Below are 72,089 nucleotides of genomic sequence, written 5' to 3' on the forward strand. Positions count from 1 at the left end.
AACGTTCATCTTGGGTATATGTCCTTTATTTAGAGTGGTAAGCCCAACAATTTGTGGTACCATAGCTTTTAAAGATCATCAAGGTCAACATTCTTGGAGCATCAAGATGCTCAAGAAATCAATACTCGATACTCGATCAGATCAAAAATGGTTGTTGCAAGGTATGAGATTGAGAAGTTTTATGGGAAGAGTGATTTTGGCCTATGGAAGGCCAATATCAAAGCCATTCTTGGAAAACAGAGACCACACAAGGCCCTTTTGGACCCATGAACTCTACCAACCACTATATCAGCACAAGAAAGAGAAGACTGGAGCTTACAGCATATGGGACTCTGGTTTTGAATCTTAGTGACAGTATTTTGAGACAAGTAATTGATCAAGACACGACCTACAAGATGTGAGTCAAGTTGGAAGGTCTTTTTGCAACCAAAGATCTCCCCAATAAGATGTATCTATGAGAGAAGTTATTCCCATTCAAGTTTGATTCTGCCAAGCCTCTTTCAGATAATTTGGATGAGTTCAAGAGCCTTGGCGAGAAAATTGGCAACGGGAATGAGGCTTTTATGTTATTAAACTCTCTACTCGAAGACTAGAAGTAGGTGAAGAATGCCTTGAAATAAAGCAAAGAATCGATTACCACTAATACCATCATTTCAACATTAAAAACTAGAGAGTTAGAGCTTCAGCCAGTTAAGAAGGAGCAGCCTAATGAAGAGGAGTTGTTTGCCAAGGGGAAGAACAAGCAGAATCAGTCTAAGGGAAATAAAAACCATTCAGGTGAAGAGCACAAACCTAAGGCCAAGCTGAGATGCAACTACTGCAAGAAGAAGGTCACTTGATGAGAGATTGCTATAGCCTGAAAAGGAAAAACCAAGAAAAAGAGAAGGATCAAATCAGAAGCTTCAATGGTTGAAGGTTTCTACTTTTATTCTGATGTCTTAGCCTCCACTAGAAACCAAACCAACCAGATCAGTCCTCTTGGAAAGCATGATTGAGTACTTGACTCCAGATGTACCTAACATATGACACCTTTCAGACTTTGGTTTAATACTTACAAGGAAGTAGATGGAGAATCTGTGTACATGGAAACAATAAAGCGTGCAAGATCAAAGGGGTTGGTTCGGTATCTTTGAAGCTAAAAGATGGATCAATCAAGCTTCTAAGAAATGTGAGACATGTACCTTTGCTCAAGAGAAACTTTATATCTTTGGGCATGTTGGACTCCATTGGGTGCGAATATAGAGAAAAAGGTGGAGTTCTTGAGGTGATCAAGCATTCCAAGATTGTGTTAGTTGGTGAGAAGGTTAATGACCTTTATATTGTGAGAGGAGTAGAGATGATGACAAGTGCCTACACGGTTTCAACAGTAAGCTTAATAGAGGCTGACTTGTGGCACAAAAAATTGTCCCATATTAGTGAAAAATGGATGCAAGCACTGTCCAAGCAAGGAATTTTGCCCAAAGGTATCGGTGAGCACCTTTCCTTTTATGAACACTACATTCTAGGTAAAGCAACAAGACAAAGTTTCACAAAATCTCAGCGCACCACCAAAGGAATATTGGATTATGTCCATTCTGACCTATGGGGACCATCTCCTACACCAAGCCTTAGTGGCTCAAGGTATTTTCTAACCTTTATAGATGACATTTCTAGGAAGAGCTGGATATTCTTTCTTAAAACTAAGGACCAAGTTTTTTTTCTTGGAAGTTTAAGGAATGGAAAGCCATGATAGAAAATCAATCATCTAAAAGGTTAAAATACATTAGGACCAATAATGGGCTCGAGGTTTGTAATGAACACTTTGATAAATTTTGTAAAGAGAATGATATAACTAGCCATAGAACAGTGAGGTATACACCTAAAAAAAATGGGGTTGCTAAGATGATAAAATAGAACAATAATGGAAAGGGTTAGGTGTTTGCTCTCTGATGCTATCTTAGGGAAAGATTATTGGGCAGAAGCTACAACCTATACAGTTTATACCTTCAATATGTGCCCTCATACATCTTTAGAGTTGCTTTCCCCTAACTAATCATCCTCTTAACCTAGATAACCTCAACGTCTTTGGATGTGTAGGGTTTGTAAACCAAAATAAGGGAAAGTTAAAGGCCAGAGTAGTCAAGTGCATGTTTGTAGGCTTTACAGAAGGAGTTAAGGTGTTTAAAATGTGGCATCCGATTGAGAAGAAGTTCATACTGAGCAAAGACATCACCTTTAGGGAAGAGGATATATTTATACAAAAGGAGAAAAAGATTGAGGATGAAGTAGAGTCATCCAACACAAGAATTGAGGTAGAGTTACCAACTGAGCTATCAATAGAGTCTAGCCAACCTAGTACATAGGGGAAATTGAGGAAGATGTAGTGGAACATGAGGAGATAGCATGTGAGCAACCTGATTTAAACCAATATGTCTTATCTAGGGATAGACAAAGGAGAACTATCACACCTCCAGTTAGATATACTGAAATGAACTATATGAGTGTGGTTTTAAATGATGTTGTAGGTCCTACTAACCAAGAATTAACAACCTTTGAGGAAGCAATAAGTTGTGCTAATGCAAGGGATTAGGTTGAAGCAATGAATGAGGAGATGCATTCACTAAAAGTGAATGACACTTGGTCCTTAGTTCCTCTACCAAAGGGTTACAAACCTATTGCCTCTAAATGGATTTTCAAACTTAAAGAAGGAGTATCCTATGATCAAAAGCCTAGGTATAAAGCTAGATTGGTTGTAAAGGGGTTCACTCAAAGGGAAGGAATAGACTATCTGAGATTTTCTCTCATGTTGCCAAACAGACTTCCATAAGACTTCTTCTATCCTTAGTTGCTCAAATAATCTAGAATTGTATCAACTAGATGTCAAAATTGCTTTTTTGCATGGATATCTAGAGGAGACAATCTATATGACATAACCTAAAGGATTTGAAGTTAAAGAAAAATAAAATATTTTTGCTTACTCCACAAGTCTATATATGGGTTAAAACAATCACCTAGGTGCTAATATAAGAGATTCAATGACTATATTTCTAGCATTGGGTTCAAAAGAAGTTCATTTGACATATGTGTTTAAGTAAATACAGGTTCTTACAAGAACAAGGTTTACCTACTCATGTATGTAGATGACATGTTGCTGGCAGGTAGGTCCAAATAAGTTCTAACCCATGTTAAAACCTCTTAAAAAGAGAGTTTGATATGAAGGACATAAGAGAAGCAAGCAAGGTCCTAGGAATAGAGGTGTATAGGAACAAGTAGGTGTCTATTCTAAGCATTAATTAGTCCAATTATTGTGAGAACACCTTTAAAAGGCTCAACATGAATGATGCTAAACCTGTGAGCTCAACATGAATGATGCTAAACCTGTGAGTTTACCTATTGCTCAGCACTTTAAGCTTTCTTTAGCTAACTCTCCTAAAGATTCTAACCAAGAACATCAGAAACAAATGACTGTCATATCCTATAGTCAAGTAATCGGAAGCCTAATGTATTTAATGATTTCTACCAGACCTTATCCCTTATATTCAACTAGCTTAGTTAGTAGATAAATGTCTAATCCTGGTAAGAGATAATGAGAGGCTACTGATGCGTTATTTTATTGAATGGAAATATGGATGGTATGCATTGATGGATGGCATTGTGCACTCAAGTTTCCCCAACAGAATTCAAGTGTAAATTCCCCTGAGTTTCCTGGTAAGTCCAAGGTCGAACACAGGGACTTGTGAAAATAGTTGCGTTGGTGATTTTTATGAGAACTTGCAGTAACAAGTTAAATAAATCGTTGGGTTTGTTGTTTGCGTTGATGAAAATAAATAACGAATGCGGAAGAGTTTGAAAAGAGTTGGTAAACAGGAAATACGATGAATATGCGGTGAACGGGTTGAGAAAAGTTTCGGCTAACAGTCCCTATAATGTGTCCATGCTTTGCGATCATGCAACATCCATATAATAGTAAACCACCTCTCGACGTAAATGTTGTGGCTTCTAAGGTTAGAACGCATGCGATAAATATACGATAAGTCTACAAGGTTTACACATAAACCTCCATCTCTATTTATGCGATGACAACATGACATTCACACAAATATGAGACCACATAATATCATTCCCACTCATAGGATGCATGCGATGCAAATTGACAAACATAGCTTATCTCTAAGTCCCTATCTCTTGTTTATGCAAGCTTAATCTTGTTCTTTCGAGTTTAGATTCTAACCTAGCTCTCTCGAGACATTAGGTTGTTTCTTTAGATTCTCGCTCGATTAATTCTAAAGGGTATTTTGCACAGCATAAAACAAGACAATCGCAAGCAATGAACTTCCTAGGTCATGTTAGCTTAGTTCTTCTCAACCCATTCAACTAGTTTAGTTACTCGTGCATATTAAGAGAGTGAGCAGATGTAGAAATAGAATTTCCATTGAATAGATATGAGATGAAGTACAAAATAACAATGCTAGTATAGTAAGGGGCCTGGAGCAATTTCTTACTACCAGGTGTTTACTCTGTTTCTACTCGTGCTCTAAAGATATTCTCGCTCTCGCGAGAGTCGGCCCACTCTCTACTCTTATGCCCTAAGGTTCTCGCTCGAGTTACCCTGGCCGATCTCTGGCGTCACCACTCTTCTCATGCTCCGTCGTAAATGGTAAAGAAAATTATAAATAGAGGTGTGAACTTGTAATAGTGATGAAGTAAACGACTGCTTAACCCCTTCTCTGAAGAATGCACTTGGTATTTATAGGACATCAAAGGTGAAAGGTGGCTTCTCTCTCCTGATTATTCAGATGAGACAACTTTAATTACTGACTGATGCGCCAGACAATTGTCACCGATAAAGCTGGACGTACTTTGTGCCCGTTATCGGCTGTCAACTTAATTTGGATCCGACTACCGTCAGCTTTCTGTCCCATCGATATTAATTGTCCTTTCATCCGGATACGCCCACCATGTTGCGCTGACCAAGTTGCGGTGATTCTTCTTGGGTGAATGTTTGCAAGCACGATCAACACAAAATATTGCGATGAAGTTGCGCTCGACCAATGTATTCCTATGATTGCAATCTTTGCATTGCGTTAACGTATATTATGCAAAAAAATACAAAGATCAACTGCTCTAATGCGTTGGACACATGCGACCGCAATATTATAGAATTTATGCTTAATGGAAGCAATTTAACATATTCTATCAACGCAATCCAACATTGTTTAAGAACTTAGTACTATGATAACGTGCATTCCTGCCCGTTATCACATCTCCAAATTTAAACAATGCTTGTCCTCAAGCATAAGCTAAAGATTCCTTTAGCAAGTTAACCGCAAAGCTCTTTCCTTATATTTCTCAAGGATACTTCGTTCAAATCCTATATGCCAGATTTTTCTTAAGTCTTATTCAAGTCTCTTCCTAAAATATTTCTAATACTTAGGGATTGTATGCTTAACTTTCAAAAGAACTTTACTAAATTTTGGAACACCGCATGATTTATTTCAAAAAGAAAATTTTCCACAGGGTGTCAAATGATTTATCCTTGCACAAAAAATTTCTTCATTACTATTTTTTTTTTCTAACCTTGCACTGATCTGAGTGCCTTGCCTTCATTTTGGCTTGCCCCCACATGTGTCATGCGGACATCCAACTACGAGCAATGCACTCTTTCTCAGACTAAACTCATACCGATTTGGTACTGGAGTTGTGGTCATTGATTTATACGTTTATCCTGGTGACTTACTTTCGTTTTGGCTTGCCCCCATATGTGTCATGCGGACATCCAACTACGGGTAAGTGCCTTTCACAACTTAACTCTTATCAACATGGGTTTCCCATTGCGTTGACAATGGAGTTGTTATTCTCAAATATTTATATTTTTCATTTTTTTCATAGCAAGGTCGAAAATAAATACCTCACCTCCAAATTTAAACTACGGCAATGTCCTCATTGCCAAAAGAAATTAAAATAAGTCATGCGATTGTCATAGAATGCATTGTAAAGAAAGTTTAAAAGAAAGCTAGGAAACCCCCAACTTCTAAAAATATTTCATGAGGTGACTATCTTAAGATTTAAGTTGACTCTAGTTTATACAAAAGAGATAGAAGCAGATTTTTTATCATTGAAATCATACTTGGCAAAGAACAACATGCCATAACTCACTAAATTTATCTATGTCAAATGATTGTGGTGATTAAAGAGGATGCGGTGATAAAACTTTGAAAACTGAAATGTAATGTGATAGTGCAAAATTGGAAAGAAAGATAAGGAAGAGTACATCCCAAACTTTTGCACTGTCGACCACATTGTATTGACGCATCCAACTTTGTGGCAATCATTCATCGTTGGGTTGCGGTGATGGAATAAGATAAGTGTTACTTCGCGTAACATTTTCACAATCCAGCGCCTTGATCGTTGTAAGAAAAACAAAGAGAGGGTCAAATTATTTTAAACGAAATAAAAATCATTATGGCAATTTTTTTTTTAAATAGTGAAAATTGAAAATATAGTAACATAGGATAATTCAAAATTGAAAAGGTAGTGAGAATTCCGAGTAGTGGAGAAATGAGTTGAAGACTTGAGGTTTTCCAAAACTTGCATCCCTGATAAGTTGCGATCATCTAATAACGCAGGGACTACCTACTTCCTTCTTCATTCAAGGTTTCTTAATTCCATGGAGTCGACTTGGCGATGCCAGTCTCTGTCTCTTATACACATCTAGATGTGTATAAGAGACAGCCTATAGGTGTTTTAAATGCGGTCCGGTATGCCCATAACGCATCATCAAGCTTCATTGCCCAATCCTTCTGCGAAGGTTTTACTACCTCTGTCTCTTATACACATCTAGATGTGTATAAGCGACAAGGTGTTTTAAATGCGGTCCGGTATGCCCATAACACATCATCAAGCTTCATTGCCCAATCCTTCTGCGAAGGTTTTACTACCTTCTCAAGTATCAATTTAACTTCACGATTGGATACTTCAGCTTGGCCATTCATTTGTGGATGATATGCGGTGCCACTTTTTGGAGGATATTGTACTTGCGCAGCAGCTCCTTGATATTGTGATTGACAAAGTATGATCCTTCATCACTTATGATGACACGAGGAGTGCCGAAACGAGTGAAAATATTTTTCTTCAGGAACTGGGAGACTACTGCCGCATTACTTGTGGCGCATGCAATTGCCTCTACCCACTTGGAGACATAGTCGACGACTAATAAAATATAGTGCTTACCGTTTGAGGGAGGGAATGATCCCATGAAATCAATCCCCCGTACGTCAAATAGTTCCACCTCCAAGATAGTATTCATCGGCATTACGTTCTTCCATGAAATGTTGTCGTGGCATTGACACCGATCACATTTCATTGCGTAGTCAGCAACATTCTTAAATAATGAAGGCGAAAAGAATCCACTTTGTAAAACTTTGGTTGCAGTATGTTGTCCTCCAAAGTACCCTCCATATGGCGAATCATGGCACTGTGACAATATGCGTTGTTAAGCAACATCTGGTATGCATAATCGAATGATTTGGGCTGTACCTCTTTTATACAGATTCGACTCATCCCAATAATAGTGTCTGCATTCATTCTTGAGCTTCTTCCGTTGATGGTAGGTGTAATCTTCAGGAAATTGTTCACAAACCAAATAATTAACGATGTCCGCTGACAAGCATGGAATGCGATGATTCTAAATAAGCATATGGATAGTGATGAATGATGGACCATACAAGCTCATGTTGCCATAAACTTGATGTCTTGGGATGGAAATGGATGTGGGTGATGCGTTATGCTTATTCAGACTATGCGATACTACTTATAGATGTATGCATTATTAATGAAATGCTTGTAGTATGCTATGCTCTATCATAAGTTCCTTGCGTTGAAACCAAGTATAATTCCACTGCAAGTTTCTCGGAGAGATCCGAGGTCGAACATTGGGATTTCTTAGTTAATGCGATACATTCGTAATATATACGACCGGGGGTTTTTCAATTAATAAAAGTTGTTTGTGTATAGGTATTTAAATTGCAATAAAGTAAAATTGTGCGATTAAAGTAAAGTTACGATAATAAAATAAAATGCAATAAAAGTAAACCTAAGCTATTATGATACAAGATACGGGATACTGAGACATGATACTGAGTTTGAGACTGACTGTGAAGATTATACAAAGGGTCGTGTTCTGTGGTGGCAAGTCTTTATGTATGAATCAGAAAGAGAAAGGATAATTAGTACAAACATCGCAAGTTTTTAATTGCGTTAAAGACATAACTACGGTTCCGCTTTCCCGTGGCATACACCTCTCAGTGAATGTCTGTTCCCACATCTCTGTGGTGAAACAGGGATGAACGTAATGAACACAAGGTTGCTTCCATCTCTGGAAGTACTTCTCGCTTTAGTTAACGCATTCTTCTAACATTCTCTCAAAAGGCAGAATGGCATATTTACTTCTGCTCTCACAGGCGAAGATGTCGTCTAGAATGCTTTAGCTAAACATATTTATTTCTTTAGCACAGATTAATTTACTTGTTTAATTCATTTTAATTACCAGGGGATTAAGAAAACATCGTGGAGAAAGCGATTCATGGATGAACAAAAATAGATAGAAAGATGGAGATGAAAATGATCATGACATTCAATACTAATATTTAGCATTTGATACATGGTGTGAATGATAGAGATTAAGAAGATGAATATAATTGATGATAAAAATATAGAAACAAATACAGAAGAGTGCCAACATCTTGACATAGATCTAGAGGGAGGATTTGCTTGCCGGCGAAATGGAGTGAATGAAGAGAAGAGCTTCCCTCTCAAGCTTGCTCGTCTGGTAGAAGTGACCTTGGTACAGAGCTTCAATGGCGGGGATTGAAAGGATTTTCCCTGAAACTCACCTCTTGGCCTTGTCTCTTAAATCATCCCAGATCTTCTCCAATCAGGCTCTTCAGACTGGTCTCTCTCTCAATATACAAATTACAAAATAGTCTATATCAAGTATATTTTGCCATGGAATTTCAGAGGCTATTTATAGGCTTAGCTTTGACTCTCTGACTTGTGGACCCCACTTTATTGTTAAGGTAGCTCCAAAAATGGTGGAATGAATACTCCTTCTGTTACGTGATCAATCCCGTCTAAAATGCACAACAGTCAGCTGTACACGTGTCTGAATCCTCCGCAATTGCGCTGCTCTTTTGCATCTTCGATCGTTTGTTCGCATGTGGTGTTATTTTTTATTATCGCATGCGGTTGAAGTTGCATTGATCGCTTAGCTCTTGATCGATTGTCGCATGCACTGTCATTACGTTGATCGTCTATTCATTCCTGAATGATGGGCGCAATGCGACGTAGATGATTGTTCTTTTGATCTTGAGCCATGAACGCATACAGTGACTTGATTTCCTGCAAAACAGACTTGAAATATTCTTTTCTACCATCGCAATGGTGTCAGTGGGTGTATTGACGAAAATTTATAATTCTTGCATTTCTTATCTCATTTCCATACAATCGACGCAACTTTTCTCTCTTTTAACCGCAATATTTAAATAAAGCAGCATAAATAACTTGTATTTCTACAAGTTATCATCCGCATACCAGGGTAGTTCTTCTATGTGAAACAGCTGTTCATCCGGAAACACAACACTCACTTCAGATTCATTGCAATATCAGGATTTTTCAGTCTGGATAAGTGATCCGCAACTTGATTCTCTGTCCCCTTCCGATCAATTATCTCGATATCAAATTCTTGAAGGAGAAGAACCAATCTGATGAATCTTGGCTTTGCGTCCTTCTTTGTCATCAAATATTTGATTGCTGAGTGATCAGTGTAAATGAGTACCTTAGTTCCCAATAGATATGCCCAGAATTTTTCCAACGTAAGAATCACGGCCAGGAGCTCTTTTTCAGTGGTGGTATAATTAATTTGAGTAGGGTTCAGAGTTTTACTTGCATATGCATGGGGTGCAAAACAATTTTCTTCTTTTACGCTAATGCGGCTCCCATCGCATACCCGCTTGCATCGCACATGATTTTGAATGACAGTGTCCAATCAGACGCAATCAAGACGGGCGCGGTAATCAGCGCATCTTTTAAAATTCGGAATGCGTTGAGGCAATTGTTATCAAATTCTAACTTTCTGTCCCCCTCTAACAACGCACTCAGTGGTCTTGCTATTTTAGAAAAGTCCTTGACGAATTGTCTATAGAATCCAGCATGCCCCAAGAAGCTTCACAAAGCCTTCACATTGGTTGGTGGAGAAGCTTTTCAATTACGTTAATATTTGCTTTGTCCACTTCTAACCCTTCCTAAGAGGCTTTGTGTCCCAACACTATACCCTCTTTCACCATGAAGTGACATTTTTTCTAGTTGAGCACTAAATTCGTCTCTTCACATCTCTTCAGAATTTTCTCCAGATTGGCTAGTCAAACTTCATACGTGTTCCCATAAGCGGAGAAGTCATCCATAAATATTTCTACTAAGTCCTCGATATAATCTGAAAAGATCGCCATCATGCACCTTTGGAACGTACTTGGCACATTGCAGAGGCCAAACGACATGCAGCAAAAAGTAAATGTCCCATATGGGCAGGTGAATGTGGTCTTGTCTTGGTCTTTAGGAGCTCTCATGATTTGATTATAATCGGCATATCCATCCAAGAAGTAATAAAAATCGTTCCCTACTAATCTATCCAGCATTTCATCGATGAATGGCAAAGGGAAGTGATCTTTCTTTGTGGCCGCATTCAGTTTGCGGTAATCCATGCAGATGTGCCATCCAATGATGGTTCTTTACGGTATTAATTAATTGTTCTCATTGGGGACTACCGTCATTCCGCCCTTCTTCGACACATATTGCACAGGGTAGACCCACGTGCTACCTGCAATGGGATAGATAATGCCTACATCTAGCCATTTGATAATCTCATTTTTTGACTACCTTCTTCATCACAGGGTTAAGTCTGCATTGATTTTCAATAGTTGCTTTGTGGTCGTCCTCAAGACAAATGTTGTGCATGAAGTACGCAGGGCTATTTCCTCTGATGTCAGCGAGCATCCAGCCAATTGCTCGCACATGTTTCTTGAGAATGTTCATCAACGCATTCTCTTCATCTTCGTTGAGCGCAGAGGAAATTATCACTAGCAGCTTCTCATTCTGCCCCATAAATGCGTACTTCAAATGTGTTGGTAAGGTTTTCAGTTCAAGTGTTGGTGGTTCCACGAGAGAAGGTTGCATTATTTTTCTTTTTTCCTTCGGCTCTTCTTCTTGCGTTGCAATCGATCCTTCTTCTTTATTTGTTTTTTCTACGATCACATTGCAGGAAGCTACGGATGTGTTGGTATCCTCTTCTTCACACTTTTCATCAGACTTTTCTTCTTCAATCAAATTCAGGTCATCTTCAGAATCTTGTAGGTCTTCCTCATTAGGAAATTTTATGGCACGAATTATATTAAACTTGAGCTTCTGTCCGTTTATGCTTAAAGTGATTTCTCCCTTGTGCACATCCATTGATAGAAAAGGTCGCCCTAAAATTATGGGTACATCCTTGTCGGCCTCATAATCAAGGATGATGAAGTCAGCTGGCAAAATGAATTTATCAATCGTGATCAGCACGTCCTTCACCTTACCTTCTAGGTGAACCAGAGATCTGTCAGCCAATTGGAGAGTCACGGATGTGGGCACAAGTTGCACTACATTTAATTGTCGAAATATTGACAGCGGCATCAAATTTATGTTGGCCCCCAAGTCATACAGGGCTTGCACAATATAGAGTCCTCCTATTGAGCAAGGAATAGTGAAGCTCCCACGATCGCTCATCTTTGGTGGGATAATAGATTTGGAACTTTGCGTTAGTGCCACCGTGGCAAATTTTCCAACGCCTCTCTTCTTAGTTACCATGTCCTTCAAAAACTTGGCATAGGCAGACATTTCCTCAATCGCTTCACTGAAAGGAATATTAACATGTAGTTGCTTTAACATAGATAGGAAGTGTTGGTACTGTACCTCTTCATTTTTCTTTTTCTTTAGCCTCTGAGGAAAGGGTGGTAACTGAACTTTCACGGTTCCCGTTTCATTTGACTTTAAGGTTGATGCAACCTCAAGTTCTATTGCTTCATTTTATTTTTCTTCTTCTTGCGTTGCCGCAATCTCAGGCTCAATTGCGATGGAACTTGATTTTTTCTGCTCCTTCTTTTCTCCTTCCACAATCTTTCCACTGCGCAATGTCATAACCTAACATTGCTCCTTTCTTGATCCCCCTGGGTTGCGTGAAAGCTCGGTTGAACTTGACAGCACCCCTTGCGGTCTACTTTTGAGCTCATTCGCAATCTGGCCCATTTGCAATTCATGGTTGCAGATGGACGTAGCCTGACTTTGAAGCACTATCTCGTTTTTCTCTATATATTGCTTCAATAGGCTTTCTAGAGAAGAAGATTGCGGTGGTTGTTGTGAGCTACTTTCTTGGTTGCTCTGTACACCATTGCTGCGTTGAAAGAATCCTAGTGGCCATTCTTTTTGCGCCACAGATTGAAAATTTTGTAGTTGATTCTTCCAAGCAAAATTGGGGTTGTTTTTCCACCCGGGGTTGTAAGTGTTTGAAAAGGGGTTATTCTTTACAAAATATACAGACTGTGGATTTTGCGGGCAATCTTACATCGCATGCCCATCACCACAAGTCACACACCTTGCGGTGTTTTGACTTATTGCGTTAATTTGCCCACCTTGTGGTGTTGGGCTGCTGATTGCCATTTCTTGAATCAAATTCATCATTGCAGTCATTTGATTTTGTAATGAAACAATGGCACCGTTATTTGCATCAGAATCTTTGAGTCTTAATCTCTGGTCACTCTCCCTTCAGTCTTCATGGTTCTTAAAGATGCGGTTCAGTATTCTTCACCTCATCGTAAGTTTTGTCAAGTAGACCACCAGCTACTGCCGTATTGCCAGCGGTCTGCGAAGCAGGATTTCAAACCATGATAGAAAATTTCCATTTGCAGGCAGTCTGGCAGCCCATTATGCGGACAATCTCGGACAAACCTTTTAAACCTCGCCCAAGCATCGCTGAGCAATTCGTCCATATCTTGTTCAAAATTAGTAATAAGTTTTCTTCGTCTTGCGTTATCGGTAGGTGGAAAATGTTTTTGCATAAACTTCTTCACCACTTGCTCCCAAGAAGTGATCTCTCTTGGTTCGAGCGAATAAGCCCATTTCCTAGCCTGATCACAGAGAGAAAATGGGAACAACGTTAGTCGAACTTCTTCAGCAGAGATGTTCGGGAACACAAAATTATATCAAATTTCAATAAAACTTCGGAGGTGGGCATGCAGATCCTCGCCACGCCTTCCTCCAAATTGACCTACAGCCTGGATCATATGCAGCATCATTGGTTTCATTTCAAATCTACTTCCGTCTAAGGCAGACTTCATGATTCCCGGAGAGAAATCATAGAGGTTTGGGAATGCATAGTCCCTAATGGGCCTATTGCGATCTTTTGCCAACAGAATCAGATTTGCCATGACATTGTTATTGTTTGGTGCTCCATTTCCAGGCTGCTCTACCATCTCTTCTTTTTCGGATTGTCATTTCTGTTGGCAGCCTCTTAGTCTCCTTCGAAATGTTCTCTCAATCTTCAGGTCGTAGTTCGCCAGAGATTGAGAGTTCTGCAAAGAAATCACAAAAATTACCGTTAACAACTATTTTGCCGAAGTCTCCGACAACGGTGCCAAAAACTTGATGCATTATTTTATTGAATGGAAATATGGATGGTATTCGTTGATGGATGGCATTGTGCACTCAAGTTTTCCTAGCGGAATTCATGTGTAAATTTCCCTGAGTTTCCTGGTAAGTCCAGGTTCGAACATAGGGACTTGTGAAAATAGCTGCGTTTGTAATTTTTATGAAATCTTGTGGTAACCAGTTAAATAAATCGTTGGGTTTGTTGTTTGCGTTGATGAAAATAAATAATGAATGCGGCAGAGTTTGAAAAGCGTTGGTAAACGGGAAATACGATGAATATGCGGTGAACGGGTTGAGAAAAGTTTCGGCTAACACTCCCTAGAATGTGTCCATGCTTTGCGATCATGCAACATGCATACAATAGTAAACCATCTCTTGGCGTAAATGCTACGGCTTCTAAGGCTAGAACGCATGCAATAAATATGCGATAAGTCTACAGGGTTTACACATAAACCTCTATCTCTATTTATGCGATGACAAAATGACATTCACACAAATATGAGACCACATAATATCATTCCCATTCCTAGGATGCATGCGATGCAAGTTGAAAAATAGAGCTTATCTCTAAGTCCCTATCTCTTGTTTATGCAAGCTTAATCTTGTTCTTTCGAATTCAGATTCTAACCTAGCTATCTTGAGACATTAGGTTCTTTCTTTAGATTCTCTCTTGAGTAATTATAAAGGGTATTTTGCACAGGATAAAACAAGATAATCGCAAGCAATAAACTTCCTAGGTCATGTTAGCTTAGTTCTTCTCAACACATTCAACTAGTTTAGCTACTCATGCGTATTAAGAGAGTGAGCAGATGTAGAAATAGAACTTCCATTGAATAGATATGAGATGAAGTCCAAAATAACAATACAAGTATATTAAGGGGACTGGAGTAATTTCTTGCTGCCAGGCATTTACACTGTTTCTACTCATGCTCTAAAGATATTCTTGCTCTCGCGAGAGTCGGCTCGCTCTCTGCTCTTACGCCCTAAGGTTCTCTCTCGAGCTACCCTGGGCAATCTCTGGCATTACCACTCTTCTTTTGCTCCGCTGTAAATGGTAAAGAAAACTATAAATAGAGGTGTGAACTTGTAATAGTGATGAAGTAAACGACTGCTTATCCCCTTCTCTGAAGAATGCACTTGGTATTTATAGGGCATCAGAGGTGAAAGGCGCCTTGTCTCTCCCGGTTGTGTAGATGGGACAACTTTAATTCCTGACTGACGCGTTGGATAATTGTCACCGATAAAGCTAGATGTACTTTGTGACCGTTATCGACTATCAATTAATTTGGATCCGACTGTTGTCAGCTTTCTGTCCCATCGATCTTAATTTTCCTTTCATCCAGATGCGTCCACCATGTTGCACTGACCAAGTTTCGATGATTCTTCTTGGGTGAATGTTTACGAGCACGATCAACGCAAAATCTTGCGGTCAAGTTGCACTCGACCAATGTATTCCTATGATTGCAATCTTTGCATTGCATTAACGCATATTCTACACAAAAATATAATGATCAACTGCTCTAATGCGTTGGATGCATGCGACTGCAATATTATAGAATTTATGCTTAATGGACGCAATTTAACATATTCTATCAACACAATCCAACATTGTTTAAGAACTTAGCACTATGATAACATGCATTTCTGCCCGTTATCAGCTACTAAATGGATCCTAAGGTACTTGGTTTGGTCTAAAACTCAAAATTAGTCTACCAAAGGTCAGCTTAACCTAACTTAGAGCTTTATGGATATGTGGATGTTGACTATGCTGGTGATTTGGATAAAATGAGGTCCTTAACTGGTTACCTTATCTTTTATGGTCCTAATCTAATCAGTTGGAAAGCATCACTATAGCCTATAGTAGCCTTATCTACAACAGAAACTGAATTATGACTTTCACAGAAGCAATCAAAGAGGCATTGTGGCTTAAAAGATTGCTGAAAGACTTTGGAATAGATCAAACAGTGGTTAAACTCTACTATGACAACCAAAGTGCTATCCATTTGTCCCAAAATCCATAATTCCACACCAGAACTAAGCACATTGATATCAACTATCATTCCATTCGAGATCAAATTGAGACAAGGGAGATAGAAATTTTAAAGGTTTATACTTCAGACAATGCAACTGACATGTTAATAAAACATGTTTCAAAGCTTAAATTTTTTAAATTTTTAGAACATGTTGGCTTTGAGCTTCCAAACACAGGGTGGACAGATTGGTTAGAATCAGGAAGATTAGAAGATTGCAAGGCATTAGTGATGGAAAACAAAAGCATGCAATAGAAGTAAACAGAATCAATAAGCACTCTAATTACATTTAATTTGAGTTTTAAAGCATGCATTTTCAGAAAAACACAAGTGGGTTTCATGTTAGATACTTTTTTTTGATGAATTCTTCAATTCTAAGCTACTCTTCATTCAATTTAGCTCCAAATCCACCATGGACTACCAAAAGATCTTCTCTACTGTTCTGAGCCTTGAATTTGAGTGGTGGAACTCAGATTTGAGTGAATTTTTTGGGTTTTGGTGTGAGGAAGAAGATGAATGAAGCAGAAACTTTTTCCAGCTGATTCACTTCATCTCAGCATCAATTCTAAGGTTTTTTTCACTTAGGATCATGCAGTAATGGAATTAGCCAGCAACTACTTCAAATTGGAAGATGGATTTATGTGAATGTGCATGAATAACACCTCATGCTTGAAGTTGAAAGAGGGAAAAACCCACTTTCATTGTTCAAGCTTTCAAAAATTCCAATTTCATTTCCTTTTCGATTAATTCTACAATTAATCAAAAATTGATATAATTAATTCTCAATTAATCAAAACAAAAATTACAAAATCCAGTTTCTTAAATTGAATTTTAAGTTGAAAATTAATTTGATTTTTAATTAACTAAACTTATTTAATTAATTAACTAATTTATTATCAAATATCAAATTAATCACACATTTAATTTTAAACATGAATCCTATTCATATAATTAATATTTAAATATTATAAACTCTCCAATTTCGTTTAATATCAACAAATTAAACATTAATTATATCGAATATAATTAAACAAACCCTCATTTGAAGTTGAACTAATTCAAATTCAAAACCCCAATTTCAATTTGAACATTTTCAAATTGAAATTCAATTTGAACAATTTAAATTGACATCATTCCAAATTCACTCGATTTAATAATACGAGATGTTCATGTTTTACGAGCTAGTAGAGGGACCTTATGGACCTATAGATCATGAGCTCTAACGATTAAGATTAATTGCACTCTCCTCACTGTAGATGTATTTGTGTCCACATGATTTAACCATGACCAATAAGTTGATCCTTCATAGGTTGTTCGTAATAATGACTGGGTAAATCTGATGTTTTATCCTTGATATTACGTCTTGTTCCTTAAGTTCCTACTGATCCTCTAATGAACAATTGGTTTATAATTCAATCACTAAACTGGATCCCTCTCAGGCAAGTGAGAGGGTGGGGCTCCTTGTTTAAGACTTGGATTTAGTACTTAAGAGAGCAACCTTTCTCCTATCACTAAATTGGGTAGGCCTGAATTCCATCTTGCACCCTATGTCCCTAGTCATCTACCCGGTCTTACCTTTGAAATGGGAGGCTTATTGAGCCGGCGCTATTGAGTCAACCCTCATCTATGCAAATCTAAGGATAATCCCGAATAAACAGGAGTTCATAGTTAACTCAGGATTAAGATCAAGTTACTTAGGTCATTTAAGCGAAATAGCCAGTCTTAAACAGTAAACAACGTTATAAAGTAAGAATGACTTATTTCTTGGTCCAATCTTATGCAAACTCATTGCATAGGACGCCCCTACTCATCATGTCATTACATGAACGAATTTGGACCACTTCGTTTGTAGCACCTTTACAACAACTTGTACAGCTACAGAGTAGGCCACATCTAATAGTGTTAGAAGAATAAGACACCCAACCTTAATCATATATTATAGACCATTTTGGCTATTTACTCAAAGTTGATTTGTCTCTATGTCTCTACATAAAGTTCAAGTATTCATATAATAACCATGGATCTTAGTTTATTGGATTTAGACATTATGAATGCAATTAATATATTCAATAACAATTTTATCGATAATAGAATATGTTTAATTTTACAAACTGCGAGTTTTGGGACATAAAACCCAACAATTATAGTCAAGGTGGAGAATTTGAAGAAGTTTTGACTCAAATTGCTCATTACGGTCAGCTAGCATATCTCTATAAATACCACTGATTTTAAATTCAATAGAGATAGTTATCATCATTTTCCTTAGTTTTCTATAAAATACAAATCGTACGCAATCTTCATCAGTAAAATAATCCATATCTTCCCATGGATGTAGGCAATCTTGTCGAACCACGTAAAAACTGTGTCTTCATCTTCTTGTCTTATCTTTCTTGTTCATACGAGTGTTTTTCTTTATTGAAAATTGTGCGCCATTCATTCATCATTCAAATTGCATTGAGTGATCTGAATATCGAGTCAATCGTGCATCGTTCTTCGCTATTAAGTAGCTTCGAGTTAACCGTTTTCACCTTCAAGTCGCACCGAGTATATTCAAGAACCATCAAGTACTATCGAGTATTAGTTTAGTTGACATCAAGTTCCATTGAGGATTTAACAGAGACTCGTCAGACGAAGAGGGGAATTCTCATCGAGGATTGAGTAGGAAGACGTCGAGCATCGAGTTTCGAGTATTGAGGATTTAGCAGAATATTCCTGAGCCATTTTTTCATCTTTCTAGCGTTGATCTTGGGTATTTGTGAAGGAACTCTTATCAAAGAGTACCTATGTGCGGAAACAAGATCATTCCAAATTCATTGTGACAAAATTACAAGAATTTACAAACATACATACAAGTTATGCATTTCAGAACAAATTACCCCATGCTTTGAAAACTTAAATTCAAAGAAACGAGAGACCCACCTTTGAAGAACTCTTCCTCTGTCCTTCTTGCTCTCGTGAAAATAGCATCTCTCGCTGTCACTGCAACACCAAGCCAATTGTCAAGACTTACAAGAACTCACAAACATACATACAAGTTATGCATTTCAGAACAAATTACTGCATGCTTTGAAAACTTAAATACAAAGAAACGAGAGATTCACCTTTGAAAAACTCTTCCTCTGTCCTTCTCGCTCTCATCAAGAACAACACCTCTCGTTGTCACTACAACACCAAGCTAATCGTCTACCCAAATCTCTAAGCCAAACGATGTATGTTCTACACGAACAAGCAGTTGGATTTGGTAGAGGGAAGGAGGAAAGAACGATCGTATTCGACGACCAAGAAAGTGGGAGAGTTTAAAGTCTATCGTATAGACTGGTGCTTAATCGTTTAGTAAAGGGTATATGATCGTTTAATAAATGAGGTTGATCGTTTAGATGATTGTTTAGTGAATCTCGCTCTCACGTGCAATCGCTTAATAAAAGCTACACGATAGTTTAGGAAATTGTGCGTGTACAGGATCGTTTAGGAAACACTTGAACTGTTGTGTAGGCTCTCGTTAGCTAAACGATAGATAGTGTGCTCTTGTGAAATGATTATACTATACTTTATCAAAATAAAAACTATTTTCATTTTATCCTTCAGTTATAAAAATTGAATGCAACCTCTCACTTTCACGCACGGTTAAGGAGAAAACCACCAACAATTATCTCATAATTGTTTAATTATAAATAAATATAATAATTAACTTATCATATTATTTTATAACCTATAGTTTTAATATCACATCATATGCAACATTTAAACCATAGTCCTTTTCTCTTCTGCAAGATATAAATCATATTTATATCTTTTTCCTCCAGTTAATGTATCTTATACATCATGTCAACTATATCATATGTAATTGACCACTTTAATCATATCAAATATAATCAAACTCCCTCTTGTCAATTTGATCACTTTAAATTGACCCAAAAACTGATTTTGAACTTGAATCCATTGAGCTACCAAAGGGACTTATGGACCTGTAGCTTGAAGTTTCAACGGTATGTGAATAGCTGATTAAAATCTTTTGCCACGAGATCCACCATCCGTTAACTGTCGAACACTCCACTAAAGACCGACAACTGCACTCTATTCACCACAGATATATTTTTATGTCCATTGGATATAACGAATTAACAATATGATAACCCTTCACAAATGCTTCTAAGTACAATTGGGCCAATTTACCCTTTTTTCCCTACAGTTACATCTAACTCCTTAAGTACCACTAATCTCTCTAATGAACAACATCTCATAGTCCTACTATGAGTGGACACCTCTTGGGCCATGAAAAGGTGTGTAGTGCCACATCGTTCAAGCCACAGAATAAACCCTTAAGGGAGCAATCTATCTACTTACCCCTGTTTTGGGGAAGGAGTGAATTCCACCATGTGTAGCTGAGTTCCCATCTCTCCAATTAGACGAATACCCAAAGTGGTAGGTTTGAGTCGTCGATCTGGCCACTCGCATCCACACAAATCAAATGATCGCCCTCAAAGGCAGGAGTTCCCAACTCACACAGGATTAAGGTCATATTACCTATGGCCATCCTAGTGAAATGAAGTCTCTTTCATGAACGATGTCATATAACGAGACTAAAACACTTCGTGGTCCGGTCTTATACAAACTCCTTTGTATAGGACGCCCCCATTTAGGTTATCACATAAGGCATGATCCACCTGTATGTTTCCACATACATGCTTAAGTTACAACGATAACCATGGATCTTAGTTTATTGGTTTATGGTAAAGCAAATACAACATCTCGTGTTTCATAGACAACAGTGAAGAAAATATCTCATATTATTACATCACAATCATTTATTCAATACAGGTGTTTACAAACTACAGGTCCTAACGAGAGTTTAGGGCATCAACCCCAACAATCTCCCACTTGTCCTAAAGCGAGTGGGATGTACAATAAAACTAGTACAAAACAATAAACTAGGGCACGAAGGCCCTAGTACAAAAATCTCCCACTTGCTCTAATCCAGCCGTGGCCGGTCCCGTAGACCCATGCGCTGAAGGTGACACTAAAAAACTATAGCCGTGAGAGCCTTCGTAAATGGGTCAGCAACGTTGTACACCGAAACGATCTTTGTGACTATCACGTCCCCTTGATGCACTATGTCGTGGATGAGATGATATTCTACTCTATATGTTTGTCACGCTTGTGACTCCTGGGCTCCCTGGAGTTCGCCACAACACCACCATTGTCACAATAGAGAGTGATGGGCCTAGACATGTCGAGAACAACTTCCAGATCAGTCAGGAACTTCCTGAGCCAAACGGCCTCCTTAACAGCTTCACAAGCTGCTACGTACTCGACCTCCATCGTGGAGTCAGTGATGCACCCCTGCTTAGTGCTTCGGCAAACTACTGCTCCTCCATTAAGAGTGAACACTGACCCTGAAGTGGATTTTTTAGAATTCTTATAAGTCTGAAAGTCAGAGTCCGTGTATCCAGTAAGGATCAAATCCTTAGTTCCATACACGAGCATGTAGTCCCTCGTTTTCTGAAGATATTCGAGGGTGTTCTTGACTGCGGTTTAGGACCATGTCCTAGATTAGATCGATACCTACTGACAATCTCCATAGTGTAGCAGATTTCTGGTCTAGTATAGAGCATCACATACATCAAACTGTCAACGACAGATACATAGGGAACCCACTCATCTCCTCCACCTCTTATGGTGTCTTAGGACACATTTCCTTAGACAATGTAAATCTATACCTAAGAGGAAGTAGGTCCCTTTTAGAGTTCTGCATCGAGTACTTGAGTAACATCTTTTCAATGTACAATGCCTGAGACAGCGCTAGCACTTTGTTCTTTCAATCTCGAAAGATCTGAATACCATGAAAAAATTGAACCTCTCCCAAATCTTTCATTTCAAATTGGATCGCTAGCCAGTTCTTAACTAATGTCAGTAGACCTACATCATTCCCAATTAATAGGATATCGTCTACATACTGTTGGGGTTAATGCTCTAAAGTCTCGTGTCCTGTAGTTTGTAAATAGTTTGTACGAACGCTTGTGTTGTTGATATATGATATTTACTTCACATCTTGTATTTTGCTCAGTTGCTTGTTTTATTTGCTTTACCACAAACCAAGAAACATAAAATCCTTAGTTATTTGTATGTGACTCAAGCATGTATGTGGTGACATACAAGTGGATCATGTCTTGAGTGATAACCAAAATGGTCTGTAGTATATGGATATAGGAGGGAAACTTTATCCTGGTAACGCTATGGATGTGGTCCGCTTTGTGGAATGGTCACAAGTGTTGCGACTTGTCACAGATGATCTAATCCTGATCATTCGTGTTGGGGACATTGATGACCTGCATAAATGCACGTCATCTTAGGCCTTTTATTTAGAATTATGAGGGCTGTTAAGCAGAATATGCAACAATTATGTTAGGAATTCACAAGAAAATTGAGTTTGTGTCGTACAACATCAAGAATCTCGAGTAACCCACTATTGTACATTATTATGCGTTAAATTGTTTATCTTTATAGTTAATGCAAGAAGAGGGCACAGACATGGAAGCCGGGCTATCGCATAGACAACCACATGTGGAGAAATTCTCCATCGCAAATGCGAACGCATACGATCAACACATGGATGTTGCGGTAATCAACTGCATGTGTCCATCACATAAGAGTTGTAATCATCAAGCGGTTGTGATCATCATGTAGAAGCTGCAGTAATTAAGCGAATGCGACTACACGATAACCATAATAGTGGGATGAATGCAAGGTTGGTGGAATGGAAGCATCAATGCATATCTCGAGAAAATCAAAAGATGATGTTGACATTTCACCTACCATGCCGTTAGCAGGAGAGAATTCAGAATCAGAGCAAGTCCATTAATGTTGTCGGTGATCCAGCTCTATAAATAGAGGCCGCTGAATAGAATTTCAAATCATCCAAGGTTTTTATCCAAGGTTCCCTACCTTCGGGTGGATCCTTGTGATCAAGACTAACATGAGAAGAAAGCTTGAGAGTTCTTCATCTTCTTCATCCAATCCGAGTGACGACCAGAGCCTTCGTCGGAGTTAGATCACGAGAGAGTCAGCTCCACCACTCTTCCATGGCACCACCGGCAGCATTGACACACATCTGCTGGAAGTAAGACATTGCTTCCAGCTCGCCTTTTCCATTTCTCTTCTTTTCTTATATTGTATTGTATTACATTCTGGATTAAGAAATTAATACATTGTGTGTTCAATGCATTTCTATGTTTCCTTCAATTCAATCTCCATATTTCTTTGCTTAGCACCTTTAACGTTCATTGCATCACTTAGTGAGACTGTTAGGGTATCGCATACTTAGTCATGCGGATTAGAGATATGAAGCATGTAGCAAACCACTGGAAGGTGTGCGTTGTGTGAGTGTGTGAGAAAACCTTATTTGCTTAGTGTGAAGCTGTAGCAATGCCTGTCTATAGGCGGACGCAATGCTTGTCTATGAGTAAAGTCAGCAACAACAAACCGCCTGGGAGAGTAAGTGGTTGGTCGCATTAAGTAATGTAAGCCAGTGTTCACTAGAGATAGAAATAATCTTGTGTCAACTAGGTTTATGCAATTATCTTGTCTTATGAGCGCAACATTCATCATTTATGTATATTTGGAAGAGTAGTCTAAAATCCAAATCTAAGATTCAAGAGAGCAGATTGGATCGGATAAGCAAGAATGGGGAACTTAGGAATAAGCTCCGTTTGCTATTACACAACGTATGCATCTTACAGAGAGGATATTGCATGCGTCCAAGAAGTAGGATACGGTGGCGGTATGTAGTCATCTTGTTTATGCGTGGGAGCATATGAGCAGGAATAGAGACTTAGGAATAAGGCCTCTCGACATTTCGCATATACATCGCAAACGCCCTAGATTTAGGCGCAAGTATGTGTAGCATGATCGCATAGCTTGTGTTGGCTAAGGTTACCCTTGCGGTCACTCTTAAGGGTCGCGATGAAGACATCCTCACATTTTATCTATTTTCCATCCATTTACTTCACGTCAACAGTTGTCGTGTATCTAACTCTCATTCATACTTCTCATTGCTCTGTCTATTAGTTAGGAGAGTAGGTGTAGTTATAGCTTATACCCTCCATCATTCTTTTATTCAACCACCGAAAACACATTACCGCATAGCATTTAGTTATAAGTCCCTGAGTTCGACTTCGGATTAGCTGAGAAACTTGCGTTCGCGTTATACTTGGCGTGAATGCAAGAAAACTTATGATGGGAACACATGGTCATCGCATACATTTGTTAATGCATAGTTTCATTCCAATGCATGACCATCGATGCATGAGAATCAACGCATATCTTAAGACATGCATTGCAAATTGCGTCCCTCTAATTTTAGTCACCAGACATGCGAGTGGGGGCATCCTATACAAAGAATTTGTATAAGACTTGATCACGAAGTGTTAACGTCATGTTATATCACACCATTCATGACAGAGACTTCACTTCACTAGGATGACTATAAGTAACATGACCTTAATCTTGAGGGAGTTGGGAACTCTTACCATTGAGGGCGGTCCTTTGATTTGTATAGGTGCGAGTGGCCAGGTCGCCAATTCAAACCTACCATTTTGGGGATTCGTCTGATTTGAGAGTTGGGAACTCAGCTACACAAGATGGAGTTCACTCCTTCCTCTAGGTAGAGGTAAGTAGATAGATAGCTCCCTTAAGGGTTGATTCCAGGACTTGAACAATGTGGCGCCACACACCTTTTCTTAGCCTGAGAGGTGTTCACACATAGTTGGACTATGTTGTATTGTTCATTAATGGAATCAATAGTACTTAAGGAGTGAGATGTAACTATAGGTGAAAAATGGTAATGTGGCCCAGCTGCTGTACTTATGAGCATCTGTGAAGGGTCATCGTACTGATGATTAGTTATATCCGATGGATACAGAAATATATCTATGGTAAGAAGAGTTCAACTATTGGTCTTTAGTGAAATGCCTTACAGTTAACGGATGGTGGATCTCGTGGCTAAAGAGTTTATTCAGCTATTCACAGACCGTTTTAGCATCGAGCCACAGGTCCATTAGGTCCCCTGGGTAGCTTGGATAAAGTCCACAGGTCCATTAGTTGAGTGGTTTATGGAGAAGTTCTTCCCACCGGCTGTCAATGCAAGAAGACGGAAGGATGTGTTGAGCTTTGAACAAAAAGAGAATGAGACCCTGAGCACCGCCTGGGTGCGATTTAGAAGGTTAGTGAAAAACTGCCCGCATATCGGGATTCTCGATTGCGTCTTGATGGAAATGTTCTATAATGGCCTGAATAGAGCAACGCAGGCTGTTGTTGATGCCTCCGTGGCAGGAGGTTTTATGGATAAGACATACACTGAGGCTAAAGTTATCCTTGATCACATCTCGAGGAATATGGATGACTGGATAGATGACGGATATGGAGGCCGAGGTGCCGATCGAAGAAAAGCTGAAACAGCCATTGTCCCAGCGGAGACAATGACTACATTGGCCACCCAGATGGGCATGGCAACCTTGATCCTCCAATCAAAGGCCACTAATCAAGGAGCCATTGCTCCACAATCAGTGCAACCCGCTGCGCCGGCTCAAGTAGCCGCAATTGGTTGTGTTAACTGTGAAGGGGCTCACGGAGCTAAAGGATGCCCATTGAATCTCAGAAGTGTGTGCTATCCAGAACAACCCATTCAACAAACACCTACAATCCGGGGTGGAGGAGCCCATCCTAACTTTGGTTGGGGCGACAATCCAAACCTGGGGGGGGGGGGGGGGGGGGGGGGGCAATGAACCATCAAGGGGGCCAGTTAAAGGAAATCCTCCATTTCACCATAGTCAGGGCAGTCAAGACCGCAGAACCAGCAAACCTTAATCATAATCTAAATTCATCGGGAGGATCGTTAGAGGCGCTGCTGAAATAATACATGGACAGGAATGATGCAGTAATGTAAAGCCCGCATCCTCTATACGAAATCTAGAGATCCAAGTGGGCCAGCTGGCCTCTGAGCTAAGAAAGTCGGACACCTGGAACACTACCCAGCAATTCTGAAGCCCCGGGATCAACAGGGAAAGAGCAATGTCTGTGAAGACATTGAGCAGGCAAGCCTGACCGCCTGCGGAGATGTGGATTGCGAGCATCAAAGACAATACAAATTTTCGGTCCATATCTCGATACTACATTTATTCTGCTTTACTAAATTCCTTCTTTGATTTCTGAACCAAATTTTAATGATTCATTTAATGCAAATTTTGACTCTTCGAATTTCATTCTTCAGTTACTTCTGTGCATTTAATTCATTCATGCCTTTAATTCTTTGAGTTTTCCATAGTTAGTGTATGAGCTTTAATTTGTGAATGATTGAGTCATAAAGAAAAATAAATAATAATAATAATAAAACAAAATACCTGTGTGAAACATAAGTTACAAAAATAAAACATTGAACAATAAGAAAGCAAGATGACAATGGACGCATCCCAAACCTACTCGCAATGCATTGCGATTACCAAACTCAACTATATTGAGTTGACGGGTGTGTTGCGCTCGTATATGTTCTTTACCCGTCCTTAGTCAAATGCACTATGTCGAGGTATCCTTCAGAAATGCGTTGGTTAAGGGGGTGTGTTGTGGGGATATATGTGTTATTGCTCGTCGTCTACAAAGATACAATTGCGTTATTGAACACAATGCGTGATAACTTATTATGCGTCCATTCAAATAAAATATTAAAGAAATTTTTTTCTGGTAATTCGGGAAGAAGTCCAATCGATTCGTATCCCCAAGCAATTATGGTTTGGTAGACGAAAGGACGCTTTTTCTGAAAATTCCATAAATGCGGGAGGTGGAATGACGCGCCTGTTGAGATGCTCGAGGTCAGTCGCCGTGCGAATCGGATTGGGCCCCACCACGACCTAACCTATAAATACCCCCCTCCCTTTCTTTGGAAACTCTTTACCATCAAATCGAAACCCTAACATTTTACTTTCAGAATCCCTTTTTTTTCTTCCCAAAAGCTTTAAGTTACCAGAGCTTCCAACACGTTTCAATGGCCGACCAAACACCAAACCAACCTGCTTCACCTTCCATCCATGACCAAGCAGCCATACAAGAGGCAGCATTCTTAGCTGCCAGTCGTAGGCTTGCCACCCAAACCCATTTTGTCCCCAGACCCACCAAAAGAACCCAGAGAAATCCCTTGGTCGTTAGGCCTCCTGCTTCAAAGGAGGAGGAAGCATTGAAAGTTTACCAACGCCAGCACCATCCATCTCCACTGAAAGTGAACGGAAGAGGCGAGATGATACGGAGGTGTTTGGCAACATCCTAAGCACCTTGGAGCAAGGAGAAGGACTGCCCAAGGCAGGGGTTGTAAACCAGCCACTGCCTATGGAGGAGGAGACGGTGGTTCTGGCGGAGGAAGCGATAAAGGATGGAGTAGTGGTGGTGGAAGATGTGGTGGCTGAAGAAAAAGATAAAGGGATTGATGTTTTGGTCCCGGAGACTCTAGAGGCCACCATCATCACAAAATTTTTTGATGAGCCTCCACAAATGGAAGAAGTGGAAATTGTGATCATTGAAAGAGAAGAAAATGAAATCACAGTTGAAGAGGCCGGAGAAGCGGAGATAGAGTTAATAACCCCTGACTTTGCGATGGAGGAGATTGCAGGGGGTGTGCTGCCAGAAGAGGCCAAGAAGGAAGAGTTGAAGGCAGCTGAGGCAAAGAAGGAAGCCAGAGCTAGATTGAAGAAGGTAGTAGAGGCCGAGAAAGAAGACAAGAAGAAGAAAAAGAGAAACGAAAAGAAGGCTGGAAAGGTGGAGTCATCGCATCATCATAAGTCCAAAAAAAACAAAGAGAAAAAGGATGATGACGAAGATGAAGAGGCCAAGAAAAAGAGGAGAGTGGAGAAAAAAGAGAGAAGGTTGTACCGAAAGGAGAAAAGGCGCTTGAGAGAAGAAGAAAAAGCAAAGCAGATGGCTGCAAGCCCCGAGAAGGATGGAAAGTCGACCTCCGTAAGGGAGGATAAGAGGGAAACGACGCAGTTGATGGAGCCGCCGCAACCTGAAGCAACACAATTAGTTGCGACGGATGAAGGAGAAGAAACGGAGGGAACCCTCCTAATGCGGCATCGTAAGGAGAATGCACCGCAAGGGTCTAGCATCGACCCTCAAACATTAATGTTAGCACTAGAAGAGGAGGAAAGAAGAAGAAAAGAAGAAGAAGAGAAGCAAGAAAAGATGGAGCGGGGCAAGCTCATCATCGCAGAAGGGAACAAAAGAAGAAGATTAGAATTTGAGGAAATGCGAAGAAATAACGAGCTTGCCCGACTTGAAAGGATCTAGAAATGCAAAAAGGATCAGTGCCTATTGCTGGCCTCTGAGCAGTTTGAAGAAGAGCTTGATAGAAAAGAGAGAGAGGCGGAAGAAGAAGAAAGAAGGAAGAAGGAAGAAGAGGAAAGACTAGGTTTGGAAGAGAAGAGGAAGAAGCGTGAAACTAACAAGAAGCGCTTGTATAAAAGTAAGGGCAAAGAACTCGCTGAACCCGAGAAAAAGGAACAGTGCAAGGAGCGAGAAAAGAGACTAAGGCAAGCAGCCCACCTCGCACAAGCAAGAGGCAAAGACGTAGCAGAAAGCAGCGAGCCTGCATCGACCAAGAAGCAATCAGCTAAAAGAAAGAGGAACGATGACATGCTGATTGAGATGGGCTTCTACCCTGCACTGACCCTGCTACCTGATCTCATCACGAGTGTCATTGTGGAGCACGAGTGGGACACTTTCTGTCAGTGCCCATCCATCATCGTGCCTCAGGTAGTGTGAGACTTCTATCGTGGGCATCTACACAGAAATAGGGATGTGGTGACTTTTAAGGGAGAGACAGTACACTTCAACGCAAAAGACATCAATGAACTTTATCAGATGAGGGACAACCCTGATGCACCAGGGAAGCACTTATCAATATCCAGCACAGTATGCATAGGATTTTACAACACCAGTGGAAGATAACGGAGCGCAATCAAGAATACTTCAACTTCCTTACCACTTATCTGCATGGTCCGATGGTGCCTCCACATCTAAGGTAACACTTCATTTTTTGCGATGGCTTTGTTGCACTGCCTCAATACCCTCCACCAGATCCCCCTGCTCCCCAACCTTAGTTTTTATTCATTCTTCTATTTTAAGTTTTAATACGGTCATTCTTTAATTGCATTCAATTCTTTTATTACTTTTTTTTAACTTTACCAAATTCTTTGACTCTTGTACAGGCATGAGAAAATTTTGTTTATAATGCGACCATTTTATTATATTCGCATACTTTGTTAATAGTCAATACAATCAAAGTACATAATTCACTCTACTCTTTGCCTGTGCCTCTTTCTTTATCTTCCTTTGTTAATCTTTGCTATATTTTTACCCTTGTATTTTTACGATCTTCATTGCTTTGCTATGATATATTATATGTTTACACTTAGAAACATTTCCTGTACTTAGTAAATTCTGACTAACAAAAAGCCAACACTCCTATTTAATGGGTTGTGAGGATTTACATTTATAAAATATGACATGTTTGATTCTAATCGGTTAAATATATCATGATACTTAGTTAACTCTTAGTTTACCAGTACTTTACCTTTTATCTTTCGAAGTCCTACTCAAATCTTCTTTTTGGAATTTTTTTCTAAGTGTTTGTCTAGTCTATCCAAACAACGTAATGAGGACCTTGCTCATCTTTAAATTTTGGGGTGGGGAAGGTTTGAGCAGATGAAATTAGAAGTATGTAGTCTTTCAGAAAGTGCGTCCATTTTTGTTAAAAAAAAAAAATTGCAAAACTCCAATGTCAGCGCAAGAAAAAATTTCAAAATTGTTCCCAACTTGATAAGAGTTTAGTTGTGAAAGGAGCCTGCTCATAGTTGGATGTTCGTATGACACCCATAGGAGCAAGCCAAAATGAAGGTGGATTTCCAAGAACAACGTTGTAAAAAAAATGCAAGGGACAACTCCTCTGATTATCATGAGTTAAAGTTAGAACTGGCACACTACCGTAGTTGAATGTTCATATGACACCTGTGGGGACAAGCCAAAATGAAGAGTGTAACCATGATTAACTGTCTCTAAGTGAATAAATGACGCAAAGTTTTGCTTACCACATATAGATACATCAAGTTGCTTTGATAAAGAAGAGATAAACTTTCTATTTTGAAAACTCGAAAAGTGTCTGTGAACAGAATTTTGTTACATAGAAGAATAAAGTAAGGCTTGCTAAGAATTAGCAAGGATAGAAGGAAAGTGTGATGTCAGGTAATGTGCCTAAGTGTAAAATTCAGAGGAACCAATCATCGCAGAAATATAGGATAGGAATGGAGCATGATTGCCTTAGTAGAAGATATGCTTAAGGACAAGCATATATCTAAATTTGGGGGTGTGATAACTTATAGAAATACAAGTTATTTATGCCACCTTATCTAGATATTGCGGCCAAAAGTTAGTAATTATGCGCCAATTGTATGAAAATTAACCTAGTATGACAATAATTATAAATGTTTGCAATTACACCCACTAACGCCAAAAAGATGGAGGACAAGCCAAACTTTACTCTATTTTGCAGGAGACCAAGTCACCGCTTGCGCTCAAGGCTCATGAGAAACTAATCAACGCATCTGTGTCACATTACGCCCGTCGATCAACTATAAAGAGACGATTACCGAAGTAACGGTGCAATGCGATAGTCGGTCCAGAGCTATACTTCGACCGCATGCGGTCATAAAAGCAAAAACCCACATGCAAACCCATGATCGAAAGATGCAGCTGAGCAATGCGAGACTGGAGGATTGAAACACGTGTACAACTAATGGTTGTGCAGAATTGATGGTCTGATTGCATAACAGAAGGAATAATATCCCTCCATTTGTGGAATTACCATAACAATCAAGTAGGGACCACAAGGCCGGAGTTAAAGATCTACTTCTATAAATGCCCCAACGATTTCAGAGAAAAATATGCTATTTGATGCTGGGCTAAGTGCTGTAAGATTTTAGAGAGAAAAGGCTGAGCTGAGTGTTGAAAAGAAGAAATCCGGGAAGGAATGAGATAAGGCCGAGAGGTAAATCTCATATCTGACCTATCATATACCCGATTGAAGCTCTGTGCAGAGACCCCTGCTACCGATGGAACAAGCCTGAGAGGGAAGCTCTTCCTACCATCGAAACCATCTGATTCGACAAGTAGATCTCCATCGAATCTGTGACAAGAAATTGTCACCAGATTGTATCTGTTCTATCTCTCTTTCATTGTATTCCCTATTTTCTTTATCTCTTCATTCACACATCATGTATCAAACACTTAGTAGAAATATTGAATGTTTCGATAGATTTCGTTTACCATTCTCTGTCTATTTTCGTTCACCCATTAATCACTTTCTTCATGATGTTTTCTTATTCCCTTGATGAGCAATATGAATCATCAAGAACTTAATATGTATTAAAGTTATAAAATACGTTTAACTAAAGCATGCTGGACGACATCTTCACCTACGAAAGCAGAAGTGAAGATGTCATTCTGATTTATCGAGAGAAGGTCAGAAGAGTGCATTAACTAAAGCGAGTAGTACTTTCAGACATGGAAGCAACCTTCCATTCATTACGTTAAACTCTATTTCACCACAGACATGTGGGAAACGCGGCCGATCACTGAGAGGTGTACGCCAAGAAAAGAGCGGAATGGTATTTATACCTTCAATTCAATTAAGAACTTGTGTTGTTTGTAATACTTATCTTTCTCTTTTTAATCGGTTCACAAGACCTGTCGTCGCATCCCACGTCTTTGCACAACCTTCACATCCTGCCTTAATCCTAGTATCTTGCACATAAAGCTTGTATCTTGTAACATCTAGCTTAGGTTTATTGTATTTTTATGTTTTATCACGTTTTTATCGCTTTCCTTTATTTTACTGCAATTTACATACTATACACACCTTTTATAAAGAATTAAAAACCCGATGGCATATACCATGAACATACTACAATAACCGACACCACTTCCCTATGTTCGACCTCGGTTCACACCGAGAAACTTGCGATGGAATTACACTTGGTTCCATCGTAAGGAAACTTGTGACAATGCAGGGCATACTACCTGAGCAATCCCTATTTAACGCATAACTAGTAGTAGTATCACATCATTATGAGCATTTAATATCATACATACCGAACTCGTTATAAAGTCATCGACAATGGGCTCAGTCGTTAGAGCGAAACGAGATTAATGCATAGGAGCAGTTGGTTGATAGGTTCTTGAATAGATTCTTCCCTCCAGCCATTAATGCAAGGAGATGGAGGGATGTGCTGAATTTTGAACAGAAGGGTTATGAAACCTTGAGCACCACCTGGGTGCGATTCCGACAGTTACTGAAGAGTTTTCCGCATATCGGGATTCCCGATAGTATTCTGATGGAAACCTTTTACAATGGCTTAGACCAATCAACGCAAGTAGTTGCCAATGCCTCCGTAGAAGGAGGATTAATGAACAGATCATATACGGAAGCAAAGAATATCTTGGATCGCATCTCGTGACATTCTGATGAGTGGATTGATACCGGGCTTGAGGTGAGAGGTCTAGAGCAAGGAAGAGTAGAAAGTTCCTATGTGTCAATTGATACAATGAGCGCACTGGTCGATCAGATGACCACAATGACCTTACTCGTCCAGACGGTGGCTAACCAACAGAGAACTCTCTCTCAAGGATCAGCAATAAATTGCATCCAATGTGGAGAGGGACATCCAGTAGAAGTCTGCCCATGGAATCAACAACCCATATATTTTGTCTACGATGAATCGTTTGGTAACATCTACAACCCTGGTTGGTGGGACCACCTAACTTTAAGTTGGGATGGGAATCACCACCAGGGGGGCCATAGTTTCTATTAGGACAGTTATCAAGGGGATAGAGGCAACCCTCAGATCTTCATTACACCGAACTATACCAGGTAATTCTCAAGGTATACCACCCTGTGACCAACTGTTCTTATATGACACCTCTTGCAGTACCTCGTCTCTAGAGACATCATTGAAGCATTATATTGAAAAGAGCGAGGCAATGAGACAATCGGAAGCTGACTCTCTTAAAGAACTAGAAGAGCAGATTGATCAGCTTGCGAGGGAATTAAAGAAGAAAGCGCCTGGTACGTGGAATAGCAGAGCATCGGGGCCATGAGGTAAAGAACAATGTCATGCAATGACATTGAGAAGTGGCAAAACAACAGCCTCTATTCCATCAGTCCCAGATGCGACAACAACACCAGTAGATTTGACTGTTGATGATGACCAATCAACTAAGAGTGGAAAAAGTACCAGTTCAGAAGTGAGTTCACCTACAAAATATGAAGCTCCTCAAGACATGAATTCTAAATCAACGCAACCTCCAACTAATGAAACACAGCAAGCACAGGACCTCAACAAACAGCCAAGTGAATAAGAAGTAAGGCGGGATCCTCCACCCTTCCAGTCCAGGCTGAAGAAGAAAGATGATAGCAAACAATTTTAGAGGTTTCTGGACGTTCTCCGATAGCTGAACATTAACATTCCCTTAATAGAAGCACTAGAGCAGATGCCGAGTTATGTAAAATTTCTCAAGAATATCCTGGCCAATAAAAGAAAGATCGGGGAAAATGAAATAGTTGCATTAACATATGAATGCAGCGTGCTGTTTCAAAACAATATCCCCACCAAAATGAAGGACCTGGGAGTTTTACATTGCCCTACACAATAGAAGGGAAGATGGTCGGGAACGCGTTGTGCGATTTAGGGGCAAGCATAAATCTAATGCCTCTGTCGATTTTTAAGAAGCTAGATATTGGCAATGCGAGACCAACCACTATCACATTACAGTTAGCCGATAGATCGATAAAGCATCTTGAGGGAAAGATAGAGGATGTACTCGTGCAGCTGGACAAGTTTATCTTTCCGACTGATTTTGTCATATTGGATTACGAAGCTGACAGAGAAGTCCCTATCATCTTTGGTCGCCCATTTCTCGCAATATGGCGAGCACTGATCGATGTGCAGAAAGGAGAATTGACCATCAGGGTCGACGATTAGGAAGTAAAATTCAACGTATTCAATGCGTTGAAATACCTAGGTAATATGGAAAATTGCCAATATATTGAGGAACTGCGGGAAAAACCTTGGTAGGAACCCCTAAAGGAGCTGGAGGAAGAAGATTTTGAAATCGGCGCAATGTTGAAGGAGGACTGTGCCGCAATTCATGTTGAATCAAATTTTGAACCGCTCAAGTTATCTAAATGGACATCATAATGCATTAAGCCATCTTTGGAAAAAGCGCCTGTGCTCGAGTTAAAGCTGCTGCCCGTGCACCTTAAGTATGCTTACATAGGAAGTAACAACACGTTACTGGTTATCCTTTCCACATCACTGAGTAAGGAGAAAGAAGATGCGCTCATCCAGATCCAAGAAATAACGCAAAGGCCTTAGGATGGACCTTGGCGGACATTCAATGAATCAGCCTCTCGTATTGTATGCACAAGATTTGTCTGGAAGAAGGAAAGACAGGTCAGTAGAAAGGCAATGCCGCTTGAACCTTGCCATGAGGGAGGTCGTGAAGAAGGAAATAGTAAAGTGGCTGGACGCAGGTGTCATTTACCCAATATCTAATAGCAGCTGGGTAAGCCCAGTGTAGTGTGTTCTGAAGAAAGGGGGGATGACAGTTGTTACCAATGACAAGAATGAATTAATTCCCACAAGAACAACTACGGGGTGGAGAATTTGCATGGATTATTGCAAGTTAAACTTGGCCACTAAAAAAGACCACTTCCCATTCCTGTTCATTGATCAGATGCTAGACAGACTTGTGGGGAATGAATTTTTCTATTTTCTTGATGGCTATTCAAGGTACAATCAAATAGCGATTGCGCTGGAAGATCAGGATAAGACAACATTCACGTGCCCATTTGGTACGTTTGCATTCCGACGCATGCCATTTGGACTTTACAATGCGCCAGGCACTTTCCAACGTTGCATGATGGCAATATTCTAAGATTACTTGAAGGAGTCAGTCAAGGTATTCATGGATGATTTTTCAATTTTCGGCAATAATTATGACTCCTGCCTATCTAACCTTGAAAAGGTCTTGAAGAGATGCGTGGCAAAAAATCTTGTTCTGAACTGGGAAAAATGCCACTTTATGGTGGAAGAAGGAATAGTTCTAGGTCACAAAATCTCTAAAGCAGAATTGGAAGTTGATCAGGCAAAGATCAATGCAAATTCAAAGTTACCCCCACCAGTGAACGTGAGAACACTTAGGAGCTTTCTGGGACACACTGGGTTTTTATAGAAGATTTATTTGTAACTTCTCCCAGATCGCAAGGCCCCTAAGTGTATTCCTCGAAGCTGATCGAGAATATAATTTTGATGATGTGTGCACCAAAGCATTCAACACATTGAAAGATGCACTCATCTCCGCACCCATTTTGATTGCGTCGGATTGGATGCAACCATTTACGTTGATGTGCGACACTAGCGGATATGCTATGGGCACAGTTTTGAGTCAGCGCATGGACAAGCTATTGCATCCTATTTATTATGCGAGTAAAACATTGAATGATGCGCAGGAGAACTATACAACCACAGAAAAGGAAATGCTCGCAGTGGTGTTTGCATTGGAGAAATTCCGACAGTACTTAATCGGAACAAACGTTGTGGTGTATATGGATCACTCTGCGATCAAATATCTGATGACAAAGAAGGATGCAAAACCTAGGCTTATACGGTGGGTGTTGCTCCTGCAAGAGTTTGACCTGGAGATCAAGGACCCGAAGGACATCGAGAACCAAGTCGTGGATCATTTTTCAAGATTGGAGAATTGCGAGATTCAAGGGAAAGAAAACGATATTGAAGAAAGATTCCCCGATGAGCTGCTGATGTTAGTAGGCATTAATGTTCCCGAGTATGCGGATATTGTGAATTTCATCGTTTGTGGTCAAATACTAGATGACTATACTTACCAGCAGAAGAAAAAGCTAAGATATGATGTCAAATTTTATTTTTGGGACTATCCATTCCTATATTGACTCAGACCTGATCACATATTATGTTGATGCATTCCTGAGCACGAAAAATGTAAGAGAACATTCTAGAGCTTTGTCATGAGTCCCCATATGGAGGACATTTTGGGGGGCAACAGACCGCAGCAAAGGTCCTGCAGTATGGCTATTTCTTGCCAACATTGTTTAAAGATGCCCATGCCCATGTTGTGCAATGCGAAAAATGTCAGAGAACGGGGAATATGTCGAAAAGGAATGAAATGTCACTGACGTCAATCTTAGAGGTGGAATTATTTGATGTTTGGGGAATTGATTTCATGGGCCCGTTTCCACCATCAGAAGGTCATCACTATATCCTGGTCGCGGTTGATTACGTATCAAAATGGGTTAAGGCCATCGCATGTGCCTAGAACGATGCGGCCACAGTGGTGAAGTTTCTTAAAAAGAATATTTTTGCTCGATATGGGACGCCAGGGGCCTTAATGATGAGGGCTCTCATTTTATCAACCTGTTGACTAAATTTAACGTCAGTCATCGAGTTGCGATTGCTTATCACCCATAGACTAATGGGTAGGCAGAGATTTCTAACCGAGAGATCAAAACCATCATGGATAAGGTAGTCAATACTTCCAGGAAGGATTGGTCACCTAAGCTTGATGAAGCACCGTGGGCATATAGGACTGCCTATAAAACACCAATTGTCATGTCCCCGTACACCCTGGTCTTTGAAAAATCTTGTCATCTGCTGCTCGATTTGGAACATAAGGCGATGTGGGCATGCAAGAAGCTGAAGTTTGATTTAGCAAGTGCAGGGAAAGTCCGGAAGCTGCAATTGAATCAATTGGTCGAATGGCAAAGGAACGCCTATGAAAATGCCAGGATCTATAAGGAGAAAACCAAGAAGTGGCATGACGACCACATAAATGACCGGACATTCACCAAAGCTCAACAAGTATTATTATTTAACACTCGTTTGCGATTGTTCCCAAGAAAGTTGAAGTCTCGCTGACCTTGGCCGTTCAAAATCAAGATTATCTTTCCTTAGGGCGCAATAGAACTAACAACTTTAGACGGGAACAATGCGTTTAAAGTCAATGGTCAATGGATTAAGCCGTATTACGGAGGCAACTTCGAGTGATGCATGGATACCATTGACTTGGGCAAGTAGGATTAAACTGCTTGCAGGAGAAGCGACTGCGGTAATTCTGAGAACTTCTTTCAATCAAAATCCCTATCTATGTTTATTTGCTTTCTTTACAGTTTTCCTTTATTGCTTCCTAAATCACGTATTTACCACTTCCTAGAAGTAGCATTTAATGCTTTCTGTAATTCTCTTTAATTTAATTTTACATGTCATGTTTAATTCCTTTAATTTGTATACATTAGTAGCACCGTTCGTAAATTCTTGTGAATGGTTGGATGAAACATTACACCGTAAAGTCTTTTCAACTTGTATTTTGGATGAATTGAAAAGAAAAATAACAAATGGTATGAAACGGAATGATGGATGCATTGCGGGATAACTAGAGTCACCTTGCGTCCATTACACCCAAATGCATTGCGTTGAGGGATGTGTTACGCGCGTATGTATTCTTTGCCCCTCCTTAGTGAAAAGGCACTATGTTGAGGTAGTGATGCGTTGGTAGAAATACCGTGCGCCCAATCCTCTAGAAATGTGTTGAATTAAGGGGTGTGTTGCGGGAGTACATGCATTGTTGTCCGTCCTCAGCAAAAATGTATCTGCGTTAATAGAAGCGCGGTGTTAATTTTTATCATGCACCCGTCTGAATCAAATTCAAAAAGATAACATCTTAATTCTTTGATCCTTGTACAGGCAAAAATTTTTGTATTGCGTTCATTTGTAATTATTTATACTTTGTTAATTTTCAATACAAATGAGTACATATTCACTCTACTTTTTGCCTATGCCTTTCTCTTTATCATCCTTTGTCAATATTTACGATGTTCTGATCTTTTATTTTTGCGATCTTTATTGCGCTGCCATGATGTAATATATGTTTATACTTAGAAACATGTCCCACACTTTGTAAATTCTGACTAACACTTAGTTAATTCTTAGTTTAGCCATACTTTACCTTTCATCTTTGAAAGTTTTGCTCAAATCTTCTTTTTGAAAATTTTCTTCTAATGGTTTGTCTAGTCTATCCAAACAACGCAATGAGGACCTTACTCATCTTTAAATTTAGGGGTGGGGAAGGTCTGAGAAGATAAGATCAAGAATGCGGTCATTAAGAAAATGCATTCAATTTCTAAAATAAATAAATAAATAAATAAAATTTATGCAAAACTCCAATGTCAGCGCAAGGGAAAACCTCAAAAATGTTCCCAACCTAATAAGAGTTTATTTGTGAAAGAAGCCTGCTCGTAGTTAGATATTCGTATGACACTCATAGAAGTAAGCCAAAACGAAGGTGGGTTTCCAAGAACAACGCAGTATGAAAATGAGAAAAAATATATATAAAAATAAAGAATGCAAGAGACAACTCCTTTGAATATCATGAGTTAAAGTTGAGATTGGCACATAACTGTAGTTGGATGCTCGCATGACACCTTTGGGAACAAGCCAAAACGAAGGGTATAACCATGACCAACAGTCTCTAATAAATGATGCAAAAGTTTTGACCACAGCATACGGACGCATCAAGTTGTTTTGACAAAGAAGAGATAAACATTCTATTTTAAAAACTAGAAAAGTATTTTTGAGCAAAAATTTGTTATATAGAAGAATAAAGTAGGGCTTTGTTAAGAATTAGCAAGGATAGGAGGAAATTGCGATGTCAAATAATGTGCCTAAGTGTAACATTCGGAGCAACCAATTGATGCAAATATATAGGATAGGAATTGAGCATTATTGTCTTGGTAGAAGATATGCTTAAGGACAAGCATATATCTAAATTTAGGGGTGTGATAACTTGTAGAAATACAAGTTATTTATGCTACCTTATTTAGATATTGCGGCCAAAAGAGAGTAAATATGCGTTGATTGTATGAAAATTAGCTTAGAAATACAATAATAATAAATTATCGCAATTACACCCACAAACATCATTATGTTGGTAGAAGAGGATATTTCTACTCTATTTTGTAGGAAACCAAGTCACCGCTTGCGATCAAGGCTCAACGAGAAACTGAACAATGCATCTCCATTATATTGTGCCCATCAATCAACAATGAAGAGACGATTAACACAATGACAGCACAATGCGACAGTCAATCCAGAGCTGAATTTCAACCGCATACGATAATAAAAACAACACCGCATGTGAGCACCCGATTGAAAGATGCAGCTCAGCAACGCAAATGTGGAGGATTGTGACATGTGTACAACTAACCGTTGTGCAGATTTGACGGTCTGATTGCATAATAGAAAAAATATTTATTCCTCCATCTTTGGAATTTCCTTAACAAGAAGTGGGGTCCACAAGTCAAAAGTCAAAGCTTTTCACCTATAAATACCCCCATAGAATTCAGTGAAAAATATACTTGATACGAGGGCAAATTGATGCTAGATTACTGAGAGAGAGATTGAGCTGAGTACTGATCGGAAGAAATCCGAGAAAAGAAGAGACAATGCCGAGAGGTGAGTCTCAGAGCGATTCTGCCAAATCCTCGCCGTGAAGCTCTGTGCTTAGATCCCTGATACCGGTTGAGCAAGCCTGAGAGGGAAGCTCATCCTTTTGCCCGATCCATCCATGTCGGCAAGCAAATCTCCATCCAGATCGGCGCCAAGATGTTGGCGTTTATTTGTATTCATTTCTAACTCTATTCATCAACTGTATTTCATCTTCTTAATCTCTTCATTCACAAATCATGTATCAGACGCTAAAGAATGTTATTGAATGTCTTGATCATTTCCATTACCACTTTTCTGTCTATTTCCGTTCACCCGTTAATCGTTTTCTTCATGAAGTTTTCTTAATCCATTGGTAATTAATATGGATTAAACGAGTAACTTAATATGTGATAAAGGATAAATGCATTTAGCTAAGGCATGTTAGGCGACATCTTCACCTGTGAGAGCATAAGTGAAGATGCCATTCTGATCTGTCGAGAGAAGGTTAGAAGAATGCGTTAACTAAAGCGAGCAGTACTTCCAGAGATGGAAGCAACCTTGTGTTTGTACATTCGTCCCTATTTCACCACAAAGACGTGGAAACGCGTCTGATCACCGAGAGGTGTACGCCAAGGGAAAAGCGGAATCGTACTTATACCTTTATCGCAAATAAGGAACTTGCGATGTCTATATTAGTTATCTTTTCTTTTTCTGCTTCACACATAAGACTTGCCATCGCATAAGGCGATCTTTGTAAAATCTTCATAGTCAGCCTCAACCTCGGTATCTTGTATCATGAAACCTATATCTTGTATCATCTTAGCTTAGGTTTACTTTATCGCAATTTATTTTATTATTACATTTTACCGCTTTACTTTAATTTATCGCATGTTTATATTCTTGTACACAACATCTTTTATAAATTGAAAAACCCCTGGTCGCATGTATCACAAACATAATGCAATAACTTCAAACAGTCCCTGTGTTTGACCTTGGATCACACCGAGAAACTTGCGGTGGTATTACACTTGAACCTTATGGACAATCACCACAAACATATAGTTGCAAGTCCCTGTGTTCGACCTCAGATCACACCGAGAAACTTGCGGTGGTATTACACTTGAACCTTATGGACAATCACCACAAACATATAGTTGCAAGTCCCTGTGTTCGACCTCAGATCACACCGAGAAACTTGCGGTGGTTCCAATGCAAGGAAACTTGTGACAAGGCATAGTATACTACAAGGTTCTCATAATTAACGCATATCTAGAAATAGTATCGCATGGACTTGTCTCATACATCATATATCGCTATGCATATGCCTAAGATAGAAACATTCATCAAATCAATGTTACAATGATTATATTTATTATTAATTAATTAGTTAATTATATGATAATTAATCCAAAAATCACATTTGGACGTGGGTTAGTGGGAATGAGTCGGTTATTGTAATCGATGAATTAAAATGAAAATTGTTTTCATTTTTTGAAGAGTTCAATGGTTGTCCAAAAGAAATAGAGAGCGCGCGTTGGTGAAAAGTGAACAATCGCTTAAAAGAATAGAGAGCCTATATGATAGCTCCTCCCCACCTAAACAATCATCCACCTCGTGCTTAGACGATCGCAAACAAGTTCCTACACGATCACATAGCTTCTCTAAACGATTATATAGTGTGTCGATTTATCTAAACGATCGTATACCTTTTCCTAAACGATCGTTCAATAAACCTACACGATCGTGTAGCTTCTCTTAAACAAACATTGTTCTATGCGATAGCACTTTTTCCCACCCACTTACTTATCACCTACACGATCCATGTTTCCTCCTCCCTCTACCAAATTCACCAAAGACCACGATTCGGGTTTAGCATACTGATCGTTTAGTAAACTGGTCGAGTATCCGCGATCACTTAGCAACGATCGAGTACCATTTACAATGTGATGAAGCATGAGGCACTCAATCGTTTAGCACACTAACATTAAGCATGCAAGTCTAAACGATCGCTTAGACGACGACATTGCTGTGAAGCACGATCGTCTAGACAACCCGCTTAAGTAACCTTTACTCCGCCATCATATAGTCAGTAACAAAGCGATGAAGGTCGCTGCACTACCCAATCATCTAATGCGCGCGTCAACATGCTGCCGAGTATCTCATACTCAATAATCGCTAACCTCATCGTTTACACGATCTGACCAACATTTGGCCTTCTTCTTCCGTGAAGTACAGTGCAACTCCATACTTTGAAACTTCATCACGAGTGACTAATACAAACTCAAACACTTTGAATTTACAGTCTCAATAGCAAGTTAATATGCCCAAAAACACAGGGTGTTGGATTGTATTACCATGCAACGGAAGCGACAAGGATCAATAAGCACTCTAATTCATTAATTTTGGCAGAAACTAAAGCATGCTTACATAGTAAGAAATGGGTTTCAAGTCATACCTTTGTAGAACCACTTCAAAGCATGATTTCCAGCTGCAAATCTCTCCAAGTCTTGTTGTAGATTACCCCAAGATCTTCTCTATTATTCTCTTGGAGATCTAGATCGAGTTGTAGGACTCAAAATAAACTTGAATTAAGGGAATTAGGAGAGGTACTCTCTGCAGCAACCCAAATGAAGAACACCTTCTACACACGAATTTTTCAACAAAAATTTAACAGATTGCATGCAACCCAAATGAAGAACACCTTCTACACACAAATTTTTCAACAAAAATTTAACAAATTGCATGCTCTAATTTCACTCAAATCTACTACTATATTGCAGAAAATCGCGCAATGAAGATGGCTGCATGAGATGCAGGTCATGCTTGGAGTAATTGAAGCATTAAGTAATGGGTTTTGTGTAAGCAACTTGAAGATTGAATGGAAAAATCCACCTTTTCATTTTGTTTATCTTTTCCAATTTGATTTTTAAAATCACATTTGATTTCAAAATCAAAGTTTATTATTTTATAAATTAATTTCATAAATTAATTTTTCTAATAAAATTAATAAATAATTATTTAAACAATTTAAATAATTCTAATTAATTTAATATCAAATATGAAATTAATTTTACACAAAACCACCTTCATATATTTAAATCATATTTAAATATTAATTTTCCAATTCCGTTTAATTCTTAAAATTAAACGTGTAATTATATCTCATATAATTACTAATTCCTTTAATTCTAATTTGAACATTTCAAATTGACTTATCACCTTACTCTAAATCTAATCCATTTACGAGCTAGTATAGGGACCTTGCGGACATACAGATCATGGGCTCTAATGATCCGAGATTAATCAGCTAAACTCATTAGATCAAACTAACCCTCATTCGTTTTAATGAGTCATTCCATTAATGACCATAGTTGAACTCCCCTCAATGTAGATATATTATGTCCACTCGATATAACCATGATTAGTAAGCTAACCTTTCACAGGTTGTTCATAATAACGGCTGGGTCGAATCTATGTTTTACCCCCGAAATTACCTCTTGTTCCTTAAGTCTCACTAATCCTTTAATGAACAATTGATTTGTGATCCAATCAACAAATTGAGTCCCCACTTAGGCCAATAAGAGGGTGGGGCCCCTTGTTCAAGACCCAGAATCAGCACTTAAAGGGAACAACCTTTCTACCAATCCTAATCGGGTAGGAGTGAATTCCATCTTGTAGGGCTATGTCCCCAGCTATTTATCCAATCTTATCCCCAAAATAGGCTTATTGAGCAGTGTTGTTGGACTACTCTCACCGTTTGCAGATCAAAGGATAATTCCAAACAAATAAGAGTTCATAATTAGCTCAGGATTAAGGTCAAGTTATCTAGGTCATTGCTTTGAAATAGTCAGTCTTAAACAGTAAACGGCGTTATAAAGTAAAAGTGACTGATTCCGTGGTCCGATCTTGTACAAAACTCATTTGCACAGGGCACCTCCAGTTCTCATGTCATAACATCTACGAATTAAGATCACTTCGTTTGTAGCACTTTACAACACTTTGTAATAACTACAGAGTAGGCCGCATCCAATAGTGTTACCAGAATAAGACACCCAAATTTATTCATATACTATAGATCATTTTTTACTATTTACTCGAACCTGATCCACTTTTATGTCTCTACATAAATTTCAATTACTCATGTAATAGTGAAAGGACTTTAGGTTTATTGGATTTCTAATAAGCAAAACATCTATTCAATAACCCCTTATTGAATTTTTTGAATATGTTCTATTGTTTCAAACCATGAGTTTTAGGATATAAAACCCAACAAACTCCCACTTGGACTAAAACTCCAATGGTAACTTATATATCCAATATATAAAACTGAGTTTCTGAGTTTTATAAAGAAAGACAATAAATTAGTGCATCCCATGCCCATGGTTTACCATTCGGTATCCCATACCCGATATTTCTCCCACTTACCCTAGATTATTTAATCTGGTATTCCTAGTCTTACTAGGTGATTCTCAAACACTTTAGCTGAGAGAATCATTGTAAACATGTTAGCATACAATAGGCTTCTTATTAAACTATATGGGGGATGCATCTAATTCTCAATAATGATCAGGAAGCACACCTTCCTCCCACTACATTGAGGTACTCTCAACTCTTTAAGTAAGACGCGTCCGACCTGTCTTAACAAGTCTTTGTTAACAGTCAGATCTAGAAATCTTTAAACTCTCTATACTTTAATCTGACCATTTTTAAATGTTAGTATATTTGCAAATGGCTTTTAACAATTTGATTCTTAACAGAAGTTGCTATGAGATTGAACAAACATATTTTCTCAAAATAAACATTTCATTCACAACATAATTATTACAATTTGTTCTTTACAAGATCATAAAAGCAGTAAGATCAAGCAGCAACTTCTTCCACTGGTCAAGTTGAGCAAGCGTCCCCATAACTAGTTTGGCTGTTTAGCTTTATTTGCTCTCTTCTCAGCGAGATACTGAGGGCAGTTTCTCTTCCAGTGTCCTTCGTTGTAGTGGAAACATTTCCCTTTCTCTACAACATTTTTCTTGCCTTTCTTTCCAGCATGTTTCTTCTTCCCTTTCCCTTTGTCCTTCTTCGCAGGAATACTCTTACTTTGCAAAGAGGAAGCAACATCAGGCTTGGAGGACGTTCCCCTTTTCTCAGCAGTAATAATATTTACTTCTGATTCTAAACCCTTAGTTCTCAACATAGTCTGGTAAGCCTGTAGCTCATTCAGCAGAGTAGTCATGTTGTATTCAATTTTAGTCATCAGTGCATTCGTACAAAATTGCAAAAAAAAACTCTTTGGAAAAGATTCTAGAATAAAATCAACTTGACTTCTCTCATCCATAACAAAATTGTTTACTTTTGGCACATTAAAGTGGACCATCATGTCCAGGACATGTTCGCAAACAGAGGTCCCCACTTTCATGCGACTGTTGTAAATGTATTTTATGGCATCATGCCTCAGAGTGAATGAAGGTTGTCCAAACATACCTCGCAGAGATTCCATAATCTCTTTGGTAGTACTCATATCCTCATGTTTCTTAGCCAAAACATCAGATAAGCTGACGAGGAAATAAGCATGGGCTTTATCATTTTCCCTGACCCATTTGTCATATGCATTCTGAACAGTTCGAGTTGTATTAGAGCTCGGAACGGGAGGACAATCCTCTGTTAAGACAAACCAGAAATCATTTTATCACAAGTATCATGTTCAAATTTGATTTCAAGATCACATAATTATCCTCAATGAGTTTATCCGAGGACAATAATGAACTGAAATTATAAACAAATTCTATAAGTGAATTGCTTTTAAATCCAATTATGTTTTAGCAAGGTAATAATAATGAACCCATAACCATTATTTATTTGCAACAATACTTAAGTGATTCAGAACAATTGTGTAACATCTCGAATTTTTATTATTTATGTAATTTCAGTAATTTTTATTAATTAAGGGCATTTTTAGAATTTTTGGACTTAAGTGTAATTGCGAAAATTTAATTATTGACGTTCAAATTCTTTAATTTGGAAATTAATGGATTGACGTTGAAATTATTTAATTTGAAAATTAATGGATTGACGTTGAAATTATTAAATTTGAAAATTAATGTATTAACGTTGAAATTATTCAATTTGAAATTCAAATGAAAAATTAATGGTAGGAATTAATTTTCTTTTGAAACGGAAAGGAATTTAATAGTATAAAATGGAAATGAATTAAATGTAATTATATTTACTTCCTTTTTTATTTTATTATTATTACTGTTATTGTTTTTTTTATATATATAAAAAGTCAAACCCCACCTCATTTTCTTCCTCACGTTCGTGAGCCCCTTCGACGCCGCCCAAAGCCGCTGCGTCAGTTTCTTCTTCATGACCTTCGTCCACCACTGCTCAAGCATTGTTCGCTTTTGCCATCACTGGATCATTGTTCGATTTGGGTAAGATTTCTGCCGTTTGGGTTTGTTTTCGGTTGATTCTTGAATACTCATTTACTTTTGGGATCAATTGGTTGATACCCATTGTGTTTCAACTTTTGATCCAAGTTTGTGAAGGTACTGAGGTGTTGTTCAGTGATGTTGGAGTTTTTTTTAGCGAGTTTTGGTAAGTTTTATGCTTTGATTACCCTCTTGTGGATTAATTTTGGTTGTTGAGAAATTTTGGTAAAGTCATTTGGAAGTGATTTTTGACGAAGCTACGTATGGAGAATTTATTTGAGACATTAGTAGTGAAGTATGTATTTGATTCAAGCTTTAATCATGTAAGCCTAATTTCAAATTATGATTAGAGGGTTGATTCAAGAATTTCATTCAAGATAAAGAAGAGTTTGGTTTGCTAATTATTTGGACTTAAAATTAGTGGTTTGGAAGGTGAATTCGAATTGGACCACACCTTAGGTAAGGTTATCTGGAAATATTTGGGTGTTTGGAATTTGGCCTTAACTATTAATTTTAAAGCTTGGGTTATGTTTAGGCTTGATTAAGGATTCAAGAATTTCACAAAGATTCAATTGCTTTTTAGTTCGACCCAATATCAAGGTAAGTAATCTTACTACTAGAACTGCCCACAGGCTAGGCATTAGATGTATGCTAGCATGTTAAATGAAGGTTATGACAGAATGACAACATGAAAGATTGATAGTATAACATGATTAAAGTATGTTCTGTTATGAGATCGAATTATTTATTTATGCACATAGACACTTGAATGCTAGTATGAGATGGTATGTGCTTCCATGGTTGTATTTGATCTGATGATGTTGAGGTACACATTTACGTCATAGAACCATGATGTTGAGGTATATATATATGTTGTAGAGCCATGATGTTGAGGTTTATATGTAAGTCATAGATTTGTACAGTGATTATTATGATGTCGAGACTGTGCAAATGTCTTTACTGATTAGTTAGATGCCCATTAGTTTTTGTGTTTCCTTTAGGATTCACCAGTTTGTGTTTCCTTTGGGATTCACCAGTTTGTGTGTCCTTCCGGATTCACCAGTTTATGTTTCCTTCGGGATTCACCAGTTTGTTCTCCTTCGGATTCACCAGTTTGTGTCTCCTTCGGGATTCACCAGTTTGTGTCTCCTTCGGGATTCACCAGTTTGTGTCTCCTTCTAGATTCAATAGAGGTAGTGCGCATACTTAACTATAGTAGGATAGGACTCAATCTCCTTCTTGTTTCATGTGCATATGTGTCCCATGAGGACTAGAGCAGTTTATAAGTTTCACAAGAGGTGGGTATCTAGATGACATAGATGCCCAGCCTAACCCCAGTAGTGGGGTTACTTACTGAGTATTTTATACTCATTCTTTCTCATGTTGTTGTTTCAGGTAAGGGTAGAGATGCACTGGCGATGGCCAAGTGGAATTCGTGATCGAGCCACTGGGACTAGTTTTTATGCTTCCGCATCATGAAATTGAGCGTTCTTTTCATGTTTCTCTTAACTTTTAGTTTTGATGTTTAAAACTTACTTTAAGAATCGCTTTTCAGACTCATTTTATATCCTTTATGATTTATGGGTACCCTACTATTGATTTAGTATTTGAATTTAATGAAACTCTTTTGAACTTACCTTATTTAATTAGCATTGATTTTGCCATAACCGAGTGTCGTTTTAAGTTCCATGCATGCATGTATTTAGTAACGGCCTAACTTAAGTCCTAGGAGGTTGGGTCGTTACAAATTGCTACCGAGGGGTAGTCAAGAATTCCTTCATAGAAGCAAGACAATTCTTGACCAAATACTATCTCTAGAATAACTCATATTTCGATAGTTCTTTTGGTTATCGTTTTCGGTCAATATCTTTACTAACAATTAGTAATTCTTGTAAGTGTACACCTGTCATTTTCAGATCGTATAGAACGGTATGAATATGCACCCGAAATAGAAGACAATACCTAAGACGGAATTATAAGACCCTATTCATTTTACTGAAGCTTGGGTTGTTCTGAATCCTATGTTACAACCCTCTGAGGAGATTGTCGTGGTTAACGACTACTAGTGCCACCTAAAAATGACAGCAGGCGCAACGTAGGAATCTCACGATTCAAACTAATGGGGGAGACCGTAGGACAATGTTGACAAATTTCCTTCACCCACTTACTATGAACTACTTCCCTCATTCACCTTGTTGTTAACCCATACAAACACTTTTCGAATGGAGCAGTCGCAGTAAAAGTGACACGAAGCCAAGCATGGATCATACGATGTGAACTCTTAAGGACGTGAGAGCTAATAACGATTAATCTCCTACTAAAGTGTTCTAAATGTCGGGTAAATTTATACCTAAGTTCTTTTTGGCTAATAAAAACAACCATAAGTCTAAGTGGTTTATCCAAGTATAACACTTATAAATGGATTTAAACCTACAATGTCTAGGCGATAAACCATTTTATTACCTCACATCGTTCAAGTATGCTCATAAAACCGGTTACCAATGCTCAATACTTTGGCTATAATCCCAAGGTAGGAGGTGTTCCGTAGATCGTCAACTTAAGTACCCCTAGCCTTCGACAGAATTATATACCGGTTAAGTTTGTAACCCGATTTTTACAAGTTTAACAACCTATTTTAACTATTAAAACAAGTGTTTAACCTAAGTGAGCACGCAACTGTTCTTCATTATGGATTTTAAATATCTAACCCAATTTTATAACAACTTACAAAATTTTAGACATGTTAAACATCCACAAGTTATATTAAAGGTATTTATTATTTAATATAAATATTATATTAAATAAAAGAAACCTTAACATGCATACTATATTATAACAAATTATAACATACTTTTAATGCATGTAACATGCTTCCTATGGTGGGATTTTAAATCTACATGGCATACTATATGCACATACAAGATTTATTTAATTATAACATATATCACATGCAGAAACAATTAAAGACTAACTGATACGATTTTAGTTTTGGCATAAACGAGAAAACAAAAACCTAATTATTACAAAATAACTTATTAACCGCTTCTGGGCCGCTCAAACACCTCCAAACCAAACCCAAGTTGCTTGAACCGGACTAGAATCGTCTGAACTGGACCAGCAAAATCTAAACCGGACCAGCTAAAAAAACCATTTGAGGTTGAACCGGATCATACCTCAAGAGAACCGGTCGAACCGGTCGCTCTCGCTCCATGCTCAATATCTCGCTAAGGTTCATCATTTAGCATTGATGACCATCGTCATTCATTTGCCTGATCGTTTAGCATTTCCTTTATCGTGTAGCAGCCAACGCATAACGCCTGACCAAGCTACACGATCATGTAGTGTCTTCCATCTAACGCATAGTGTCATAGTTTAGGGTCGGACAACGCTACACGATCACTTAGTGTCTAACGCTATCGTGCAGCTCCATCGTCTTACGCCAGAAAAATACTACACAATCGCTAAGTGCCATCGTCTAACGCCTGAACTGAAGGATCTCATATCTAAGAGTTCCATGAGTGCATTTGGATAGCTCCGATCTTGATATAAATCATATTTACTATAGTATTTTCTCTTCTACTTGATATAAATCATATTTATATCTAGTTTTCTTCAAAAAATAATGTATCTCATACATTTAACCAATTATATCATATATAATTAACTAGTCTAATTATATCATATATAATCAAACTTCCTCTTGTCAATTTGAACATTTCAAATTAACCCAAATATTGGTTCTCGACTTTATCCAAGCTAGCTACCCAGGGAACCTAATGGACCTATGGCTCGAAGCTCCAACGGTCCGTGAATAGCTGACTAAACTTTTTAGCCATGAGATCCACCATCCGTTAACTGTCAGGCATTCCACTAAAGACCAACAGTTGAACTTTTCTTACCACAGATATATTTCTGTGTCCATCGGATATAACCAATCATGATTTAATAGCAAACAATGCTTATTTCAAAGTTCCTATCTCTTGATTATGCATTCTAATCTGACTCTCCCAAGCCTAGATTCCAACCTGACTTTTCCAAGCCTAGATTCTATCCTTAGACTTCCCTCACAAGTATCTCTAATGGATGAATGACACATACATAATACAAGAAAATCACATAGAATGAAGATCCCTAGTTATGCTAGCTATGTGCTTCTCAACCCATTCAACAGATTTAGCTACTCATGCATAATAAACAGAGAGTGAACAGACATAAAGATGTAGATTCCATTTCTATAGATAAGTTCAGGGTACAAAATGACAATGGAAGATAAAGATAGAGAGCCAGGTAGCAATTCCTTGTTTCCCAAGGCTTTTACACTGTATTATGCTCAAAAGATGTTTCTGCTTCCGCAGAAGTTGGCCCTCTCTCTGTTCTTGACGCTTCCGACACTCTTCCAAGTTTACTGTAATGATCTCTCGGTACAATCTCACTTCTCTCGCTTTCGCCTTCTAAAATAAAAGAAAAAACTAAGAATAAGGCTACTCTAACTATGGAGAAAATTATTTAACTGCCGAACTCGACGAACTGAACGAACCCCTTCACTGAAGGTTACCTTCTGTATTTATAGAGCTACGGGGTGGAAGGCTTCTTATCTCTTATGATTTCACTGATGGGATGGCATTAATTCTCTGTCTGATGCGCAGAATATTTGTCACCGAAAAGTTGAGTGTACTTGCTACAGTAGTTCGTTAGCGGCTTGTCAACTTAATTCAGAATCGACCTTCATCAGCTTTCTATCCCATCATGATTTATTATGATTTTTGATAACTTGTAGAAATACAAGTTATTTATACCACCTTATCTAGATACTGTGGCCAAAATTTAGTAATTATGCACCAATTGTATGAAAATTAGCCTAGTATTGCAATAATTATAAATGTTTGCGATTACACCCACTAACACCGAAAAGATGGAAAACAAGCCGAACTTTACACTGTTTTGAAGGAGACCAAGTCACTGCTTGTGCTCAAGGCTCCGATAGACTAATCAACGCATCTCTGTCACATTGCGCCTATCAATCAACAATGAAGAGATGATTACAACAATAACGACGCAATGCGACAGTCGATTCGAGAGTTGTGCTTCAACCGCATGCTGTAATAAAAAAAAAAAAACACTGCATGCGAACCTATGATCGAAAGATGCAGCTGAGCAATGCAAGAGCGGAGGATTGAGACACGTGTACAACTAACGGTTGTGCAGAATTGACGGTCTGATTGCATAATAGAAGGAATAATATCCCTCCATCTTCGGAATTACCATAACCATGAGTGGGGACCACAAGGCCGGAATCAAAGATCTGCACCTATAAATACCCCATTGATTTCAGAGAAAATGGATGCTACTTGATACGGGGCTAAATGTTGTTAGATTGTAGAGAAAAGGCTGAGCTGAATGCCTAAGAGAAGAAATCTGGGAAGAAGACGAGATAAGGCCGAGAGGTGCATCTCAGATCCAACCTACCAAACTCCCAATTGGAAGCTCTATGCAAAGATCCCTGCTACCAATAGAGCAAGCCTGAGAGGGAAGTTCTTCCTACCATCAAATCCATCCTATCCGGCAAGCAGATCTCAATTAAATCTGTGCCAAGACATTGGCACTTGTTTGTATCTATTCTATCTCTCTTTCATTATGTATTTCATGTTTTCTTTATTTCTTCATTCACACACCATGTATCAAACGCTTAGTAGAAATATTAAATATTTTGATAAATTCCATTTACCATTCTCTGTCTATTTCCGTTCACCCACCAATCACTTTCTCCATGATGTCTCTTAACCCCCTGATAAGCAATATGAATCACTAAGAACTTAATCTGTATTAAAGATATAAAATACGTTTAGCTAAAACATGCTAGGCGGCATCTTCACCTTGAGAGTAGAAGTGAAGGTGTCATTCTGATCTATCGAGAGAAAGTCAAAAGAATGTGTTAACTAAAGCGAGTAGTACTTCCAGACTTGGAAGCAACCTTGCATTCATTACGTTAGTCTCTATTTCACCACAGGCATATGGGAGCGCGGCCGATCACTAAAAGGTGTACGCCAAGAGAAGAGAGGAACAATATTTGTACCTTCAATCCAATTAAGAACTTGCGTTGTTTGTATTATTTGTCTCTCTATTTCTATTCTGTTCATAAGACTTATCGCTGCATCCCATGTCTTTGCATAACTTTCATAGCCAACCTTAATCCCAGCATCTTGTACATGAAATCTGTATCTTGTATCATCTACTTTAGGTTTATTGTATTTTTATGTTTTTATCGCATCTTTACTGCTTTCCTTTATTTTATTGAAATTTATATACTTGTACAAACATACTTTTAAAGATTGAAAACCTGGTCGCATGTATCATGAACATACCACAATAACCTAAACCATTCCCCGTGTTTGACCTTGGATCACACCGAGAAACTTGCGGTGAAATTACACTTGGTTCCATCGTAAGGAAACTTATGACAACGTATGACATACTACATGAACATCCATAATTAATGCATAACTCGAAGTAGTATCGCATTATTGTGAGAAATTTATATCATCAATCCAAACCCATTACACTTTTCACACAAATGCGCCCACCTAGTTGCTCCGGCTCTATGCAGCAATCCTTCTTGAGTAGATATTTGCGAGCACAAATCACCGCAAAACCTTGCGTCAACCATATTCTGCACAAAAATATAAAACTTAACTGTTTTCATGAGATGGACACATGCGACCGCAATATTATGAACTTAATACTTTTTGGACGCAATCTTACATATTTTATCAATGCCAACCTGCACTATTTAATAACTTAGCACTGTAATAACGTGCATTTTTGCGCGTTATCACACCCCCAAATTTAAACAATGCTTGTCCTCAAGCATAAGCTAAAAATTTCTTTTAGAAAGTCGACCGCAATTTCTTTTCCTAGATTTCTTAAGGATGCTTCCTTCAAATCCTATACACCCAAATTTCCTTAATTCTTATTCAGGTCTCTTCTTAAAATATTTCTAAAATTTAGTGACCGCAAGTTTAACCTTAAAAAAGACTTTACTAGATTCTAGGACATTGCATGATTTCTTTCAAAAAAAACTTTTTCATTGGGGTGTTAAATGATTTTTTTTTAATCCTTCCTTATTTTAGACATTATGTTTTTTTTTTCTCTGACCTTGTGCTGATCTAAGTGCCTCACCTTCGTTTTGGCTTGCCCCCACATATGTCATGAAGACATCCAACTACGAGCAAGGCGCTCTTTCTCAGACTAAACTCATACCCATTTGGCAGCGGAGTTGCGGTCATTTTTTTTATGCATTGATCACGATTCCTACCTTCGTTTTAGCTTTCCCCCACATGTGTCATGTGAACATCCAACTACGAGTAGGATTCGATCGCAACGTTATGATTTTTTTTATAGAGCTAAAAATAACAAGGTCGAAAATAAATTCCTCACCCCCAAATTTAAAATGCGGCAATGTCCTCATTGCCAAAAGATTGAAGGAAGTCGTGCGATGTTCTTAGGAAGTTTGGTAAAAGGTCAGTTTGAAAGAAAGCTAGCAAACCACTAACTTTTAGAAATATTTCATGAGGTGACTGTCCTAAAATTAATTTGATTCTAGTGTATATGAAGAAATAGAAGCATGTGTTTCATCATTGAAATCATAATTGGCAAAGAGAAAGTATGCGGTGACTTACTAAATTGATCAATGTTCAATGATTGCGGTAACCAAAGAGGATGCGGTGATAAAACTTTCAAAATTAAAATGCAATGCGAAAGTGCAAATTTTGGAATAAAGACAAGGGAAAATACAACCCCCAAATTTGCGTTGTCGCCTGCATTATTTGTTGACGCATCCTGCTTTGCGGCGATCTCATTTCTTTGCATTGCGGTGACGAAATAAAGTAGCTGCATCTTCGTATAACGCCTCCGCAATTGTTTACCTCGATCATTGCAAGAAACACATTGAAAGGGTCAAATAATATTTTAAAAATAGAGTTAACAAAATCGTTTACCACGATCGTTCAGCACGATCGCATATATATATATATATATATTAGAAGTAAATATGCGATAACAAAAAATAACAAGGTGATAAAAGTTCATGAAGTATTGATGTAGAAAAAGGATATTCAAAAGGATTACGTCCCTGATGAGGTTGAACTGCATAATAACTCAGGGATTGCTTATTTTGTGGTATAAGCTGGACTTTTTACGTCCACGTCGACTTTTTCTTCTTTTCTCTGTCCTCTGGAATTTTGACTGCTTAATTCAGAGCTTTTCCCCGTTAATGTTCATCACAATATCCCCCTTGTGCACATCAATTTGAGCACGATCGGTTGAGAGGAATGGTCGTCCCAATGTGATGGGCGCATCTTCGTCCACTTTATAATCCAAAATGATGAGGTCTACCGGCAAGATGAATATATCAATTGAGATTGCGACATCTTTCAACTCTCCTTCAGGATGTATTCGGGATTTGTTCGCAAGCAGAAGAGTCTCCGTCATGGGCGTGAGTTTGCCTATATTCAATCGTCTGAAGATTGATAGCGGTATTACGTTTATAATCGGCCCTAAAATCGCATAGTGCTTGGCCACTTGTAGACCCCTCCAATGGGACATGGTATCGTGAAAATTCCTGGGTCGCACATTTTGGTCGGGATCATGGTATTTTGCGTTTACTTGCCACTGTCGTGATCTTGTTTTCATTATTTTGTTTCTCTTTCAATCTTTGGGGACTGTGGTTGCTGGACTTCTTCTGTCTCACGTTCTAAAGGCTTAAGGGTGGACCAACTTCGGGGTTCATCTTTCTCGGGCTTTTTTCGATTATAAATCAATGGGTCCTTGGTTTTTACTACATTCAAGTTAGTCGTAATGGGTTCCTTCCTACTTCCGCAGTCATTTTTTTTGCTTTAGCAAGGGATACTGTAACCATTGTTCCCCTGTACCCTCAGTGTTGCGAGGCAGCTCAGTTGAGCTCGGAAAAACTCCGTGGTCTATTTTTGAGCTCGCCCGCAATTTGTCCTAGCTGAATTTTGAGATTTCGGATGGACGTTGTTTGATTTTGAAGCACTGATTCGTTCTTCTCAATGTACTACTTCAACAAGCTCTTTAACGATGAAGATTGCGGTGTCTGCGAATTGCTGGCTTGGTTATGCGTTGGACGTTGGTTCACGAGAAAAATTGGGGTGGCCTTTTTTTTTGCGCCACTGGTTGAAAGCTTTGTTGTTGATTTTTCCACGCAAAATTTGGGTGGTTTCTCCACCCGAGGTTGTACATATCGGAATAGGGATTATTCTTTATGAAGCATTCTGACTGCAGATTTCCTGGGCATTCTTCCATCGGATAAGCATCTCCACAGATGACACAACTTGAGGTTGTTTGAGCAATTGTGTTGACTTGTCCCTTTTTCGCTCCCGTGCTATTAATTGCGATGCCTTGTATCGAACTCATCATCGTAGTCATTTGGTTCTGAAGAGATGTGATGGCCCCGTTGTTCACGTCACTATCTTTGATTCTTAATCTTTGATCGCTTTCTCGCCAGTCTTCGTGATTTTTGGAAATGCGATCAAGTATATTTTTGGCCTCCTCATATGTTTTGTGAAGCAGACCACCAGCTGCTGCCGCATTGGCAGCGGTCTGCAAAGTAGGGTCTAGTCCTTGGTAAAAAATCTCCATTTACAAGCAGTCTGGTAAGCCATTGTGTGGACAGTCTCTTACCAGCCTCTTAAACCTCGCCCAAGCATCGTTGAGCGATTCGTCAGTTTCTTGTTCAAAATTCGTTATTAATTTCGTTCTCCTGGCATTCTCGATTAGTGGGAAATATTTCTTCATGAACTTTTCCACGACTTGTTCCCATGAAGTTATATCTCTCGATTCAAGAGAATAAGTCCATTTTCTTGCCTAATCATGCAAAGAAAATGGAAACAAAGTTAGTCAAACTTCTTCGGTAGAGATATTCGAGAACACAAAAGTGTTGTAGATTTCTATGAAGCTCCAAAGGTGGGCGTGCGGGTCCTCGTCATGCCTTCCTCCGAACTATCCAGCAGTCTGGATCATCTGCAGCATCACCAGTTTCATTTCGAATCGAGATCCATCAAGAGCAGGCCTCATGATTCCTGGGAAGAAATCACAGAGGTTGGGTGATGCAAAGTCCCGAATGGGCCTATTGCAATCGTTTGCCAGAAGGATTTGATTCGCCATGACATTGTTTTCATTTGGTGCTCCGTTTCCAGGCTGCTCCGCCATGTCGTCTTTATCTGGTTGTTGGCGGCTATGTCTCAATCTTCGTCAGTCCTCTCAATCTTTGGGTCGTAATTCGCTAGAGATTAAGAGTTGCAAAGAAATCAGAAAATTACCTTTAGCACATTAAATTGCCGAAGTCCCCGTCAATGGCGCCAAAAACTTGATATGTTATTTTATGCGGTGAAATAATGAAGTGAATTGCGGTGATGGGAATGCATTGTGCAGTTTTCTAAGCAGAATCTAAGTATAAATCCTACTGAGTTTCCTGGCAAGTCGAGGGTCGAACTCAGGGACTAAGGAAAATGGTGTGCGGTGATAATTTTTAAGAAGACTTTGTGGTAACCAGTAAATCAAAGAGTTGTTTTGGGTTGTTATTTGTGGTATAAAATGTATGCGGCAGATTTGAGAAAAGACTTATTATGCAGTAGATACATTGAGTATGCAGAGGAATAGGTTGAGAAAGTCTTTAGCTAGCGTTTTCCGGGAATGCGTTCAAACTATGCGATTGTGCTACACTCATGTGACAACAAATCATTTTCCAATGCAAATACGGTACTTCTATTTCTAGGACGCATGCGATGAATGCGATAATGTCCATAGAGCTTATTCCTAAGTCTCTACTTTTAGCCTATGCAATGATGCAAGATGCACACAAAGACAAAGTGGCCGCATACAATCATAACCTATCTCTATGATGCATGCGATGCATTAATAGCAAACAGTGCTTATTCTTAAGTTCCTATCTCTTGATTATGTTTTTTAATATGACTCTCCTGACCCTAGATTCTAACCTGACTTTTCCAAGCCTAGATTCTATCCTTAGACTACCCTGCCGTGTATCTCTAATTGACAAATGATGCATACATAATACAAGATAATCGCATAGAATGAAGATCCCCAGTTATGCTAGCTAAGTGTTTCTCAACCCATTCAACAGATTTAGCTACTCATGCGTAATAAACAGAGAGTGAACAGATATAAAGATGTAGATTCCATTTCTATAGATAAGTTCGGGGTACAAAATGACAATGGAAGATAAAGATAGAGAGCCTGGTAGCAATTCCTTGCTTCCTAAGGCTTCTACATTGTATTCTGCTCAAAAGATGTTCTTGCTTCCGCAGAAGTTGGCCCTCTCTGTTCTCGATGCTTCCAAGTTTACCGAAACGATCTCTCGATACAATCTCACTTCTCTCGCTTCCGCGTTCTAAAATAAAAGAAAAAACTAAGAACAAGGCTACTCTAACTATGGAGAAAATTATTTAACTGTCGAACTCGACGAACTGAACAAACCCCTTCACTGAAGGTTGCCTTTGGTATTTATAGAACTTCAGGATGAAATGCTTCTTCTCTCTTATGATTGCACTGATGGGATGACATTAATTCTCTGTATGATACGCAGAATATTTGTCACCGAAAAGTTGAGTGTACTTACTACAGTAGTTCGTTAGCGGCTTGTCAACTTAATTTGAAATCGACCTTCATCAGCTTTCTGTCCCATCGTGTTTTATTATGCTTTTCACCCAGATGCGCTCACCAAGTGCATCGACTCTATGTGGTAATCCTTCTTGAGCAAATATTTGCGAGCACAAATCACCGCAAAGCCTTGCGATAATACTGCGCTCAGCCGTTGATTTCTTGTTATCGCATTTTCCACCTTGCGTCAACGCATATTCTGCACAAAAATACAAAAGTTAACTGTTTTCATGTGATGGACACATGCAGACCGCAATATTATAAACTTAATGCTTTTTGGATGCAATCTTACATATTTTATCAATGCCAACCTGCACTATTTAATAATTTAGCACTGTAATAACATGCATTTGTACCGTTTATCAAACTCCGATCAAAACTCTTTCTATGTAACAGACACTTCAACAACTCTTGTTGAAGTTTCAGTAGTTTCATTAGAAAGCTCATGCAGCACGACTTTGCTTCATGGTCTGTGCTGCCTTATGATATCGTTCTCAAGGAAAGTAGCGTTTGTTGAAACAAAACACCTATTTTCTGGCGGATTTTAAAAATAACCCCCTCGTGTACCTTCGGGGTAGCCTACAAAAGGATAACCTCGACCGTGGTTCCAATTCTTAGGATTAGCCTCAAGCAATATGTGTTAGAGGTGTTTGATAAATTGTAGAAATACAAGTTATTTTTGCTATTTTATTTAGATATTGCGACAAAAGAGAGGAAAGTTGCGTTGATAGTATAAGAATTGGCTGAGAAATACGAAAATTCTGAAATGTCGTAAGCGCATCCACTAACACCATTGCGATGGCAAAATAGAATGTTCTAGTCACTGTTTTGTAGGAAATAGGTATACACATCGTTAATGGCTCAAAGACAAAATGTACAACACATCTACATCGCATGCACCAATCGATCAAGAACGAAGAAATGATCAACGCAATGACGGCGCATGCGACGATCGATCATGGAATCTAGAGATCAACAAATTTCAACCGCATGCAGTACTAAAAAATAACACCACATGCAGCGATCGATCGAAGATGTGAAGAGCAACGCATTCGCGGACGATTCTAACAAGTGTACAACTTTCTATTGTGCAATTCTGACAGACTGATCATGGAGCAAAGAGGAATTTACCATTATGTCATGGCAGGAATTATAAGAATTATATAGTAGGACAACAAATTCAAAGAGCCAAGGTCGTTTCTATAAATAGCTTCCTTGAATTCGCTGAAAGATATACAGGGAGAGAGAGAGGATGGTTTGAAGAGACTTTACAGAGAAAATCTGGGAGAACTACTGATAACTTGTAGAAATACAAGTTATTTATGCTGCTTTATTTAGATATTGCACTTAAAAGAGAGGAAAGTTGCGTCAATTGTATAGAAATTGGCTAAACACCATTGCGATGGTAGAAAAGGATGTTTCCATTCTATTTTGCAGGAAATTAAGTCACCGTATGCGTTCATGGCTTAAGATAAAAAGATCAATGCATCTACGTTGCATTGCACCTATCATTCAGGAATGAATAGACGATCAATGCAATGATGGCGCATGTGACAATCGATCAAGAGCTTTGCGATCAACGTAACTTCAACCGCATGTTGTAATAAAAAACAACATCGCATGCGGACAAACGATTGGAGATGCAAAAGAGCAACGCAATTGCGGAGGATTCAGACACGTGTACAGCTGACCGTTGTGCATTTCTGACGGGATTGATTACGTAGTAGAAGGAATATTCATTCCACCATTTCCAGAGCTGTCATAACAATAAAGTGTGGTCCACAAGTCAGAGAGTCAAAGCTGAGCCTATAAATAGCCTCTGAAATTCCATTGCAAAATATACTTGATACGGGCATATTTTGATATTTGTATATTGAGAGAGAGACTGGTCTGAGTGCTAATCAGAGAAGATCTGGGAAGATTTAAGAGACAAGGCCGAAAGGTGAGTCTTAGGGAAACTCCTTTCAAATCCCCGCCATGAAGCTCTATACCAAAGTCACTCCTACCGGACAAGCAAGGAAATCCACCGTACAGATTTGTGTCAAGACGTTGACACTCTTATGTATTTATTTCTATCTCTTATCATCAATTGTATTCATCTTCTTAATCTCTATCATTCGCACCATGTATCAGACGCTAAATATTAGTATTGAATGTCATGATCATTTTCATATCCATCTTTCTGTCTATTTTCGTCCCTCCATTAATCGCTTTCTGAATGATGTTTTCTTAGTCTTTTGGTAATTAGAATGAATTAAACAAGTAAATTAATCTGTGCTAAAGAAATAAATATGTTTAGCTAAAGCATGCTAGACGACATCTTCACCTGTGAGAGCAGAAGTGAAGATGCCATTCTGCTTGTCGAAAGAAGGTTAGAAGAATGTGTTAACTAAAGCGAAAAGTACTTCTAGAGATGGAAGCAACCTTGCGTTCATTACGTTCATCCCTAATTTCACCACAGAGATGTGGGAACGCGGCCGATCACCGAGAGGCGTACGCCAAGGGAAAGCGGAACCGTAATTATGTCTTTAACGCAATTAATGAACTTGCGATGTTATATTAATTACCCTTTCTATTTCTGTTTCATACATAAAGACTTGCCACCGCATAACACGACCCTTTGTATAATCTTCACAGTCAGTCTCAAACTCAGTATCATGTATCAGTATCTTGTATCTTGTATCATCATAGCTTAGGTTTACTTCTATTGCATTTTATTTTATTATTGCAACTATACTTTACCGCATAATTTTACTTTATTGCAATTTTAAATACCTATACACACACAAAAAATTTTATTAATTGAAAAAACCCCGGTCATATATATCACGAATGTAACCCGTTAACTACGCAATCCCTGTGTTCGAACTCGTATCATTCTGAGAAAGTTGCGGTGGAATTATACTTGGTTTCAACGCAAGGAAACTTGTGACGATGCATAGCATAATACAAGCATTTCATTAATAATGTATACATCTAGAAGTAGTATCGCATATCATCATCATTTTAGTTATGAACAAGTTTATTGCGCCGTTTCCAGGGATTGGTAACGGTTATCATTGAGTATGTTTGTAATATTTTGCAGGACAGATCTCTTTGTACTGGCTATTCATCGCAGAGAGCAGTCTGATAGTGTATGAGTACTGGGATCGAACCAGAATTCAAAGCTGACCCAGAGAGAGCGTACATTTCGCGCAAGGGCACACCAGAACCGAGCGAGGTGAAAGAAGGCCAACATGGCGGATAATAATAATGACAATGTGGCTCCCGCAGGAAATCAAGGGATGAGACGACTAGTGCAAGATCCAGTTTTCCTTGCAGCTGACCACAACATTCTGATGAGGAACTATGTGGCACCCAATCTGTATGATTTTTCGCTCGAAATTTCAAGGCCAATCGTTAAGGAGAACACAAGATTCGAGATCAAACCGGTCATGCTCCAAATGATCCAGAATGCGGGGCAGTTTGGGGGTCTGTAAGGTGAGGACCCACATGCCCACCTGACCAGTTTCATCGAGATGTGTGGCAACTTCTCAATACCTAGCGTTACCCATAAAGGTATTAGATTATATCTCTTCCCTTACACCTTGATGGATGAGACCTAGAGGTGGGATCATTCACTGGAGCCAAATGAGATTACTTCATGGGATTAGCTGTTTGAGCGATTTATGAAGAAGTTCTTCCCTTCGGTTGTCAAAGTAAGGCGACGAAAGGATGTGTTGAACTTTGAACAGATGGATAACGAGACCCTGAGCACCACCTGGGTGCGATTCAGAAGATTGGTGAAGAATTCCCGCATATTAGGATACCCGATTGCGTCCTGATGGAGACATTCTATAATGGCCTGAACAGATCAACGCAGGTTATTGCTGACGCCTCCACGGCAGGAGGTTTTATGGGTAATACATATACTGAGCCCAAGATCATCCTTGACCGCATCTCGCAGAATATGGATGACTTGGTAGACGACGATGGATATGGAGGAAGGGCCTCTGAAAGAAGGAGAAATGAAACTGCCATTGTCCCTGTGGAGACAGTGACTACTTTGGCCACCCAGATGGTCGCAGTGATCTCTATCCTCCAGTTGATGGCGCTTAATCAAGGTGCCCTCTCCCAAACAACAGTGCAACCCAATGCGCCGGCTCAAGTGGCCGCAATTAGTTGCATTAATTGTAGAGGAGGCCATGTAGCGGAAATGTGCCCATCGACCATGCAACAAGTATGCGCTATCCAGAACAACCGCTTCAGCAACACATATAATCCTGGTTGGAGGAGTCACCCTAACTTCAGTTGGGGAAGGAATCAAGTAACCATCAGAATGGCAATTCAAGGAATGGAGGAAACCCTCCACCCTTTCACCACAATCAAAACCAGGGTCAATAAAGGCAATCGCATTACCAACAACCCTCATCTTCCAACACCTCTAATATTTCATTAGAGGCCCTGCTCAAGCAATAAATGGATAAAAATGATGCGTTGATGCAAGCGCAGGCGTCTTCAATAAGAAATTTGGAGATTCAAGTGGAGTAGCTGGCATCCGAACTTCGAAACAGAACACCTAGAACGTTGCCCAGCAACTCTGAAGCCCCAGGATCTCATGGAAAAGAGCAATGCCCCTGAAGACATTGGGCAGGCAAGCTAGACTGCCTGCAGAGTGTGGATAGCGTCCATCAAAAGAAACTATCTTCCAGTCCATATCTCAATTGTATGTTTACATGTTTTCTTTTAAATTCCCGTCTTTATTGATTTATGAACTTTGTCATTTATTGCTTTATTCAATTTGTCTTTCAATGCTTTACGAATTTATGTTTCATTTAATTCTCTTGCAGTTATTTCTGTACTCTCTTTAATTTGTTTAACTTTTTTTTTCATAAATGCGTTATTCTTAAACTTGGTGAATGATTGTTGAATAAGAAGAAAATGATTATTGCAAGGTCTTTATGGCTTACGTTGATGAAAAAAAATATAAAAATAAAAATAATAAAAATCATAAAACAACCAACATCCGATATGCATTGGGATAATGGGTGCATCTTGTACCACAAGTTACACTTTGCGTTCATCCAACTCAAATGCGTTGTGTTGAGGGGTGTGTTGTGCGCGTGTGTATTCTTGGCCCGTCCTTAGCAAAAATGCACAATGTCGAGGTAGTGTTGCGCTAATAGAAATACTGTGTGCCCATCCTCCAAAAATGCATTTAGTTAAGTGATGTGTTGCAGGGATACATGCCTTGTTGCCCGTCCTCTGCAAAGATGCATTTGTGTTGATGAATTCATTGCGTTAATTCTTTACCTTCAGCCCATTCGAATAAAACTCCAAAGAAAATTCTTTTTGCAAACTGAGAAGTCTAATCGTTTTGTCTTTCCAAGGAAATTATGAGTTAGCAGATGAAAGGTCGTCCTCTCTGAAACTTCATAAATGTGAGGAGTGCAAACGGAAGGCTTTTTTAGTAGCTCGAGGCCTGCCACTGCAGAATCTATGTTGGGTCCATCAAGGCCCAACATAAAAAAGCGGGTTTCTTCGTCTCACATTGTTTACTTGCTTCATTTTGCAAAAAGAAACCCACATTGTTCCAGTTTCTTTTACTCTGGCATCCATGGCAGACCAGACTTCCCAGCCATCTTCTTCACCTTCAACAACCTAGCTTACCATGTGAGAGGCTTCATTCCTTGCGGCCAGTCACTGTCTCGTTGCTCAACCACAGACTGTCCCTCGAGTCACCGAAAGACTCAGGCAAAATCCCTTAGCAGCCAGGTCACTCCAGTTCAAGACGGGGCAAAGTTCTGAAAGCACCCCACTCCCACTCCCACTCCCAATACCAACACTTTCCTCTGAAAGTGAGATGAAGAGACAAGATGATAAGGAGGTGTTTAGGAGCATTCTCAGCAACCTGGAGAAAGGAGGAGGACTGCTCGAGGCTGAGGTTGTGAACCAACCACTTCTTACGAAGAAGGTGACGGAGGAGGAATCAAGGAGAAGCGATCTGGTCATCATGGATCCTAAGGAAACTACACAAGCAGAATCCTATGAAGGACCCATCAAAGTTGCTTTGGAGGAAGCAGCTTGAAGGGGCTGAAGAAAAGAAGAAGAAGAAGAAGAGCAAAGAAAAGAAGGTTGGAAGAGATGAGTCATCCCATCTAAGCAAAGCAGAGAAGAAGATCAAAGAGAAGGAGGATGAAGAAGATGAGGAGGCCAGGAAGAAGAAGAAGCAAGAAAAGAGTGAGAGAAAAGAATGTAGGCAGGAGGAAAACCGCTTGAAGAATGAAGAAGAAAGGAAAAAGAGGGTTGCAAGTTCAGAGCTGGACAGAGAATCCACCTCCATAAGGGAGGACAAGGGGGAATCAGTGCAACTTAGAGAACCAGTGCAACCTGAAACAACACAAATGGTTGCGACTAAAGAAGGAGAAGAAGGAGATGTTACCCCCTTGATGCAGCGTCGCAAGGAGAATGCACCGCAAAGGTCAACCGTTGACCCTCTAATTTTGATTGACACATTAGAAGAGCAGGAGAGGAGGAGAAAGTAGGAGGATGAGAAGCAGGAGAAAATGGTGCGGGCACAACTCATCATGGCAGAAGGTAGTAGAAGGAGAAGATTACAAGATGAGAAGGTACGCCGCAATAATGAAATAGCGAGAGTTGAAGAAAAAAGAGGCTCGAAGAGGAATAGTGCCTTTTGCTGGCCTCCGACCAGTTCGAAAAAGAGTTTGAAATAGAAGAGAGAGAAGAGGCAGAAGAGGAGAAAAAGAAGAAGGAAGAAAAGGAGAAGAAGCGCCAAGTAAACATGCAGCGCTTAAGAAAGAAGAAAGGAAAAGAACTTGCTGAACAGGAAAAAGAGGAATAACGCAAGGAGCGAGAAAGGAAACAAAGGCAATCCCATCTTGCATTGACCAAGGGAAAGGGAAAAGTAGTCGCAGAGAGCAGCAAGTCCGCATTGTCAAAGGGGCGTCCATTAAAGAAGAAGGAGAATGATGACTTGTTGATAGAGATGGTTTTTTCCCTACGCCAACGCCACTACTAGACCTGATCACGAGCGTGATCGTAGAACATGGATGGGACACATTTTTCCAGTGCCCAGCCATTGTCATTCCAAAGGTAGTGAGGGACTTCTACCATGGACGGCTACATGGCACCAAGGATGTGGTGACCATAAGAGGGCAAATGGTGTCTTTTAGCGCAAGGGACATCGATGAACTATACCAGATGAAGGATAACCCAGATACACCGGGCAACAAAATTATTGATGATCCCACTAAAGAGCTAATGGAAGATGCGATTAACATAACCGGGCACTAAGTGGATGGTTTCATTAAAAGGCATTAGAACCCTAGCGTCCAAGACTCTGCTTCTTTAGGCACGACTCTGGGTCTATTTGGTCAAACGGCGGCTAATCCCAACAACTCATGACAAGACAGTTTCGAGGGATCGCGTCATTTCGCATATTGTATTGCACATGGAATTCCAATCAATGTAGAACAATTGATCGCGAGGCAGCTTAGAGCCATGGTAGGGCACATCAGAGGGCAGTACTTCTTCCCATGGACGGTTTCAAGTTTATGCCTATCACTAGGTGTGGGCATTGATGAAGAGCCAATGGCAGAAGTTCACGACCTAATAAATGTCAAGATTTTGAGGTTGCTTCTCAAAGATTCCCCATATTGCCCTGAGCTTCCTTTGAAGAGGCCCAACATTGATTTGAATGCGTCGCAATAGCCCAAGCTAAAGAAATAACACAGAGACAACAAGGGAAAGGAGAAAATCCAAGAAGAAACAACGCAAGAACTAGAATCCTTGAACTCTTTACCCTTAATAATTCGCCCTCCAAGCCCCCCACACAACCTTCTTCTTCCCTTCCTGAGCACTTTACCATTCTTCTCCTTCCCCCAGATTCTTCAACCGCATACCCAACAGTCCCCTTCAGCATCATCACTGCAACTTCCCTTTCCACCACCGCATGTTGATGACCCACACGATTTGGGTGAAGGCACTTCTGCCTAACCCTAAAACGTTGCTGGCGAGGCATCACAGGCACAACCTATCGTTTCTTCCTTAGCTACTGAGTTAGCAGATATGTAGTCCCTTTTTGCCCAACAACAACAACTCTTCTCCCAACAGCAAGAGCTCTTCTCTCAACAACAAGCCTTCTTCGGCTAGAGAATTGATGCGGTAATTGAGCGAGTCGACGATTTTACAATGCAGTGTTGCCATGACAAGGCACGTGTTGATCAATATTTAGCGCAACACTTATACGATTCACCAGCACCAAAGACAGATAGCGGAGCGTAACCATGAGTATTTTAATTTTCTGACAGCATATCTTCATGGACCCATGGTTCCTCCGCATCTCAAGCAGCATCTGATTTTTGAAGAAACTCCTCAAGTACCACATCTGAACCTTCCTCCAGAACCTCCTGCTCCCCATTAATTTTTACAATTTAATTTTTTTATTGCGGCCATTCTTTTATCTTTTCATTCATTGTTTAACTAAATTCTTTGATTCTTTGTACAGGCCAAAGTTTTGTATTCCGTTACTTGTAATTATTTGTATACTTAGTTAATTTCAATACAACTGAGTAGCAATTCTCTCTATATGCCTGTGCCTCTTCTTTATCATCCTTTGTCAACTTTGTGGTATTCTTAATCTTTCATTTTGCATTATTCATTGTGCTATATACATACACTCAGAAATATTTCCCACACTTTGTAATTTCTGACTAACACTTAGTTAATTCGTAGCTTAGCAATGCTTTACCTTTTACCCTTCAAAATTCTGCTCATACCTTCTTTTTGAAATTTTGTCTAAGTGTTTGTCTAGTCTATCCAAACAACGCAATGAGGATCTTGCGCATCTCTAAATTTGGGGGTGGGGAAAGTTTGAGCAGAGATCAAGAGTATCCCGTCATTAAGAAAAATGCGTTCATTTTTCATCTCAAAAAAATAAAATTCATATAAACTCCAACGTCAGCGCAAGGGAAATCTCAAAAACATTCCCAACTTGATAAGAGTTAAGTTGTGAAAGGAGTCTGCTCGTAGTTGGATGTTCGCATGACACTCGTGGGAGCAAGCTAAAATGAAGGTGGGTTTCCAAGAACGACGCAATATGAAAGAGAAACATGAGAAAAAAAATAAAAGAATGCAAGAGACAACTCCTCTGAAATTCATGAGTTCAAGTTGAGATTGGCACACAACCTAAGTTGGATGTTTGCATGACACCCATGGGAACAAGCCAAAACGAAGGGTGTAACCATGACCAACAGTCTCTAACAAATGACGCAAAGTTTGACCACCGCATCCAGACGCATCAAGTTGTTTTGACAAGAAGAGGTAAACATCCTTTTTAAAACTAGAAAGGCATTTTTTAGCAGAAATTTGTTGTGTAGAAGAATAAAGTAAGGCTTTGTTATGAATTTTCAAGGATAGGAAGAAATTGCGTTGTTAAGTAATGTTGCCTAGGTGGGCCATTTGGAGCAACGAATCGACGAAAATTTAGGATAGGAATTGAGCATTATTGCCTTATTAGAAGATATGCTTGAGGACAAGCATATATCTAAATTTGGGGGTGTGATAACTTGTAGAAATACAAGTTATTTATGCTGCTTTATTTAGATATTGCGGTTGAAAGAGAGGAAAGTTGCGTCAATTATATGGAAATTGGCTAAGAAATGCAATAATTATAAATTGTCATCAATATACCTACTAGCACCATTGCGATGATAGAAAATCAAGTCACCGTATGCGTTCATGGATCAAGATAAAAAGATCAACGCAATTGCAGAGGATTCAGACACGTGTACAGCTGATTGTTGTGCATTTCTGACGGGATTGATTGTGTAGTAGAAGGAATATTCATTCCACCATTTCCGGAGCTTTCATAACAATAAAGTGGGGTCCACAAGTCAGAGAATCAAAGCTGAGCCTATAAATAACCTCTGAAATTCTATTGCAAAATATACTTGATACTGGCATATTTTGATATTTGTATATTGAGAGAGAGACTGGTCTGAGTGCTGATCGGAGAAGATCTGGGAAGATTTAAGAGACAAGACCGAAAGGTGAGTCTCAGGGAAAATCCTTTCAAATCCCTGTGAGAGCAGAAGTGAAGATGCAATTCTGCCTGTCGAGAGAAGGTTAGAAGAATGCGTTAACTAAAGCGAAAAGTACTTCCAGAGATGGAAGCAACCTTGTGTTCATTACATTCATCCCTATTTCACCACAGAGATGTGGGAACGCGACCGATCACCGAGAGGTGTACGCCAAGGGAAAGCAGAACCGTAGTTATGTCTTTAACGCAATTAATGAACTTGTGATGTTATATTAATTACCCTTTCTATTTCTGTTTCATACATAAAGACTTGCCACCGCATAACACGACCCTTTGTATAATCTTCACAGTCAGTCTCAAACTTAGTATCATGTATCAGTATCCTGTATCTTGTATCATCATAGCTTAGGTTTACTTCTATCCCATTTTATTTTATTATCGCAACTTTACTTTACCGCATAATTTTACTTTATCGCAATTTTAAATACCTATACATATATATCACAAATGTAACGCATTAACTACGCAATCTCTGTGTTCAACTTCGGATCGCATATCGCATACTACAAGCATTTCATTAATAACGCATACATCTAGAAGTAGTATCGCATATCATTGCATCACATCATCATTTTAGTTGCAAACAACTACGAGACAAGGCTGAAAAGTGAGTCTCTGAGCAAGGAATTCTTCTGATTCCCGAAGCTAAAGCTTATGCAAAAAGTAAATTCTACCAGGAAAGCAAGCCTGATAGGGAAGCTTTCCTCTCCAGCACATCCATACGATGGCAAGCACAAGTCTCTGATCAGGATCTGTGTCAAGACATTGACACTCTTTCTGTATTTGTTTCTATTCTTTAATTCATCTTTTGTGTTCATCTTCTTTAATCCCTCATTCACAATCATGTATCAAACGCTTATATTTAGAATTAAATGTTATCATTGTCATCATTATCATCTCTCTGTCCCTTTCCATACATTTATCATCCATTTTCTCCATGATGTGTTCTTAATCCCCTGGGTAAAAAGAGAGAATTAAGCGAGTGAGTTAATTTGTGTTAAGGTAATCAATTAAGTTTAGCTAAAGCATGCTCGACGACATCTTCACCTATGAGAGCAGAAGTGAAGATGTTATTCCGCCTACCGAGAGAAGGTTGGAAGAATGCGTTAACTAAAACGAGAAGTATTTCTAGAGATGGAAACAACCTTGCGTTCATCACGTTCACCTCTATTTCACCATAGACGTATGGGAACGCAGATGATCACTAAAAGGTGTATGCCAATTGAAAGCAAAACCTTAGTTGCGTCCTTAACGCGATTGACGAACTTGCGATGTTTTTACTTTTTACTCATTATCTTTCTGCCTCATTCATAAGACTTGTCATCGCATTCATAGATTCTTTTGTACAACTTCACAGCCAGTCCTCCACCCTTGTATCATAGTAGTTAGGAATTTACTTTATCAACGCATTTTTACTTTCAGTGCAATTTATATTTCTGCACAAACCAAAATTCTTTATTCTTTATTATAACTAGTGACATATATCACATTAGTATTGCATTTAACGACAACAATCCCCGTGTTCGACCTCAGATCATTCTGAGAAACTTGCGTTGGAATTATACTTGGTTTCAATGCAAGGAAACTTGTGACACACACTACTTCATCGCATACTACGAGCATATCTCTATCAACGCATACACTTAGAACATAGTATCACATAATATCTTTATCCATCAGTAGTGTGCATAAGCGATCAATACATAACAACACACAGCAAAAACATAAAAACATTCATTTTCGTATCGTTTATCTTTACAAGTTTATGGCGCCGTTACCGGGGACATGAGCTTTTATCATGCATCACATATCATTGTGTGCATTCTTAAAAAGGAAACCTAAATTATCGCTTTACAAGTTTATGGCACCGTTGCAGGGGATTGGTAACGGTTAGTGTTGAATACTTTTGTGGTATTTTACAGGACAAATCTCTGCTGTATTGTTTGTTTATCGTGAAGAGCAGGCTGACGGTTTATGAGGACTGGAAGTAATCCAGAATTCGAAGCTGACCCAGAGATCGAGCGTACTTTTCGCGCAAGGGCACGCCAGAACAGAATCAGGCGAAGAAGAGTAAATATGGCTAACAACGAGAGGCCCGAAGGAAATCAAGGGGCGAATCGGCCAGCGCAAGATCCTGTCTTTCTTACTGCAGACCGTAACATCCCCATGAGAAACTATGCGGCACTGAATCTTTACAACTTCTCGCCCGGTATTTCACGAACAATGGTTGAGGAAAATGCACAGTTTAAAATAAAGCCGGTCATGCTTCAGATGATACAAAACGCGGGGCAATTCAAAGGTCTACAAGGTGAAGACCCGCATGCCCATCTGACCAGCTTTGTGGAGATGTGCAACACTTTCTCCATCCCTGGTCTCACCCCTGAAGGAATTAGACTTTACCTCTTCCCGTACACATTGAGGGATGAGGCAAAGAGGTGGGCTCATTCGTTGGAGCCAAATGAAATAAGTCATGGGGCCAGTTGGTGGAACGGTTCATGAAGAAATTCTTTCCTCTAGCCGTCAACGTAAGGAGACGAAAGGATGTGCTGAATTTCGAGTAGATGGATAACGAGACTCTAAGCACCGCCTGGCTGCATTTCAGAAGATTGGTGAAAAATTGTCTGCATATTGGGATTCCCGATTGTGTTCTGATGGAGAATTTTTATAACAGTCTGAATCGATCAACGCAAGACGTTGCTGACTCCTCCGCAGCAGGAGGATTTATGGATAAGACCTACACGAAAGCCAAGGTCATCCTTGATCGCATTTCGCGAAACACGGATGATTGGGTGGATAACGGGTATGGAGGAAGAGGCCCCGAGAGAAGAAGAACTAAAAATGCCATTGTACCAGCGGATACAATGACAACCTTAGCCCCACAAATGGTCGTGGTGACCTCTCTCCTTCAAACGATGGAAATTAACCAAGGTGCCCTCTCTCAAAGTTCAGCGCAACCAAATGCGCTGGCGTAAGTGGCCATAATAAGTTGTGTCTAATGCAAGTCGTGCCGCGGAGATGTGCCCATCGAACCTGTAGTCAATGTTTGCTATCCAAAACAACCCTTATAGCAACACTTACAATCCAGGTTGGCGGAATCATTCTAACTTCGGTTGGGGAGGTAACAATTACCAAGGAGGCCAGAGGCCCTGGGATCTCATGGGAAGGAACAATGTCTTTGATGACATTGCGCAGGCAAGCTTGACCACTTGCAGAGATGCAGATTGCGTTAATCGTGAGGAATTTGTCTTTCAATCAGCGTCTCTAGAATCTATGTTTAATTGCTTTCTCTATTGCTTTTCTTTACTGTTTTCCTTATCGCTTTCTTTAATGCTTTCTTTACTGCTTTCATAAATTAGTTTACTGCTTTAGTATTGCGTTATTTAATGCAGTTTAGTATTTGTGTTAATTTTATGCCTAGTCAATTCACTTACTTTTCTGCTGTAGTTCGCGTTGTTCTTAAATTTTTGTGGATGAATGACTAAAAAGAAAATGAACATCGCAAAGTCTTATCAACTTGCGTTGTTAATATAAAAAAATAAAAAAATAAAAATAAAAATAATAAAAAAAATAATGACAATAAACTTTAATAAACATTTGGTATGCGCTGATAAGATACACTTTGTGTCCATCTTACACAAATGCATTGCGTTGAGGGGTATGTTGCACGCATATGTATTCTGCACCTGTCTTTAGCGAAAACGCACTATGTCGAGGTAGTGTTGCGCCAGTAGAAATATCGTGCGCTCATCCTCCAGAAATGCGCTGAGTTGTGGGGTGTGTTGCGCTAATGCATACGTTATTGCCCGTCCTCTGCAATTATGCATTTGTGGTAATGGATGCATTGCGTTAATCTTTAACCTTGCGCCCGTCCAAATAAAACAAAAAAGATAAATTCTTTTTGCGAGAGAGTAGTCCAATCGTCTAGGCTTCCAAGGAAATGATGACTTAGCAGATGAAAGGACGTCCTTTTCTGCTAATTCATAAATGCGAGGAGCGCGGCGGGCAGGCTTTTTGAGTATCTCAAAGCCTGCCACGCAGAGTTTGGTTTGGGCCCATCAAGGCCCAACCTATAAATTCCCTCCTCCTTCATCTGAGGAAGTTTATTTGAATCTCTAACAGAAAGAAACCCTAAACAAATCCTTTGCATACCAAACCTTTGAACTTCCTTCTTAAAACCAAAGAATTTTCCAACTCTTTCACTCACCGACACCATGACCGAGCAATCCTCACGTTCATCTTCCCTACCCTCATCACCTTCCCTAGCCCAAGTCACCGCACGGGAGGCGGCATTCCTCGTAGTAAGTCGTCACCTTATCGCCCAGCCAAAGCCTATCCAAAGAATCACCGGAAAGCCTCGGTGAAAACCTACTGTAGCCAAACCACTCCCAATCCGAGAGCGGCCGAGCACGGAGAGTGTCCCACTCCCAGCACTGTCATTAGAAAGTGATCCATGTTTTAAACACTTTAAAACCATGAATTAAACCTAAGTGAGCATGCATGTCTTTCTTATTACTTTTAGTTCAAATTTCTC

The 72,089-nt window shown here is 39.2% G+C and overlaps 1 non-coding gene across 1 annotated transcript; it reads left to right on the forward strand.

The window, feature by feature from the left end:
• Positions 1 to 12,975: 12,975 nt before the first annotated feature.
• On the forward strand, positions 12,976 to 13,082 carry LOC120087407. The gene has a single exon (XR_005484546.1). It is a non-coding gene; the product is annotated as a small nucleolar RNA R71 (small nucleolar RNA).
• The last annotated feature ends 59,007 nt before the right edge of the window (positions 13,083 to 72,089 follow it).

The sequence above is a fragment of the Benincasa hispida genome, chromosome 9 (genome assembly GCF_009727055.1).
Source record: "Benincasa hispida cultivar B227 chromosome 9, ASM972705v1, whole genome shotgun sequence".
NCBI lineage: Eukaryota > Viridiplantae > Streptophyta > Magnoliopsida > Cucurbitales > Cucurbitaceae > Benincasa > Benincasa hispida.